The sequence below is a fragment of the Silurus meridionalis genome, chromosome 22 (genome assembly GCF_014805685.1).
Source record: "Silurus meridionalis isolate SWU-2019-XX chromosome 22, ASM1480568v1, whole genome shotgun sequence".
NCBI lineage: Eukaryota > Metazoa > Chordata > Actinopteri > Siluriformes > Siluridae > Silurus > Silurus meridionalis.
Genome location: NC_060905.1, coordinates 18,022,521 through 18,094,609, shown reverse-complemented (window position 1 = coordinate 18,094,609; position 72,089 = coordinate 18,022,521). Strand labels below are relative to the sequence as shown.

The 72,089-nt window shown below is 38.4% G+C and overlaps 1 protein-coding gene and 1 long non-coding RNA gene across 2 annotated transcripts; one reads left to right on the top strand and one right to left on the bottom strand.

Annotated features, from left to right (window-relative positions):
• Positions 1–25,202: 25,202 nt before the first annotated feature.
• cndp2 (carnosine dipeptidase 2) lies at positions 25,203–39,814 on the bottom strand. The gene is given in 13 exon segments (XM_046835327.1): positions 25,203–25,648; positions 25,792–25,939; positions 27,492–27,633; positions 30,781–30,849; positions 30,851–30,946; positions 33,280–33,440; positions 33,633–33,717; positions 33,825–34,025; positions 36,115–36,203; positions 37,964–38,126; positions 38,244–38,387; positions 38,495–38,598; positions 39,788–39,814. Coding segments are annotated over 12 exon segments (1,425 nt in total). The 5' UTR covers positions 38,555–38,598; positions 39,788–39,814; the 3' UTR covers positions 25,203–25,581.
• On the top strand, positions 38,928–52,744 carry LOC124376311. Its single transcript, XR_006923821.1, has 3 exons — positions 38,928–39,707; positions 52,317–52,431; positions 52,577–52,744. It is a non-coding gene; the product is annotated as an uncharacterized LOC124376311 (long non-coding RNA).
• Positions 52,745–72,089: the final 19,345 nt, after the last annotated feature.

Genomic DNA, 72,089 nt, shown 5'->3' with positions numbered 1-72,089 from the left:
TTGTCCTTAAGGCTCAATAATGTACCGTAAATCATTTCAAAAGGTGCCCTATATCTTTGTGTCCAGGTATAACACTATTCCCGTGTGGGCAACAAGGAAAAGTTCAGTTTGATACCTTTATATCTGAGAGTGTAGCTCTAAAGCTGAAGAAGATCCCCTATTTACAGAGCGTACGCTGTAGATCAGCGTATGCATTAACCTTCCTCTTCTTCACAGTGCCGCGGAGAAGCGTGGAAGTGCAGAAGGCGCGTACGTGTGAAATTGCGGTCCACAGACGTGGTGTCTACCTGACCCAGTGGGTGTTACAGAGAAGAAGAGGACATCAATAAGCTGCTATTAGAGAGAGCAATCACACAGGATCGCGATCTTCTCCAGACTCCTCAGCCTTTGTGCGTGCATGTGTGCATTTTCCTCGTTTCAATTATCTATGAAAGAGAAAAACTCTAGGAATTCGAAAAGAAAGCTGATCTGTATTCCTATCTCTCGGTATTTTCACGGCGCACAAAGCCGAGTGACACTTTCTTTGTTGCTGCCACTTTTAACAGGAAAGATTTCCAGCTGTGAGGATTCGTACCTGGAACACTTCAGCTGCTTTTCACTCTTGAACATGACCTAGCACAGTCAGTAGGGAACGAAATCGCACGTTTTCTGGTGTTTAGATTTTTTTCCGTGAGCCATTTGATAAAAAAAACTCATCATATGAAATATTTTCTTCGAAAATCCTATGTTCTTTCACAATGTACCGCAATATTACGATCCTCCCTTTTCCAATATGAAAACGAGTGCAAGAAAACTTTCCGTGTCCCATATTACCGAAACTCACCTCACATGTATAAAACCCAGACATTATTGATTGCCATTAAGACAGAATGTAGACCTCAGCAGACACTGTGCGCTGGGAGCCCACGCCTGCGATTCATCTCTGCACGACGCTCAATGAGAACATCCCGATGTGGTCAGAGTGCTGAATGGAAATCACCCAGGCGCGCTTTGTTATTTTTTTTTCAGCGTTTATTTGCTCAGGAGCCAGCGGGACCCTAGTGCGTGGCAGCAGGTGTGCTCCTAATTGTGGCCTTTTGTGATTAGTTAACTGCAGAGGCTAAAATAGTGAGAAGAATTAATAAACACTTTACTTGCACGCCCCACTCACGAGCTCAAGACGACTCAAAACTGCACACCTTACACAGGAGAGACCGAGATCTCCGTCCGACAGGAGCTCGTTTACACGTTCGTTTACTTGTGAAATAACCTACAATTGGGAATCTATCACGAGCTCAGTCAGAACCACAGGAGGAATTTCCATATACTTCCTGGATTAACAGTTATAATGCCTTATGGAGCACACACAGCAGCTTATAATATGGACTTAACTAATGTATAAATACACTACACAGCATTATACAGCATTAGTGTAAGACTTCATCGTCTTATATTGCATTTTTAACATGGATTAGTCTTTGAAGCTTAGATAGAAGTGTCACTTTTCTTCATAGAGTAATTCAAATGCTTTACTATATATATATATATATGCATGCTTTATATGTTTTATTATTTTATATGTGATTATTGGCATATTTAACATACATGATTATAATATAATAACTTATAAGCTGTATATGTGAGTTGTGGGTAGAGAAATATGCTTTGAACATATAAAAAAAATGTATAAAAGTATATAATAAGTTATAACCAATTCCTTAGAATTGTATAGGTAATAAATGATTCATAATTACATAATTAGTACTCTATTTTTAATAAGTGGTAATAAAAATGTGTTGCTACTGTAATTAGCATGTAATAATAATGTGAAAAGATAGAATATATATTATTCTTATAATACGCATTATAAATGTTTTATATGTGTACAACTTTAAAGGATTAAAAAATGCATATCCAGTGTTAAATCTGAAGTAATTTAGATTGTAAAATGATCCTTTTTGTATTTCAGTGGTGTAATGTTGATATTTAGCGCATCATGACGAAATTAAATATATTGCGTATGGAGAATCGGGGTCACATGGGACACATTTCTTGGTTTTGAAATATTATTTCTATATGACCTGAGTGGAAATCTCATTAAGGAGCAAAATTATGTGTATCAGCTATATTAGTTTTAGCACAACAGCATGCACATGCACTAAACTCACCGTGTGTGCATATAAATATATAACGTAGAAAAGCGTAATAACATTCACTTTTATTAGTAGAGCACTTTTCCTACACCCAAGGACACTTGGAGAAAGAAAACAGCGTGACATCAGCGAGCACAACTCCAATCCAAAGCAAGTGAAGTGATCATTAGAGCATAAACCCCCTTCCCAGATTAATCTTATTGCTAAATGAGGATGTATCTCCATCTCTGGCTAAGCAGGATTTTCTTGCAAGCTTTATATAGCCCTTCATCTACCTTCCCTTTGCTCTCTCTCCAACTCTCTCGTACTGCCATAAACACGCGTTCCTTTTTCACCTCGCTTAATCCCCATTTCCTGTCCATTTTTCAGTTTCTCTACCTCTCTCTTCCATTTGCCATTTTTTCTTCTAGTTTATCCGCTTCTCTCTTTCATTCTCTTCCCTCTCTTTCTATCTTTCCATCTTTCTCACACTCTCTCTTCCCTCAGCAGCTTGAATTGAATGCACAAATTACATCCCTCCACCTTTCACTCCCACTAAATCTTTCCTTTTTTTCCACTTTGCTGAGCCTGAATATTTTATTCCTCCCATCAAATATGCATCCCATTAATTAAGTTAAATTACTCTTGACTGCCAAATATCCTCTGCCGATGACTGTCAACACAAAATGCATGGCTTTGAACTTCTAATGACATGGCCTCACTCGCAGCTGAGTTACAGCCTTCAGAAAAGCGTCCATGGGCAAACGATCAGCCCCCTTACTCTCTGCCAAGCTGCAAATTAAGTGCCGGTTTCTTTTTCCTCTGGCTTTTTTAACAAGCTCACAATGGATGACATGCAATGCTCTTGACAAGCAAGAACTTCCATTTTAATTATATACCTTTTCCTCATCTTTTAATTGCTGTTGTTAATCAGTCATTAACTTCTGCCGCCCCCCTCCCGCAGCACGGATCCTAAATCAACCCGCAGCACATCTCAGCTCCATAAATTCCATCGCTCCAGTGCTCGTGTGCGCTCTAACGTGTAATTTCATTTATTTTTAAAACTGTCATTTTTCCAAACAGAGGTATTTGTTATTTGTTCTAAGGGGGGGTTGACAGTAAGGGGATTTTAATCATAACTTGCATTAAATTATCCGTCTCCGGATCTGTCAGGGGGATAAATTCAAGACGACACTAAGACGCTGCTATTGAGTAATTGTGTTCTGCGCAACACTAATATTACCGCTGACTGATTCCAAACAATGGTGATTGAGCTATAGGGCTATTTGCTTTTCACCCTCCCTGGATAATTCCAACCTGTCCTAGAAGCCAAAGGATCTCCATACAAGTACAGATACAGCACTGACAATGGGCCTATTTGTCTCTCCTCCTCCCGAAAGGAAACAGATGTTCTGGAGAAGCTGACTAGGAGCAACATGAGCCAAAGCACTGCTTTGAACAAGCCCAGGGCTTAGTGGGAGGGCTGCACTGATATGATATGACAGACAGGGATGGGGCTTGTTGACAAGAAAAAGAAAAGGTCTCAGCCCGCACTGTCTTCATGATGGTTCTTTTTACAGCCTCGGAATAACCTAATACTCCACGAGAAGCACCACGAGAAGAATGAGTCCAAACAGAAATCTTCAGTTTCACCCACATTATTGGGTTAAATCAGGATAAATATAGAGCTGCGGCCACAAATATTTATAAAGCTTTTTGTTTTCTAAACAACAGCAATGGAGCATCACCAGTTGGGCTGTGGTGACATTTGTTTCCGACTGATATTATAAATATGTAAATCTATATATAAAGTAGCTCAATACATTACAAGCAAAGTTTTATTTTTTTTATATATATATATATATATATATTCACAGCACCGAGCTTTTTTATTTCTTTTACTGCACTTTACCTTAAAATACAGTACAATCATTCATTAATTCTTTTTGCATTCATGCAATTAAACGTGATTTGGACCACTTTTAACAATGGACGCTTTTCCAAAGCAGTACAAGAATAGATTTTAAATATAAATTTTAGCGTCATAATTAAGACCCTATAAATCTATCCTGATTTAACAAAAAAGAGGCCATACATTTAAGCAATTTGGTAGACGACCTTATCCAGAGTGAGTTACACTTACATCATTCATACAACTAAGCAGCTATGAGGTTAATGCCCTTGTTTAGGGGCCCAGGTGTTGCAGTTTGGTTTGGCTGGGATTTGAACTCATGACCTTCAGATCCAAAGTCCAATGCCGTAACCACTAAGTCAACACCACCCCATGGGGCAAGGAAAGATTCCATAAAAAGGACTCAAAAGGAACTCATCCTGAATACCATTTTCATTCATTACAGTTTCATCATTGGAACTGCTCACTGATGAACAATGTCATTGTAGCTAAGCACTGACAGACTAAGTCATTGTAGAATATGTTAATATGTCAGTAATATTTGAGAGGTAGTAGCTTAGTGGTTAAGTCAAGGGGTATCCAATCTTTTCCATAAAAGGCTGGTGTGGAGGCAGGTTTTCATTCCAACCAAGCAAGGGCAACACCAAATTCTACCTGTTTGAATCGAATGAATTGCTATCAGGTGTGGCCCTTGCTTGTTTAAAATGAAAACCTGAACCCACACCGGCCCTTTGTGGAAAAGAATGAACACCCCTGGGTTAAGGTATTGGATTCTGGATTGGAAGGTCACAAGCTCAAATCCAAGCACCACCAAGCTGCCACTGCTGGGCCTTTGAGCAAGGCCCTTAACCCTAAGTATGTAAGTCACTCTGATCAACTCATATTTGAAGCATCCTTCACCAAGAGTCATTTGTACAAATTTAGCCATTCGTTTCAGCACCCAAATTCCCTGAAGATCCCCGGAAGAAGAAATGTGCTGTACCTGGTTCTTGATGAGCTGCGATGTTGACTAATATGGTTGATTTTAAATATAAAAATGCACCAAAAGTCTTTGTGTTATTTAATAATCATTAGGTTCGTCTCTGAGCTTCAGTAGCAACGACTTGAAGTCTTCCTACTCTCTCTTTTTTTTTCCAATGCGGATCCGGAAATATAAATCACATAGACACCAAAACGCTTATAAAAGATATTTTATTAAAAAAGTTTATTGACAGAGAGAATGCATATATACTATAGACCTCCATGATGACTTTGAGACCATTGAGTTACATGATGAACAAAAACATTGGTGAAGACCATTCTGTTCCTGTACTGTTCTTGATAATCTTCATAAAGATACAATGATTGCAGCATGACAACATCCAATGAAAGATAATAAGAAGAAGTCAGACAAACTAGGTAAATTTCTTCTTGTAGAATATCTAAATAACTGATAAAGAATATTTAAACTAGTTCCTGTCTTTTTTCTCTCCAAGGTTCTGCATGATTCATCCCAAATCACTACCTCAGGATGGAGTTCTCTTCAAATAAAAACAACTTTGTGCAGCTCAGGGTGGTTCCACATCAACAGCCTAAAGATCTAAGCAACTCAAGAACTCAGAGGATGGATTTGGACTGTAATTAATATCAGCCATTTACTACAGTGGTTCAGGACCACACATTTGAATAAACAACTCTGCATTTAAGTGTTTATCACTGAACACCTCGACAACGATGAACTGTAATGAATAGATTTTCGGGTGATGGATGACGATTTGTTCCTCTTGAGTCTGGTTCTTCTCAAAGTTTCTCTTCATGGTGTCTCAGGGAGTCACTTTGCCACAATCACCACTGGCTCACTCATTAGGGATAAACTTATAGACACTAAACTTACACATTCTTTATATAACTTTATCTTATATACATATATTCATTATCCTTATCTAATACACAATGTACATTGTCAAAAGCACTCTACAAATAAAACTAAATTTAACTAATTCTATGCTTAATAAAAATATTTTAAACCCTTTTACTTACCAACAACCCTGTTAGTACAGTAAAGGAAAGGATTCTTTAATGTATATTACGTTTTTTTTTTTTTTATATATATATATAAATCCATTATTGAAAATAATAAGTTTGCAGTACTGCAGGTGTTTTTCATAGTTCCTTCAGTATTAATTAATTAATCATCACGCAGTTGGTGATAAATTATTTTGACATCAAGCAAAAGGGTTGGATAAACTTCATGAAGCACAGTGAAATCACAGTGAAATCACAGTGAAATCACATGACCCACGATTCCTAGTGAATGTACACATTACCTCATTCACTACCTGTTGCAGAATTCCTTCAAAACAACCTCTGCTCAGATTGTAACCTTCTCTGTAACTGTGCTCAGTTCCCACGCGTTACTATACGGAAGTGAAGCGCTTGTACAGTTTTTTTTAGGCAGCTTATAGCACAGTTATTTTTTTTTAACACACTTCAAACATGTAATTATAATCAGCCAGTTTGCTGACTTGCTGTGACAACAGTACTTTACTCATGCTGATATGAAAGCACTGTGTTGCCTAAATACATACACCCGATGCCATTGTGAATTGTGCATTGTGTGTGTGTGTGTGTGTGTGTGTGTGTGTGTGTGTGTGTGTGTGTGTGTGTGTGTGTGTGTGTGCATTGTGTTATGATGCACAACATGGATCGTTCATATCATAATTAGCACTGTTGAAGATCCCAAAAACTACTCTGTCAACTTAGAGCCATAGATATAGAATAGAATAGAATAGACTAGACTAGAATAGAATAGAATAGAATAGAATAGAATAGACTAGAATAGAATAGAATAGAATAGAATTTGAGGCACTAAGATGACAGTAATTAAGAATACTAAACTGTTAGACAAGCAGAGATTTTAACAGCCAGACACACAACACAAACAGACTGTCGAACAGTCAGACAGACAGACAGACAGACAGACAGACAGACAGACAGACAGACAGAGACATGGTGATATGTTGGTTTTCAGCAAAGAAAATTCATTCTGCATATTTTGAAGGAGTATCCAGTATCAGTGGAAATACTTAGCTTCTATGACAAAAGCAATACATCTATCTATCTATCTATCTATCTATCTATCTATCTATCTATCTATCTATCTATCTATCTATCTATCTATCTATCTATCTATCTATCTATCTATCTATCTATCTATCTATCTACGGAAAATGCAATTCTGCGATAAACCGGGAGTGTAAGATTTGAACCGCGGTAAAGGGGGGGATTATGGATATTATTATATATTATAATAATAATAATTACATTGATCCCATAGTTACAGGTTACAGTTGCTCACAGTACAATTAAAGTAAAGATTAAAGTAATAATAAATATAATATTTGAAAATATTAATAGAATATATTTAAACAATAAATAAATATCTATATAAGAAAATATAAAAAATGTAAATAAGAAGTACACATTAAGTTATATATTCATTTAAACTAAATGTGTAGCAGCTTTTAACCAGATGGCAGAAAAATTTGACTCCAATGATAGTGTTACACGTTATAGATAGATAGATGGTGCGTGCACTTATAATATAATCAATATACCCTAAAATTCATGCATTAGGCCTAATGAAAGGTTTATCCTGCAGCAAATTTTGCATTAGTAATGGTATTCAACACTTCTGCTCTCTGAGTGTACAGGCAATTGTGCATGACATAATACAGAACCAGTGTTCAGTTCCACATTACTATGCTAAGTACACCTGCTAGCTTTCTCCTCCACTCCAGTCTTCTATAAATAACCCGAAAAATCGACTTTGCCAAGCTTTAAGTGTGTAAATCAAGGACTCGATATGAAAAAAAGAACGCTACTGTAATTTGTGTGAGATTTCAGCAGCACTATTTTAACAGATAAATGTGGCGGAAATGCAAGCGAGCGTGAGTAGTGTTGCAAAACAGGAGTGTGTTGTCTAGACAAAATATAACCTCGTCCATTTTGTTAAATGAATTATGCAAAGCGGGATCCCGGCTCCTCGTTGGTTAAAAGTAAATATTTAATATTCATCCTTGCACTCTGAAATTATAGAACACTTGTCTGTGAAAATTGCCCATTTTGGCCAATTTGGTTGGTGCCCCTGAAGACTCTGATTTGGATGTATTGAGCTTTTAAGTCCACGGCGCTTTGTAAGACTCTACTTGTTGTACCAGAACCGCAAATAAATGGCTTTCACAATTAGAGGTTTAAATAATGTAGTGGCTCATGCTCGGTCTTATGCGGGATTCGAAAGAGCTTTCTAATGCACATAATGATTAAGTGTAATTCAAATACCAACTGTGTTGTTCGAAATCTGACAGGCAATAATTTGCTCTATTATATTGTGCCATTTAATTGCCCACTACCGACATCCTTTGACATGTCATGAGGCAATGATTTACAATTACTCGAGCAGTGAAGCTCGGCAAATGACAATATAATCATCTACATATCCCCTCTCATCTGCGGCAGCTAGTAAGGCAAGTAAAAATAGTTAGCGCCGTAGTTTTAACGAGATTCTATTTGAGGATTATAAAACATTACAGCAGAGGATGATGTTTAACAATGAAGTCGAGTTAAGAAGGCTGGTGCCGGATGAGGAGGAAGTCACGATGATTTTTGACTCGTTGTCAGGAAGAAAAAGCCTCACACACACTCACACAAACACACACACTCATTTTGAAGTATTACTGATGTCAGACTTTAATCTTAATAGGAAAAATGCAAAGTGAATAATCGGAAAATGGCCTTGAGTCATGCATCCTTGGACATTAAAAGCCTGCACATTTTTTTCCCCCAACTTGATCTAACTTTATCGTATCGGAGTGAACCGAGCACAATAGGCGGAAAAAAAAAGACCAAGCAGATCCCATGCAGTATTTATTGTCTGCATGCAAAAGTCAGAAAAATTACCGATAAAAAAGAAAGCCATCAACTACATCCAGCAGAGGCGACGGAAAGGGAGGAGGAGGGGAAGAAAAAAAAAAGAACCTACTGAATAAAGTTAAAGTATCCTGGCCTAATTTGAGCCGGGAAAGCTAGAAAACAAGTTTGTTCCATATTAAACCAATGTTTCACGCCGTTTAAGGAGCTCATGCATAATTTAGCGGGTACAAAAATGAGCACAACGTGGTGGTGGGGGGGTGGGTGGTTGGGGTGGTTGGTGGGGGTCCTTAGAGGGAAGTCGAGGCTGCTGAGTGCACTGCCTGCTTTAAAATGATGGAGGAGAAGAGGGGATTCTCATTAAGTGGCTTCACTCCACCCCGAGCGGCAGACACCAGAGAGAAAGCGCCCACAAAATCACCGCCTCATGTTTCCCCATTAAATATGAAGGATTGCGCAATATGTGCGGAGAGGCAGTTTGCCGGGGTCAGCCGTCGCACTGTTTCTGCTGTATCTGCAGGTCATGTTATGATGACCGACTTTACCCGTGTTCAATCAAGGGCCCTCTGTTTTAGGAGACAGAGAGCGGTGGGGGAAATTATAACAACACAAGGCAGGAAGACTTTTAATGAGAAAAAATTAGGTTTCGGGAGGCGGCGTGGTGCTCAAAAGGAAACCGAGTGGCTTTGGTTGCATGGTGGGTGAAGTTGTCAAAAATGGCAGCAAAGCAGAATCTTGACAGCTAATTCACCTCTTGACAATTGGACTGGACTCACAAATCCAGAAGCTCCAGTCTATCAACAGTTTGAATAAAACACCACTGGTGTTATATGACAAAAATCAATCATGTTATGTACATCAATGAGTCATCGAGTGAGCTAGTTTCCCAATAAGGTCCCATTTTATTCCTCATATTACTCTACTTTCTTATTTTTCATGAATTTATTTAATTAAATTCGATTCGTTTTTATTTGTAGAGCGCTTTTAACATCGTCTTAAAGCAGCTTTAGGGAGATAATCAGGTTATAAAGTTGTACAAGAGTGTATAAGTTTAGTGCTTATAAGTTTCTTCCTAATGAGTGAGCCAGTGGCAACTGTGGCAAGGAAAAACTCCCTTAGACAGGATGAGGAAGAAACCTTGAGAGGAACCAGACCCAAAAACAAAACCTCTAATGTCTATTCATTATAGTTCCAACATTGTTGAGGAGCTTAAATACAGAACTTTCCATGTAAACTGTGTGGTCAAAGTTATTGAGTCGCTCAGAACTTCATGGATGTTCATGTGGAGCCATCCCCCAGCTGCATAGGGTGGTCTACAATTGAAGATAACTACGTCCAAAAGGTAGAGCGTCAGGGACAACACAGGATTAATAACCGCATGGTGCTTTTTTGTCAGTTTATTGTTACATTTAATCTTGTACAATGATAATTCTTGTATAGAGTTTGTCATAGCAGCTGTCTTTCCTTCTTTCGTTTTTACGTTAATGAAACAAAACATGCATATGACCGACACTGAAGACTCCTTTCAAAATCATAGACAATGAATTTCTCTTTGTCGAGAACTTCACAATATCAGGGTTAACACACTTTCCTGTGGAGTCCCTGTGTCCTGATAATTAGCGTTTATTCTATTAAAAGATACACTATATGGACAAATGTTTATGTACACATGACAATAAGTTCTGTTTGAACATCCCATCCCATATTGAGTCCCCATTTCCTTTTGTAATAGCCTCCACTGTTCTGGGAAGATACTCCACTAGATTTTGTGGAGATTTGTGTGAGACTCATTCAGCCACAAAGATGTTAGTAAAGAGAGGTACTGATGCAGATGAGGTGAAGAGGTTCTTGAGTGTAAAAAGAACATCAGTGTCAAAGTCATCCAAATAGGTTTATTAGGGCTGGAGCTCTATAGCAGGAGATCTTCCACTCCAACACATGTAAAGCGCCTTCATAAAGCTGCCCTTGTGTCATACTGGAACAGTTTCAGATCAAAAAAGGTAAATTTCATGCTTCCGCATCCAGAGACCTCTTAAACAATTGTCGGCTTCCATATTTGTTCTTTAGCATATAGCTGGAAGAGTCTATATTAAAGTCTAGATTAATATACACAATGCAGCCAGATCTACTTTCCAAGCAAACAAATAATACCAAATGATCTATCAGAATCAAGAATTCAACCTCATGTGGTGCTAAAAAGCTCACAACAAGCAACAAGACACTAATGCTCAGATCTATAAACCCTCAATATGGCTTTCCTTTTGATCTCGCTTGTCTCCAAATTCACTGCCTTCTGTCTGACCCCGGTAAAAATGCTGACCTTCACCCCAAGTCCTCCATTATGTGAAGGTCTTCTGGGTGTAGGCTTTTAAACAGCAGGAGATAACCTGGTCATTAAGGCGAAGTAGATGGGTGTCGGTGTCCATGCAGCGTTCGCTGTCTACGAGCGACAGAGGAAAAATATGGTCAGTCTAACCGCCTCCTGAATGCCATTTACATTTAATAATCAATTGTCACAGAGGACTTGCATGAGCTTCTGCAGACAAAGTTTTGCTACAAATACTTGTCAATTTTGAGCCAGATCTCTTCGAAATGTGCAACGTTTTGCTTTTTGTGAAGGTTAAACATTAATGGTTAACATTAGGTTAAATTAATGTCGCCTGAATTTAAATCCTGTTTTTTTTTCACTGAGAAACTCATCCTACAGCATGAACACACCAGTAAAGCACACAAATACTGAAAAATGATGCATCTCACACTTTAATTCAGTCATCGACTAATTGTAAGTGGACATCACAGACAGTTGCTCTCTTTCTCTCTATCTCTTGTTCTCTCTCTTTCTCTCTTTCCTTCCCCAGACAGCAAAAGTAGTGCGGCTCTAAAAGGTCAAAATGGCCGACATTAATCAGATCGCCAGATCCACGGCCCTCCCCTCCATCATTAGTGCACTAATCATGGAGGGTTTGGTCGTGAAGAGGTTTATTCCTAATTATTGTCATTAATAAATCAGACGAGTCAGGCCTGTCGGGATGAAAGAGAGGGCGTCCGGGCCTGCCATCCATCAGAGTGCCTGAAAGCGGCGACTTCAGCCATTAGCAGGCCTCAGAGACACACCCAGGCGAGGCCTTGACAGCTCACACACACACACACACACACACACACACACACACACACACACTAACTTTACCAACAAGCAAAAGAGCTCAGAGAGAGAAGGGAAAGAATGAAAAACAGAGGAAAGTGAAGCCGAAGGGTTGATTGAAGCCAGAGAACCCAGATAGTTTGTGTCTCTGGAAAATCCATAAAAGCTCTTTGTAGAACCTTAAAACAGAGACTTTTACTTTTAGCTTTAATCAGAATCATTAGAACCATTACAAAAGCAAGAGCCATAAAGGAATGATGTCTAGAAGGATTAGTAAAAAGGGTAAAGGGGCATTTTACTTGTCACATGTATATTACAGGACAGTAAACCTAACCCTATCCCTAACCCTATAATACAGTGCCCCATGAAGAACAGTGTGGTTAAGGACCTTGCTCAAGGGCCCAATAATGGCAGCTTGGCAATACCAGGGCTTGAACCCCCAACCTTGACCACTGAGCTACCACAGATTAAGTTAATAGAATTTTAAGTTAATGACTCTGCATACTTTCACTGCACCACTCTGCTCAAAGGCCACCCCAGACGGACTCAAACGAACAATCCCTGCCAATGTCTCCTGGAAGTCTTCTTTTTGAAGCGTGTCAAACACCTTCTGCAATTCACACTAGATCTCCTCAATGGTGTCAAAACAGTGACCACTGAGGTGGATCTTCATCTTCGGGAAGAGGGCAAAGTCCACAGGAGCCAATCTGGCAAGTAGGGAGGGGGCAGAAGTGAGATAATTTCTTTATTATTAAGATTTGTAAACATCAACAGTTTACATTTTAAAACAAATTAAAATAAAAAATATATAAAGTAATATTGCAATACCCTTTATTAAATGATTTAAATTAAATAATCGATTAAATTGGCACAAGTTAAATTCATAAAATTAAATTAAATAAATTGAAAAATGTAATAAAATAGTTTATATTTGTTAGAGCCCATTTGAGTAACACAGGTGTGTATGTGTGTGTGTGTGTGTGTGTTTGTGTGTGTGTGTGTGTGTGTGTGTGTGTGTGTGTTTTATATTTAATATTTCATTTTATAAAGATAAAATTTACTTAACTGTGCGGAATTTTCAGGATTTTCTCAATTTAATAGAAATTCTTGAAGCTGAATATAAAACGCTAAAGAATCCATAGCGATAGCATTAGCTTCTAGCCACTTTTGGTTAGCGGCTAAAGCTAGCACTATGGATTCCTTAGCGTTTTCATGCATGCACAAAACAAATCTTATTTCCGGTACAGAGTGAGTATCCACAGTGACACTCCTGGCATTGTTGTGTATGTTTTTAAGTTATAAATAATGATAATAGTTATCAATACAAATAATCTATCTGAGAAGTTATATTAGTGCAGTGTGTGTGTAAGGCACAATATGTGTAGAGAATATGGTATATAATGATGTTCAATATGGGATATGTACAACTGTACAAAATGTATACACAGTGTATATACGGATGATTGAAGTGTAGTTTGGAGCAGACATAGATATGCTGATAGAGCAGCCACAATTTGTGAGGCTTGTCTTCAGTAACAGTCTTTTTCTTTGAAGAAATATAACAGGGAACATACAGTAGAATATGAGATTTCCCCCAATGGAAAAGACTGTAACAACTGTCCTCTTTGAAAACTCAGAGTGTTTAATCTGTTTAAAAGAACCAAAAACCTTTGACTATTCAAGACACTCCTTAAAAGTGTGTTAATAAGGCCATCACAAGTCCACGAGAAACGCTTCAGTGCCCCTTACACCTATTCCACCTCTGAGTCTCTGGAGCTGCACTGGACACAAGAACACCGTTCATCCAATAGACATTCGGCACTTAGTTTGTTAAACTAAAAATCTCCCTCAGGTGCTCAATTAGGTTGAGATCTGGTGTTTCTGAAGGGCCTAGCAAAAGATTTTTATCTACAGACGTTCAGATCTGTTCAGAGTCGTCCTAGAAGAGTGTATTCAAGGAATATATGTGTACTGTACATGAGCGAATGTAAGTGCGTGTGGTTCATTCGCTGTCAAAAGGAAACGCATCAAATCCTAATGTACTAATGAGTGCTGAGATGTGGAGTTCGTTCATTTAAAAAGCCAAACACACTTACACACACACACACACACACACATACACACACCCGCACACACACACACACACACACACACACACACACACACATACCCAAAGCTCAGTCAGCATTCCAAATCTGAAGCCAGCGTGCATCTGTGCATGTGTTTCTCTTGCCACAGGGAGTGAGAGATGGAGAGAGATGTGACATCTCGCTGCTATCACATCTCATCAAATTAAGGGAGTCCATTCCACTTAAATGAGTTCTGTGAATCTGAAATTGACCATTAATGTAGTGTCATGTTAAATTAATACTGTCATCCAAATTGCTGGGATGAATCGTTCGCATTCGGAACGAGCGCGAGAATGACTTATTCATTCCCTACTCTCTCCTCTGATGTCATCCCCATTAAACATAACCGAGTGAGCTGTCTTCCTTCTAATTGTATTAGAGCATTAAAAAAGAACTCCACTCCAAAAGAAAAAAAATCGCTAGTTTGCTGATCTGTCCAGCAAGTCCTGAACGCTACCGATATCAGCAGATGTGATTGTACGAGAAGTGGATAGAGATCGGTAAAGTATCCAGATGTTTACTAGAGATCAGGATGTCATATGGTTATATGGGTGGTGGTATTAGATTTTAGATCAGAAGGTCACGAGTTCAAATCCCAGCACCACCCACCTTCAGAAAAATGCTATTACAAAAATGTGACAGATAGATAGATAGATAGATAGATAGATAGATAGATAGATAGATAGATAGATAGATAGATAGATAGATAGATAGATAGATAGATAGATAGATAGATAGATTGTCATTGCATAGTACAGATACATGACAACGGAATGCAGTTTAGCATCTACCAGAAGTGCAGCTAGTAGCAATTATGCAAATTGACAAATGCGATTAAATCTGCAGATATATGTACAGCTTATAATATGTAAGTGGATAAATGTACAGCATATGTATAAAAGCTATGAGGTGGTATCAAAAAGTTTCGAGACTATCTCTGTTTACAGAAAAGTACTTTATTTAATCTTCGTTTACACACAATCATCTTTAAAATGGTTTACTAGAAAGCAGGACACTGTCAGGTTAAATGGGTGGTGGTAACGTAGTGATTAAGGTAGTGAATTTTAGATTAGAAGGTTACTAGTTCAAATCCCAGCACCAGCAAGCTGCCACTGGTGGGCCCTTGAGCATGGCCCGTAACCCTCAACTGCTCACAAAGAGACTGGACTCATATACATACACACTCCAATGAACCATTGTGGCAAGGAAAGACATTGAAGCATGTGAATATGTCGCTAAGGGAGAAGGGACTTTTGTGTTTCTGTGTCAGTGTGTACAGCAGTCAAAGACCTTGGTGTGATTATTGACCAGAGTCTTTTCTTTGAGGCTAACGTGACTAATATCACCAGGATCGCATTCTTTCACCATAAAAATATTGCTAAAATTAGAAATATGATGTCGTTGCAAAATGCAGAAAAACTAGTTCCTGCTTTTGTTACTTCTAAATTAGACTACTGTAACGCTTTACTGTCTGGGTGTTGGAGTAAGTGCATTAATAAGCTTCAGTTAGTTCAGAATGCCTCACTAGATCTAAAAACAAATTACTACATCACCCCTGTTTTAATCAGTCTAGACTGCTCCCAATTCAATCTTGCATAGATTGTAAAATACTACTACTGACGTATAAAGCACTTAACGGTCTCGCACCGCAGTCTCTGAGTAAACTCCTGTACCAGTATGGTCCTCCACACCTACTTAGATCAAGAGGTTCAGGCTATTTGTTGGTACCTTAAATAATGAAGACTACAGCAGGGGGCAGATCTTTCTCTTTAAAAGCCCCACAGTTAAGGAACAGCCTTCCAACCAGTGTTCGTCTCAGTGTTCAAGTCGAGGCTGAAAACATATTTATTTAGTCAAGTCTATTATCAGTAGATTTTTCTTAGTTAAAGGAGCAGATCTGGAGGAACATGGATATTGAGTGTTTGGTGAACTGGGATATTTTTATGCTGTCGTCCCCTCACATTCACACGTTCACTCAGGTTTGTTGACAGTGGTGTGGTGGGTCGTCTCTTATCCCAGAGATCCCTCATGCCTGTGTTACCTTCTGATTCTTCCTTTTAGTTATGCTGCCATAGCGAGTCTTGCCGGAGTCCAAACTGCACAGTGACATTAACTTCATACAACAATAAGGACACATAATAATCCATATCCTTCTCCTCCTGTCACCCCTCTCTCTCTCTCTCTCTCTCTCTCTCTCTCTCTTTCTCTCTCAGTCGAGTTAAACATTCTCCTGAGGTACCAGTGACCACTGTTCCTGCCCCTCTTCGCTCTTCGTATCTTCCCACTTCTTCCAGGTCTGCCTCTGGATAGTGTTCTCTTTGACTCTTTGTAGCTGGGGACGGTTTCTCATCAACACCTTGGGTGGTTCCATAATATTACGGAGTAAGAACAGAAGGTTTGAGGATGGATTTGGACTGTAGTTAATGTCAACAGTCTGCTACACTGACTCAGGACTACAGTTTGCTTCTGATCGTTAACTTTAATTAAATTAACATCGTTAATTTATAATCAATGGACATTCGGTGCAACCCAGATGATGATAATGATGGTTTCCCTCTTAAATCTGGTTCCTCTCAAGGTTTCTCCTTATGCCATCTCGGGGAGTTTTTCCCTCACCACAGTCGCCACCAGCTCACTCATCAGGGACAAACTTACACTTATAAAGAACATCTTATTAATTTTTTGCACCACATCATCTGTGTAAAGCTGTTTTCAATTGTTAACAGCGCAATACAAATAAAAATTAATTGAATTAAAATGAAGTACTTAACATCAGCAACACGGACTCAAAGTCATTTAAGAAGACAACTGATAGCACCTGCATTTATAGCAACTAGTATCTAACTAATAAATCATTTTAATAATTAATATAACAATATATACTCTGTTACACAGTCATTAATGCAATTAAATGCAAAATCATTATCCGACTAAACAGCTACTCCAATTTGAGTACAGTATTCGGCAATCAAACATTTATTTATCAATCATTGAACGCCCATTCGAAATTTGATTGTTTCTTACCTTCACCGCCTTCTTCTATATGAATCAATTTTCTGTTCTCATCTTAACAAGTCTGGGCAAAATACTGAGTAGGCACCAATCAGAGGCTGCTTTTTTTATGATGGCATCATGTAGAGCTTCTTTTCAAGTATTTTACAGTATTTTAAAACTACAAAATAACAAAACACTAAAGGATTTTAATACAGAGTACAACAAAAAATTCATTAGCTCTGTAAAATACAATTAACACGATATTATTTTATATTTGAAATACATGTATCATAAATACTGCCCAACCCTGAGAATATCAATCAGACTGGAGGGATACAATCACTATCTCATTTACTCACTCACGCATTTGCTCACTCACTCACACACTCACTAACACACTTACTTACATAATCACTCACTCAATCACGCACTTACTCACTTTCTCATTCAATCACTCATTTACTCACTCAATCACTCTCTCAATCAATCACACTGACTAACACACTTACTTACTCAATCACTCACTCATTCACTCACTCACTCACTCACTCAATCACTCACTTACTTAATCACGCACTCACTCAATCACTTACTCATTTACTCACTGACTTAATCACTTACTCAATCACTCATTCAATCACTCACTTACTCAATCACTCACGCAATCACTCATTCAATCACTCACTTATTCACTCACTCACTCACTCACTCACTCACTCACTCGCTCGCTCGCTCACTCACTCACTCACTCACTCACTCACTCACCGAATCACTCACCCACTCACTCACTCACTCCCTCACTCTCCCACTCACCACTCACTCAATCACTCAATCACTCACTCACTCACCACCACTCACTCACTCGCCGCTCACTCACCACTCACTCACTCACCAATCACTCACCCACTCACTCACTCACCACTCACTCACCTCCCACTCACTCACCACTCACCCACTCACTCACCACTCACTCACTCCCACTCACTCACCACCACTCACTCACTCACCACCACTCACTCACCCACTCACCACTCACTCGCCGCCGCTCACTCACCACTCACCACTCACTCATTTACTCACTCGAATCACTCACCCACTCACTCACTCACTCACTCTCCCACTCAATCACTCACTCACTCACTCACTCACTCACTCACTCTCCCACTCACTCACTCACTCACTCACTCTCCCACTCACTCACTCACTCACCACCACTCACTCACTCGCCGCCGCCACTCACTCACCACTCACTCATTTACTCACTCGAATCACTCACCCACTCACTCACTCACTCACTCTCCCACTCAATCACTCACTCACTCACCACCACTCACTCACCACTCACCACTCACTCACTCAATCACTCACTCACTCACTCGCTCAATCACTCACTCACTCACTCAATCACTCACTCACTCACTAATCACATGTCCATGATTTAGTATTTTACCATCATTTCTTTGGAATTTTTAAAACATTTGATATCCCTGTGTAATTGTGTGTATAGTTTGGTATCATCTTGTGGTAATTGATGTTGTATTATGTAGGATCTCGGTCCTGGAGGAACGTTGCTTAGTTTCCTGTGTACTGCACCAACTGTATATGTTTTAAATACCACTAAAAGCCACTTGACTTGATGTATATGACATGAACAGGAGTCATGCATTTTAAGCATCTATAATTCAAGTGAATACACAATATGGACAAATGTTTGCAGACACCTGACCATTTTTAATATCTCGTTCAATATTTAGTACTCATTTGCTGTTATAATAAGCTCCACTCTTCTACATTAGATTATGGAGTGTGTGTGTGGAGACTTATTCAGCTACAAGGGTGTTGGTAAAGTCAGGTGCTGATGTAGGCAATGTGAAGAGACCTGGGGTGCAGTCAATGTGAAAAATTCATCCCAAAGATGTTTAATAGGGTCAGAGGTCTACGGCAGGTGATCTTAAACTCATGCTGGAACAGGTTTGGGTCTCCTTGATTTGAAGATTTGAATAAGAGATTTCAATAAAACCGTAATGGCGTCGTCAGAGAGCAGGGGTTTCATTTGCAAGGTTTTTTTTGTCTTTTTTAAAAGAAAACAAAGAAAACCTCTCTGAAACACTTTATCTTTGATTAATCTGCGAGTTTATGCCACTATTCAAACACATCTGGACGAAAGCCAGTCCCAGGCAAATCCACAGGGACAAATGCTTTCCTGTAGGTGAAACTTTGAGAGATTCATCAGGTGTTTTATTTCTTCATCTGTTGCTTTTTTCACACTTTACTGAGAAACACCACATACTAAAACATATTATTTACACCGTAAAATCTGCTATGATTTTGAGCCACATTTTACAAAGTTTTAGCCTTAAAAATGATTTCACGGCATAGTGTTTGTTATAGGAAGCGGTGAAATGCTAAAATCCTTTGTGTAAGCAAGTTAGGGTCTTATTATAAAAATATCTTGTTTACCTGTAATATTTTGGGCTTGTCGAGTGTGTGTGTGCGTGTGTGTGTGTGTGTGTGTGTGTGTGTGTGTGTGTGTGAGACATGCCATGACAGTGAAGTAAGGATTCAATACAGTGCTCCTGGTGTTCATTGCATGCAGAACATGAAACACAGAAACTGACAAGAACAAGGTCACATCTCTTCAACCTCTGTTTCAAGCAAGAAAAAAAAACACCCCCACACAAAGAAAGAAAGGAAAAAAAGGAGTGAAAGGGCAGAAATATAAGGTAATGTGTATTGGGGCCATTTATGATTATAATTAAGATTATTAGATTTATTTCTATTTTATATTCAATCATATAATAATTAGTATTATAATAATAATAATCTAAACGTATTTACAAAAAAAATCTTTTTTTTCACTTTGTGTGTGTGTGTGTGTGTGTGTGTGTGTGTGTGTGTGTGTGTGTGTGTTAATAATATGATATGAACAAAAGGTTCTTAATATTTTTTGGCTCTCTTCATATCAGTCACTGGAAGAGAAGCTGTGAATGCAATGGAAAAGTATTTGTCTCCATCTAGTGTTTAAAATCAAAATTAGCCCCAAAAGTTCACAATGAACTTGTATTGTAATCAAGTATTTGGACACCTGCAATTCCCAGCCATACGTGGTTCTTCCTCAAACTCTCAAACAAATGTATAAGACGTCTTTGGATGCTGTCCTCTTCACCCAAACCTGTTCCAGCATGACAATGTCCCTCTGCACAAAGCCAGCTCCGTGAAGATCTGCACTACATGGGTTGGAGTGGATGTTCTCCTTCTATAGAGCTCTAAACCTTTTAAAAATGATGAATATGAACACTGACTGCACCCAAACCTTCTCACCTCACCCACATCAGTACCTGACTTTACTTACACCCTTATGGCTGAATGAATCTCCACAAGATCTCCACAAAATTTTGAGGAACATCTTCCCAGGAGGTCAGGTGTCCACAAACCTTCATCCACTTTGTGTACATTTATTACATCTAATAAACATTTACATTTAAACGAGCCAGGGAAAACATCTTCCTTTCTTTCTTTCTTTCTTTCTTTCTTTCTTTCTTTCTTTCTTTCTTTCTTTCTTTCTTTCTTTCTACCATTTCTTATTCCTTTTTCTTTTTCATGTTCTTACTCCCCTTTTCTTTCTTTCTTTCTTTCTTTCTTTCTTTCTTTCTTTCTTTCTTTCTTTCTTTCTTTCTTTCTAACTTCTCTTATTCCTATGACCTTCCTTCTATCCTTTTTCTTTCTGCATTTTCTTACTCCCCTTTTCTTTCTTTCTTTCTTTCTTTCTTTCTTTCTTTCTTTCTTTCTTTCTTTCTTTCTTTCTCTCTTTCTTTCTTTCTTTCTTTCTTTCTTTCTTTCTTTCTTTCTTTTTTCTACCTTTACTTAATTCTGTTTCATCCCTTCTTTCTTTAATTTCTTCCTTCTTTTCTTCTTTCTTTCTTTCTTTCTTTCTTTCTTTCTTTCTTTCTTTCTTTCTTTCTTTCTTTCTTTTTCTACATTCCTACTTTCCTTCTTTCTTTCTTTATGCTTCCTTGTGAAACATCTACCCATTAGAGTGTTGTTATAAAGTATGTGGAATGGGATGGACAAACTTTCTGTCCATATATTAAATATTACATGTAATATAATAAATATTATGTTACTTATTAAATATTATGTTATATATTAAATATGTTATATATTAAATACTATATGAATGGTGAAACTCAAAAAGTAGGTAAAAAAAAAAAAAAAGACCATGTGTGCATTCATGTGCATCTGTGCTCTGGGTTTAGTCTGAAAAACAAATGAAACCCAGCAAAGGGTGAGTTTTTTTCTCTCTTTCAGCGGTCGAATCAAATCTGGATTTAAGCTCGGAGCAACACGCAGCCTGTATTCAGTCCCTTCACCGCCACAGGCCACAATGTGCCCTCATCGTGCTAAATTTATGAAGAGAAAGGAGGAGAAAAAACCCTTTACTGTTCTAGAGGGACATAACAAATCTGAAGGGTCGAGACAGACTGTCTGCTCTCGTTTACACGCCGGCCGTCACTGAAAGATAGCACCACCAGACAAGTTTGTCCGTTTAGATCCGTCCAGCTCGCCGGATCACGCTCATGCTTGTCCCTAGGCTATGAGAAAGGGATTGTGGGATAGATGTGACCTTCTGCATGGAGAGGACAGAGCCACCGGTGAGCTGTCAGTCCACCTGTTTTCACCGAGCAGCTCACCAGCACACACTGACTGCCCAAGACAGGAACATCATCAGCTTCTTTTTTTTTTTTCAGCATGCAATCATTTCAAAATTTGTGTCCTTTCGGACTTTTTATGAAATTATTGCTATTTTTAAAGGTTCACTTTTTCACATAAAGTAGATTTACATTATATGGACAAAAGTATTGGGACACCTCACTTTTTCCATTACAACAAAATTGGAGGCATCATTGCATCAAATTGTCCCTTCACTTCAACTAGGAGACCAAATCTGTTCCAGCATGACAATGTGCACCAAACAAGCTCCATGAAGATCTGCTTTACATGAGTTGGAGCGGAAGATCGGCTATAGAGCTCCAGCCCTATGTGAGCGCTGACTGCACCCCAGGCCTCCTAACATCAGTACACCAAGTACCTGACTTTATTAACACCCCAATGGCTGAATTATTCTCTACAAATTATCCCAAAATCCATTGGAACATCTTCCCAGAAGAGTGGAGGCTATTAGAACAGCAAAATGTTATGTTAATGTTAACAAATGTTTTTATATACAAAACTTAAGATTAGGTGTCCACAATCTTTGGTGCATATAGTGTATTTATCTTCAGAATGCTAATTTTTCCATGTGAATATTTCTTATATATATATATATATATATAAAATAGATTATAATGTGTATTTTTGTGGGTTATTTTAGCCTGCCTTTTTCTTTTAAATGAAAAGTACATTTTTAGATATTTGTATTTTTTTTGTGTAACACTTTTAGCCATGTACGTCATGGGTCCTTAAACTATGTCTAAAACCAACCTGTCTCCACATTTGCAATGGCCCTCTAAACAATGTCAAAGAAATAGTTTACAATTTTTACTTAAAATATGTTTTACTCATACCATATTTGTAAATTATCAGCAAAATCCATACCGATAGTTTTTCCGGTGTGCTGTCATTACGAGAGCGGCCTCTGGAGGCGAATTACTGATTCCATGTGCTGTGTGTTATGATTGCATGCAGCACGGAGAGCGCTATATGCAACACAGCCCACTTTATATCTATTATATACTATACCATTTAAGTAGTCAGTCTGTGTGTGATGTCATGAGGAATTGCACATCATGATGACTTGAGCCTAAAGCTAATCTTTGGTTATTACTGGCATTTCATGCTGCACTGAACTGTATTGTTTTAGGTCTGAGCAGTTAAATCCCAGGTCATGGGTCTCAGAGTGGAATGGAATTTTTTTTATCTAAATTTCATATATGAGCAGTGAGGAATTTATTTTCACAAGAAATGTAGGAAACTGCTTTAAACTTACCAAAGCTCACTGTAAATCTAGTTAAAATTAATGGATGGCTGAGGACCACAATTACCATGATTTTGAACTCAAGTCTCAATGAGGGAACAGTTGATCATCTCAACAATGATTGAAATATAATGAATAGACATTCAGTGACACACAGATGAGGATGGGTTCTCTTTTAAGTTTTGTTGCTTTCCAGGTTTTCTTCATCATACCAGCTCAGAGTTTTCCTCACCACCATCATCACCGGCTCGCTCATTATGGATAAACAGGTACAGTGAAAGATGCACTATACTGCATTTATCACGTTTTGTACAGCAAATTCTTTATTTGCATATCCCAGGAATGTTAGGAAGCTTACAGTGGCCCTGAAGCACAGAGGGTTAAAGGGCCTTGTTCAAGTGACCAAGGAGTAGCAGCTTGGCAATAATGGCATTTCAACCCCCAAACCTTCCGATCAGTAACCCAGAGCTTTAACCACTGTTCTACCTCATTTATAAATCTAAAATTTATATTTATTACATTATATTTATTTATCCATTTCTGTAAAGTCACTTTAAATATATGAATAATGTTAAAATTTGCTGTGCAAGTAGAATAAAATGTTATTACAGTGTTTATGACTTAATCTAAAAAACATTTTTATATATTTTAGAACAAATTAGTAACACTTAATTAGCTTAATCATATATATATATATATATACTCACCATCTGAGTCTGCACAAAAGATGCAATTTCTTCAGTTTGTCTGATAGTTTTCTTCTGAATAGATGCACCAAAAGACTTTCGTTATTGCTAAATCCTAACCTAAAGTAGGATTTATCCAAATCCTCTACATCAATTTTATGTAAAACAGCAAAACATTTCTCACACATATTACCAATTTTTCTCTCCTATATCTATTCTTATATTTATTTTCTATGAGGTATCAAAATGCTGTTCTACGTTTTCAATAATCAGGAAAAAAAATCCTGAAAGCAAAAAAAGTATCTTTACCACTGGAGACTCCTTCCATAAATGTCAGACATCTACTTACAGAAAGCTGCACTATAATCAACAATTGGATTTTGTTTTTTACTAAATAAGAAATCTTTTCATTTGTGTATTTGATTCATATGTATGTGTTTGGAGATCACGATAATAAAAATACAACAGTAGGACTCAAGGCTATTTAAAGTGAAAGTAAGAGCATTTCCACCTGCACAATGCACAGAGAATTCAAGGAATCAGGACTAAATAGCTGGGTAGCTTTAAAAAAAAGCCACTGAACAGTGAGGCTTATTGGAAAGCAGGCTCTAATTTAATAGGGAGCATAAAGAATGGACTCTGGAGCAATGGAAAAAGGCCATGTGGTCAAATGAGTCCAGATTTACCCAGTTCCAGAGTGATTTACACACCAGGGTAAGATGGGAGGCAGATGAAGTGATGCACCAATCACAGCTAGTACCTACCATAAAAGTCTGTGGAGGCAGTGTTATGATCTGGGGTTGCTTCAGTTGTTCAGGGAGCATGAGACATTATTTTCACACAGAGTTTGGTCACCATTGAGTCCAAACCTTAATCCTATTGATCTTTGGGATTTATGCGGCGATCTAACATCATTATTACAAATTCTTGGTGAGACATGATTGCGACTCTGAATGTGCAACACTTTCTTGGCTCGGATGTGCATATCCCCAAATATCCCCTGTAATGTGTTTACATTTTTAAACAAGATTCACTTCCCCCAAATTAAAATCTGCAGGTAGAACAGAGAAGTAAAAGGTTTAAGGGAACTTCAGGATTATTGAAACTAAAACTGAAACCTTTACATTGAGAAGCAGTCAGAACATCCAGAAATTAAACATAGACTCTACATTTGTAATGCAGACTGATGAAGGACTGGCTTTAATTGTCCATGTAGTTTTCTATAACAGTCGACAGTCCATCAAGTGAAGAAAAATGCTTCATACCATTCATACTTCCAGTTATTGATCGAAGACAATGCGTAAAAGGCTGTTCATGTTCTGAAACGACAATTTTTCACCACCAGGTTTAAGCCTCCAGAGCAGCTACATGTTTATTTCATGATTTGTTTATACAGGGTTGGATTAAAACACAAGAACCAGCTTTTACTTGTTACACATAAAGTTCTCATGTATCTTGTCAGTCGTTTGCTTCAGTTTGATCCGTCATTAGGTCACATGACAACCTAAACCACCGAGTCTAATATTTAGACTAATGCTTGTGTTTATCACTGAAAATAATACCTGATTTAAATATCACAGTTTTTTTTTTATATATACTTCATTGTTATTGACAGGCATTCTGGTGTTAAATATTCCATCTAATTACAAAACCTCCTAATTTAAGAAGGATGATTTTTATTCCCTTTTTAAGCCGTCTTGGTTACACTGATCCACAGCAATCCTGTTAACTGAGCTGCGACACTTCATGGAAGTAAGCGCCCAACATTTTAGTACCCTGGATGTAGTTGGACCTGTAAAAAAAATAAAATAAATAATAATAGAATAAAAAATATTTTCCAAATTATAATTTGTGTGTGTATATATATATATAAATTTTTTTTTTTTTAATATACATCTCTGGTTGAGAACGGATTGAAAGGCGAGACACAAATACCTGTTGAGTTTCTCATTTTGAGAGTGAGCTCCGTCGTCTGATGAGCCGACAGGAAGCAGCATGACGTTGCGTCCGGTAGCCTCTTGGAAAGTCAGAGTGACGGGGATACTTCCTCCCTCGCGGGTCAGATCTGGCTCAACACCAAACACTACGGGAAAAAACAAAAAAAACTGAGGCGATCGGTAAACACCTCCCAAAACACTGATTGACAAAAGTATTGGGACAACTGTCTAATCCAGCTGTATGTTGTTCTTCCACAAACTGTTACCACAAACATGGAGGCACACAATTCCTTTAGTAGCCTTAAATTGTCCCTTTGCTTGAACTTCAAGACCCAAACCTGTTTAAACATGACAATGCCCCTGTGTGGAGTAGAAGATCTCCTGCTATACAACTCAGAGCTCTGACTGCAACCCAGGCCTCCTCACTTCACCTACATCAGTACATTACTTTACTCTTGTAGCTAAATAGCACAAATCTCCATGAAATCTAAAGGAACAAAATCCCAGAAGAGTCAAGGTTATTATAAGAGCAAATGGAGACCGAATGTAGAATTGGAATGCTAGAAAAACATATACCAATCTTATGAGCATAAAACTAAAACCTTAAATGAACCTGACTGTCTGAAGTCTGAATGCTGAAAGTTCAGGTGCTTTTAAATCGATATTTGCCGTCAGTTTTTAATAAGCGTTTTAAAAGAAAACCTTTAAATTAAGGGTTAGGATGATACGATTCAGCGTTTCACATTGTTTATTCGGCATAAAAGTTGCCGTTGTTTTAAAAAAAGTGTGCATCGGCTAAAAGTTGCCGTTTAAAAGATGTATCGTTTTTAACTAATTTGTATCGGTACAACAATTTATTAAGACATAATTATTAGAAGATGCTCTATACTTTTATTATTTAGAGGTGACTGATAATTTGTGACCGATATTTGTTATGATGTATCACAACACTACACACAATATAGATTAACATGGCAGAGGTAGAGCTGCATCTTCCTGAAAACAAAACATGAAAAGAAGTCTGGTTTTACTTCAATTTTACTTATTTTTTTGCACTTCAAAAGGCCTGTTTGTGAAAGGACCATGTATTACTAATAAGCTGCATCATGTGGGATTGAATATATGTAATTGGGGTGAATTGTATCGCTATCGATAGTCTCATAAATCGTTGTCTATGCACTGAGATGCGCATCGCATCAGCCTCAGTTATGGAGATGCAAATCCCCAGTTTAAAAAGAAATAACAAAAAACAGCACACACATTCTCATCGGTCTGGTTGTTGTTAGTTTCCACGTCATGCATTAAAATCACCATGGATTAGCTTTGCATATCCCATGTTTTTCTGTGCTCTCTGATACACAAAACACAAAATCCCTAACAACTAAATAATCTCTAAAAATGTCTAATGCTTGAGCTTTCTGTTTCTTAATCAGACTGTCACAATTTGGCATCCTTGACGTCTTATGAGCTATATTCTGTCCATAGTATTTTCCTCTTCTTTTCTTTTACTGCCTATAAACCTAGCTTGATTATTAGACATAATGAAGCATTGCTTTTCTTTCACCCCCCCCACCCACAGAGACAGATTTCTTCAAAATATTACTACTTATATCTTTATATATGCTTATATATTCTGTACATCCGAGTAAAAAATACAAAACATCATTGATGCCAGACTGTCCCTGTATATTTCCTTACCAGTCTTCATGGCTTTTCTACCAGCCATGTAGTGAGGATGGTTAAAATCAGACACCCAGGCCTTGGCGCCGTGGCCCATGGTCACCTTCATTTTGTTGGGGCTCTCCAGCTCGGCAAACTTCTTATTGAGGTAGGAGACGACCTAAGAATCAAGCAAAACACGTCCTTTTATGAGGTTCTCACAAGAATGATTAATGTCTGCTAAATGCTGCAAATGTAAATGTAGAAGAAAACCAGAAGTGTTTATTTTTTTTTCTTTAGTTTGGAAGTTTGCGTTAGATAACCAATTTGAGCCAACTGATAATAAAATAATCAAGGACTCTGTTACAGTAATTAAAAGAAAATATAGTCAGTGTGCATTTCACACCCCGGCCTTCAGTGGTGTCCTGCCTGAATCAATGCATCTTTTAATACCATCCTTATAACGCAATTGCTATAGAAACCATCAAAATTATAGAGAAATGCAGTTTAACAGAGCGCTGCATCACAGACAGGCAAGAAATCCAATAAACACAATTCAGCATGTCTCCTTTTACTGTAGCCACAGCTGCACCACCTGCATACATCATCTCTAGCAGAAGCATCGATATTAACCTCATAAAATGACTCCAGGTTTTACCTGCAGTTCTGTGCATTTTTTCTGTGCTTTACGGTTTTCCTGGAAATAAACACAAATTTTGTGTTTTGTGCAAATTCTAAAGGTAATAAAACACAAACGTATAAATGGTTCATGAAAAAGCTTAACAACTGTTTTGAACTGTTTGTGCCGACCTTCCCTTACGATGTCCAGCTTTTCTGGAAGAAATGTCCGTCTTAGAAATGTCCTTGTAGTTGTATCTGCGATCTACATAAAATTCAAATGAATATATTTGTGCTTGTGCAGTTTGCTACAGATGCGATTTGCGAGCTCTGACCGTCCAATCAAAGGATGTAAAAATGCTGACGTGTTTAGAAGCCTTTGAGGGAGGGGGGCCTTGTAGTGGGCAATCACAGTCTGATTGGTTAAAACAACAGCGTCAGGCAACATTGAGTTTATATTAAAAAGTCTGCAGTGCTTACAGTGGTGGTCTTATGACATTACATGATGTGTGGGGTGAAATCTGATTGGATAAAAAGTCAAACCTTGACATACAGACACTATGAAATGAATAGAATAGACTATTGGTAATAAATGAATACATATTCAGGAACCCATTAAAATATAAGTGATTCTGATCCTGAGTTTAAGCCAGCAGAGAAGGCCTTGCTGGCCCTGATGGACAACCACTGCTTGAAGAAGTAGTAGCAGTAGTAGTATTTGTAGTGGTGGATCACTGGCCAGAACCTCTTATTATATGTTTGTGAGTTCTAATCCCAACATCACCAAGGCATCACCCTTAAATGCTCAGTGCTGCATAAGAGTGTCTGACAAAAGGCCATTATTTTTATATTGACATAATGTAATAACATAACCTAATGTATTGTAGCTCTAATATTTACAATATTTACATTATAAGTATTGTTGCACTAAATCCTCCGATGTGTCTCTATTGGACCGCAAAGCACCTCGAGACATTTGGGCACAGGAAAACTACCATCGATGATGTGGTCCAACACAAAGTGCTTTTACAACCCTACATCATGTTGATTTACAAGAACAGAATGTGCCTTTCACTTGCCAATAATAACAACCTTCCTATTTATTCATGAAGGACACATTGTAGCTTTTATCAACTTGAAGTTCCACATAATGTAGAAAGTTTACATCAACTCGGTTCCAGTCACGCGCTCACATTCATCGAGATCATCTTGTTGAAAACACACAATTATGCGAGTCATACAATAAGAGAATGAGAAATTCCTGTTTCTCTAGCTGTCAAACTGAGTTCATAAACCATCAATAGAGCATCCCACAGTATCTCCGTTTCTTTAAAAAAAAAAAAAAAGTTTTACAGCGTATCCAAGATTCACCTTACCTTTATCTCCGATTTCAATTGAGCTGATCGTATTTATCATTCATGCATGTTTGCTTGTTTTTTTTTTTTTTTTTTACATAATTTAGCCAAAATCAGTACTTATTTTTCCAGCCATATGTGGTTCTTCACTAAACTGAAGGGACAATTTTATAAAACATCTCCGGATGTGGAAGCATAAAGTGTTCCCTTTGCTTGAACTACGGGACCCAAACCTGTTCCACCTTTTCAGAATTAGGCAATTTATTTTTTTCTTATGTGGTGGTAACGTGCTTCCATAGGAATCGAGAGAAACAAGAGAAAGTTTCCAAAGTTTGAGATCATTCAAACCAAATCGAAGAAAACACTGTACAGTGCGTTTCCTTTTTTCTCTTGTATATATAGTATAAAGAAATAGTACTTCTTATCCGATTACTCGATTAATTGATGGAATAATCAGAGAATCCTTGATTACTAGAATAAACAAAAGCTACAGCCCTACATGACAATACCCCTGTGAAGAGATACTTTAAATGGAAGATCTATTTATAAACACCTTTAAGATGCAGCTGACTGCACCCCAGGCCTCCTCACCTCACATACATCAGTACTTAACTTTACTAACACCCTTGTATCTGAAAGAGGACAAAATTCCAGAATCTGGAGGAACATCTTCCCAGAAGAGTGGGAGTTATAACAATAACAGCAAATGTATAATGAAATGTTCTCTATGTTCTCTATGTGTAATCTATGTTCATTTGCTATTTGCACTACTGGTTAAATGCATTTCATTACTTGAAGAAAGTTGAACCTTGCACCTTTAATACAGTTGAACCTAGCCTAACCCCAACTGAATATCAGCATCTAGTTAAAGAGGTTAGAGGTCAACAGAGTCATCAGTTTTGCTGATTATTCGGCACAGATGGTTGATTGCTGGCTATAAGGAAAAAACTATACAGATATTTTTTCCGGGTTAATGGAGTGGCTGAAGACTAGAGCAGCATAGTGTTTTTATTTGGAGTGTTACTTTTTTCCAGTTTCAATGCACGTCTTATTTCTCTCAATATTTATAAATGATTTCATTTAGCACATATTCATGATTCAGTATTGTTTTGTGTAATAAAGTTCAGCACTATTTTACATGGACTATTCTGCGTTTTTATCCAGTATCTATTAAAAAAATTATTGTATGATCAGTCGGTTGTCAGCAAGTACGAGCCATGCTATCGCTATCAATAAAATCCACTATTGGTCCACCTAAACTCAATACTGTTCAAATTTGTCCATGCGATCTTTAATACTATCAAAAATGCAATCCGCTTATAGCTGTAAAAATGAGCAATGAAAAGCCTTCACACCTGCTCCTCCACCACTTTGGGGTCCATGTCAGGCACCAAGCGAATGGAGAACTTGCCGATGACTTTGCGGCGGGATGACCGTCTTGGCTCCGCCGGCAGAAAAAGCACCCTCGATGCCATGCAGTGAAAGAGAAGGGTACCTCCAGCGGTGCATCAGCACTTGCTCCTACGTGAGAAAGAGAAAACAATAATACAGAGCTGAAATAAAATAAACAAATGACCAGGATTTTGCAAAACACAAAAGTGATTACACACAATCGAACTATAATGACCAAGTATAGAAAACACTGCACTGTGACAGAAACTGGCACAATAGTTCAGTGACTGTCCAGTTATTTATCAAAAAAATGCAAATGTATTAGATGTATAGAAAATAAAGGTACTGTAGAAGAAAGATTCCAGTATTGATATGAGGTAAGAAATCATAACTACAGGAATGTACATATAAACTTCAGATACCATTAATAAGAAAATGTATGTTATGCTTTGTAGAATTTATCAAGATATACATTTTAAATGCATTTTTTCATTAGCAGTGCCATGTTAACACAAACTACCTACAGAATGTCTTTGTTACCAACAATCTGCTCACAAAATGAAATGTTTTTCGATTAAAAATAAAACTTTGGCAAGAAGGGATTGTGTATAGAATGCAGCTGGTGCAATACCTTGTCTACTTATCTCAGAATGCCAACAATTAATTAAATACAACAATAAAGTATTGGAATAGGAATGGTTTAAAAGTTGGAAGCCAAAATATCAGACCTAAGCTGCAGTCACACTACAATTTTTCGCTCAGCAAGGTGCCATTCTCATTTCTCGTGGTGTAGCTCGTAACCTCATGACAGGCCTAGCTACCTGGTGACAATCCAGATCCAAGACCAGGGAGCAGACAAAAAGGCTAAACTTTTTGTTCTATTGACTCCCATTCGATGCATGCAAATAGTGGAGACCAGGAAAGCAAGCCCGGTCTAAAGAAGTGTTGCATTTCACTGCGTTCCAAAGTTCAAGTTGGGTGAAGTCTGACCTGCGACTTCATATCACGTGTAGCTGATTGGAGATTGAGGCGTCACAGTGTGACCTTTTCAGAAAATACAAGATGAAGGAAGCAGTGATCGTAGCTGTGGTGCTACTGCCAGTTTTATACAACCCATCTTAATACATAAATAAATAAATAAATATTAAATTAACCTTTTAATCAGCGCCACGCCAGCGCAACCGATATCCCACTGTTCTCTTGTTCTCTGTTAATGTTTAGCAATAGATTAAATAAAAAGGGACAAGAGTAACCATGACTAACTATACATCATTCTAAACGTCTAAGCAGGACATGGGCAAACTACGGCCCGCGGGTCACACATGGCCTGTTGGTCTTATTAATCCGGCCCGCCGAACGTAACCAAATTATATTAAAATAGGTTCAGGTAAACCTTTTTCAATTTACCTTTCCCCTGTAATGCCCACCTTTCCCCAAAAGATACAGTTCAGCTACATTGACCTTGTTCGCGTGTATTACTCTCTTCTTCTCTTATGAGCCCTTCTGCAAAAATGAGCTTATCAAAGAAAAGAAAAGTGGATAGTGAGCGCCGAGTGTTTAATACAGAGTGGACAACAAAATATTTTTCACTGAAGCCAAGAAACTGTTGTGGTTTTCAAATAGTTCAATATCAGCCGTCACTTTGCTGTGAAGCATGCCAACTACGCTAGCAAGCAGTCAATGCAGGAACGGGCGGCCACGGCTCAGAGGTTGGCAGCCAATTTACAGACTCAGCAACATTTTTTTCCACCGGTAAACAGTGAATCAAAAGTCAAGTACCAAGGCAAGTTTTTAGCTGGCATTCAAATTAGCAAAAGCTAGCAAGCCTTTCTCCGAAGGTGAGTTTTTAAAAGAATGCATGGTCGAGACGGCAGGTGTCTTGTGTCCGGAGAGCCAAGGCTCTTTATTGATGCACTGGCAAAAAAAGATCAACAAGTTGTTGATCTTTTGGCACTTGATAAAACAATGTGAGTTTTTCTGCTGTGTTTATTCAACTGAAATTTTGTAAATTAATTATTAATTTAATGAATGTATTTGGAAAACAGTTTGTACAATGATCCTTCCATATTTATGCTTTGCATAAATATGGAATATATATATATATATATATATATATATATATATATATATATATATATATATATATATATATATATATATAAATAAAAGCTGCCTGGTTTGCAGTGTAACTGCATACACAAACAGACTGCATGTTTTAACAATGTCAGATCGAGTTGCCTCTCATATTCGCAGGAATTCTCCTAAGAAATTTGTTGAACATCTAGCGTGACTGAAACCTCAGTATCACTTTATCAATATGTGGAACCAAAAACAATAGGGAGGGGAATAGGGAGGAAATCATACTTTTTCAAAATACCATACCAATCTCATTTGCGTTAGGTGTCCCTACAAATGCATAGCTTTTTCACAAAAAACAGTAAAACAGAAACTCAGAAGTGTACCTTAGTGCTGTGCAGAAGACGCTGGGCTCCCACGTCTTTGGTGTACTCTTCCAGGTCGAACTCGATCTTCTCATAAAGCTTTCTCTCCTCATTAGTGAGCTCGGCAACACCATCATACATCCCCGGCACAAGGATCTTTCCCTTCTTATCCACCAATGAGCCTAAATCCCAAATCATAGACACAGAAAAAGGTTTATTACATATGAAATATTCAACCCTCGTTGGGGTTAACGTTCTAACCTAACTTCATGTAAAAAAATAGGAAAGGAATTCTTCCTGTTCTTTCCTGTTAGGAAAGGAATTCTTCCCCTCAAGTGCAACCGTTCTGGTGGATCACTGCTGCTCTAACTCACCCATGAGAGTAATCAGGTCAGTCATGGCTTCATGAACAGAGCCACCGAACACTCCAGAATGCAGATCCTTATCGCAGCATTCGACCTGTTCAAGACAAATCTCTGAAGTCACTTGCATATGAGTAAAAACCAGACAAAATAAAAATTCATTCCCTTGTACTAAATCATTTCTAAAAAGGATCTGTTCCTTACCTCTAAAAAGAAGTAGCAGATTCCTCTCAAGCCGTATGTAATGCAGGGTTTGGTCTTCCCCAGCCAGTAGTTGTCCGAGATGCAAACGTAGTCCACGTCTTTAAAGAACGAGTCTTTGCGTGAGAACACCAAATCATCCAAACCCTCAGAGCCGGACTCCTCCATCCCCTCAAAACAGAACTTGATGTTGATGGGCAGCTCCTGCAGCAAAACAACAGCAACTGCATAAATCACATTTCTCTTCTTTTTATTAGTACATTACTCTGATAATTTGGTGCATAATATTACTATTCATTATTCACGTTTAATTAATGTTGATCCATTTGTTTTTGTCACTCATTTTACATTTATTTATTTAAACAACTATTAGTGTATGCTGTTAGTTTATATAATGTTACTTATCAGTGTCATCAAATTGTGGAACAATTTCAGAATAATGTTCCCCCCAAAGTTTTATTACACATACAGTGAGGAAAATATGTATTTAAACACCCTGCTATTTTGCAAGTTCTCCCACTTAGAAATCATGGAGGGGTCTGAAATTGTCATCGTAGGTGCATGTCCACTGTGAGAGACATAATAAAAAAATAAATAAATCCAGAAATCACAATGTATGATTTTTTTAACTATTCATTTGTATGATACAGCTGCAAATAAGTATTTGAACACCTGAGAAAGTCAATGTTAATATTTGGTACAGTAGCCTTTGTTTGCAATTACAGAGGTCAAACATTTCCTGTAGTTTTTCACCAGGTTTGCACATACTGCAGGAGGGATTTTGGCCCACTCCTCCACACAGATCTTTTCTAGATCAGTCAGGTTTCTGGCCTGTCGCTGAGAAACACGGAGTTTGAGCTCCCTCCAAAGATTCTCTATTGGGTTTAGGTCTGGAGACTGGCTAGGCCACGCCAGAACCTCGATATGCTTCTTACAGAGCCACTCCTTGGTTATCCTGGCTGTGTGCTTCAAGTCATTGTCATGTTGGAAGACCCAGCCTCGACCCATCTTCAATGCTCTTACTGAGGGAAGGAGGTTGTTCCCCAAAATCTCGCAATACATGGCCCCGGTCATCCTCTCCTTAATACAGTGCAGTTGCCCTGTCCCATGTGCAGAAAAACACCCCCAAAGCATGATGCTACCACCCCCATGCTTCACAGTAGGAATGGAGTTCTTGGGATGGTACTCATCATTCTTCTTCCTCCAAACACGTTTAGTGGAATTATGACCCAAAAGTTCTATTTTGGTCTCATCTGACCACATGACTTTCTCCCATGACTCCTCTGGTTCATCCAAATGGTCATTCGCAAACTTAAGACGTGCCTGGACATGCTGGTTTAAGCAGGGGAACCTTCCGTGCCATGCATGATTTCAAACCATGTTTTTATCTTTAACATCAGAATGAAAAACCAAGTGATACAGTAAAGCTTAGTCATGAGTTACAGGTCTATTGTTCTACTGGTCTAATCATTAATCAAATGATTAATCAGATGATTATGAAATACTGGTTTTATTGTCTGTAGTGTGGAGCAAAGTGCTAAAGGCTTACCAAGACACAATAAAAAAAATTCAGGAACATATAAAGTACACACACATATGTATGTATATACACTATATTGGAAAAAGTATTGGGTCACCTGGTCATAAGTGTTACGGTATGTGCTTTTTGAGCATCACATTCCACATTTAGTCCCAATTTGCTCTTATAATTCCCTCTACTCTTCTGGGAAGATGTTCCACTAGATTTTGGAGTATGCTTATGGATATTTGTGTTCATCAGCCACAAGGGTGTTATGAAAGGCAGGTACTGATGTAGGTGAGAAGTCCTGGAGTGCAATCAGCATTCCAATTCATCCTAAAGGTGTTCAGCAGGGATAAGATCAGAGCTCTATAGCAGGCCACTCAAGATCTTCCTCTCCAAAGCATGTAAAGCATGTAACCAGATCTTCAAGGAGCTCACTTTGTGAACAAGGGCATTGCCATGCTGGAACAGGTTTTGGGTTTCCTTGCATGTAAACCAGATCTTCAAGGAGCTCACTTTGTGAACAAGGGCATTGCCATGCTGGAACAGGTTTTGGGTTTCCTTGGAAACCCAAAACCTGTTCCAGCATGGCAATGCCCTTGTTCACAAAGTGAGCTCCTTGAAGATCTGGTTTACATGCTTTGTGGTAACAGTTTGGAAAAAACCACATATAGCAGGAAAGGTGTCCCAATACTTTTGCCAATATAATGTGTAATTATATATATGTTATTTTTATTGTCCCAGAATATTGAAAAATGTTTACGTCTTTACCTGTCCTATCTTCTGAAATGCCTCAATGACATTAAACCAGGCGAGCACAGGGCCTTTGTCATCAGTAGATCCACGCCCATAAAGTTTTCCTGCAAGAGAGAAAAATATAATGGAAAAAAAAATTATAATAATTAAATATGTGCATGGAGGTTTTATTTCATGCCTTTTAACAATAATAAAATAAGGCCCATGTACATTATATTTATTAATTTCTTTTATTTGTTTAACAAATGCTAAAATAACGATGTTGAATGTATTTGCATTTTGCACAATTTGTACAACATTTCAAATTTGCCTCATTTATTCGTTTCTTGACATATTATTATTAGTTGGCTTTGAGTTATTTGGATTTCGTGGGACTTTTGAACAATTTGGATGCAAGATAACTGATCAACCATCAGCAGCTTCATTCAACATTCTGGCTTTGTGCCGAGAAGTTCATATGGATTCATTATGCGCTTTTTCAAAGCAACAGAATCGTGACAGGAAATGAGAGTCCCACATTTATCCTCTCTACAGTGTTATGCCATGCACACGTTCTTCACACACTCACTACAGTCTACATAAACACATACATAAACACAGCTTTATGTCTTGTCGCACCTCCCTGTTGTTGAATTGTTTCAGTTGTTCTTAACAGCGGACACAGTCGTTTTCTGTTCTATGTGTTCATGTAAATAAATTGAATCTAAAAACTGGAAAAACCTCACCTACAGTTCATACACCTATTGTGCAACTGTACTGTCTCATTCTGTCATGAGACCAGAATCACAAGAGGAAAAGAGAAACCACTGCGGTGGGGTTTTTTGTCAAGTCAGCAGAAGACAGTCCTGTCACGAGACTGCTGACCTTTATTACGAGGAAAAGTAAAATGACTAGTCAGGGTCAATTGTTGGGGTTTCGATCATCAGCTTGACACTAGATCATCAGCAGAAAATTTCAATTCCACTACCATGCTTACTGTTATTAAAAAAAAGACAGAATGAATGGGTGACCTTTAAATGGCTTAAAGAAAATCTTCAGTTTTGCTTCTATTGCAATTTAGACAATAGACATAATCACAAATGAGCTCTATAAGATTACAAACAGATCTATAATCCCTACAAGCTACTTTCACTATTAAACATAGTTTAAAGTTCTACTGTTGTATTTTTTTATTTTACAATTTCACCCATTGATTTTGCCAAACAAAACTTTTTCTTACTGGAAGATGATGGTTCACCACTATCATTTATGGTTTTAAAAATGTGCTGGACACTTCTCTCATTGCAAAGACTCTCTGAGAATTTAAGAATTAGAATTGTTGATCTCCACAAAGATGACCTAGGCGATAAGAAAATCGCATATGCCCTGGTACGCCCTGGTGAGGAGTAACAAGAAAACTGTTTTGGCTACAGTGAAACATGGTGGTGGTAACATCATGGTCTGAGGCTGCATGAGTACTGCTGGTACTGGAGAGCTACAGTTCATTGAGGAATACATGGGTTCCAACATGTACTGGGACACTCTAAAGCAGAACATGATGCCCTCCCTTCAGAAACTGTGCCAAACAGCAGTTTTCTAACATAAAAACGACCCCAAACACAACGACAAGATGACAACAGCCAAGTGTGTCTCCAGACTTGAACCCTATTGAGCACCTAAGGGTAATCATGAAGCCTTAGTTACACCCCTCTTCTCTTTTTTTTCTTACTGTGTTAGTTGTGAGTCCTGGGAACAAGTAACACCTATAGTGAGGTGTTTAACTAGTACTTACAGAAACTTATTTGAAAAGCTCACACCTCTTACTAAATGTAAATGCTTTTTTAAACGCATGTCTAGTTTTGACTAAAAAGTCAATTCTGCGTACCGTCTCTCTCCACCAAAGTGAAGGGCTCAGAGTCCCAACCATCCTCAATATGCGCAGGTTGGACATCTAGGTGCCCATAGATGCACACAGTCTTCTTGCCCGGGTCAGAACCAAGCCTACCCAGGATTATAGGAGGGAGAGGAATCTCTTCACCGCCTGGCATCTAAGGCGAATACAAACAAAAGAGTACAAGCTCATGGTTGAGGGTTTTTGTATCCAAAGCATACCATTGCGGTTGAATATACAAAATAATTTCACCAGGTAGAAACAAAAAACCTACCTTTTGTTTCCCGATGTCCACCAGCTCGGTCGTCCCGCCCAGCCTCTCTATGTCTTTGGCTGCCATCTCCATCATTTTCTTGATCTCGCCACGTTTCTCGGGCCAGGCCGAGACGCTCTGTACGGCCACCCACTCACCCAGGCGCTGTATTCCACATAACAGGATGTAGTTATTAAATTCATTTCAAATAAACACAAAACAAAGAATATTTGTCTGAAAATGCTCTGAGCATCCAAAAAGGTATTTTGTACCTGGACATATTCATCCTGGTGTTCATCCACGTACTTGAACAGGGCTGGAAGGTAAGACATGGTGCTAATGCCTGGGGCTGGAGTGTCAAGTCTTTCTCCTGGAACTACAAAAACAGACTTTAGATTGCACAGATGGACTTTATAACTGCTATATAATATATAATCTCCACTTCACTATCACATCTGCTGGGTTAATCGATAACCGAGCACAAAATCCAAGATCAGACCAAATTATCATGAAAAGCAAATTTACAGCACAGCATTGATAAAGAGTATCCCTGCATTGTACTGTTACAAAGAAATCATTTAACATATCACACACTCACACACACCATGTGCATGAAAAAAAACTCATCCCAGCTGTCTACAAAGTCGCAAACAAAAAATAATTTAATGATACTTAATATGTGTATAAACGTTTCATTACCTGGATCAGACTAATAACACCCTTTCACGGCAGCCAAATGAGTTTGCGGGATTTCCCTTCGCATTTCCGCGTTATTTCATGCTCCCCAAACCAGCCAATCAAATCACCCCGTTGGTGCTTAGGATTGAATTGACACTTCTGTGGACCAATCAGATTTCGCCTGTACACCGGCAGCGGATACATCACGTGGCGGTGAGCAGCATCACAAAAGAGCTTAAATCAGCAACAGTTGCTGCTGACCAAGTCACATGGCAGGGTTTTTATTTTATCATTTATGAACTAAAAACCTAATTTATTTCAGCTATCAATTATACTTATAATTAATACAGGACGCTACACAAAGAACAGGGTGTATAATTATACAATACTGATAATTATCAGTAATATTAATAATTATCACACAGATAATATGTGATGGAAGAAGGGGAGGGCATTTGAAAGCCTTAAGCAAAGTTTCCTTCCCTCCACCTTTTAGAAAAAAATTAAAATCACTTTATAACCTTTTTATTTAAACAAGCCTGATTGCAGTACTTTTATAAGTATTTAAATATGCATATTAAATCAACTTTAACTGAGGTGAACACTAAAGAAACAAACAAAAAATCCAAAGTCATCAGGATCAGCTCATCTTATTGTTATTCCTTGGCCATGGCCACCCAGCTGCCTGCGATTGCTGTTTTTATTTACGTTTAGTTTAGTTAAAGTTTATTCTGTTTTGAATAAACCAGTAGCAAAAAAGAACGTGGACGCACATTTAAACAGTGATATTACCTGGTTTCACTTCAGGTAAGTGACAGTTTTTTATATTTAATGGAATGTTAGGAAGTTTTCCTATCTAGCTCGAAAGACCATATAAGGATTCTCACTATCTGGTATGCGCTGATCAGGGGATTGTACTCGCCCCAGCCTGTCAGTAAAAACACGATACAGGATTCAGAACACTGTACTTTACTGGGTATAGAATTTGAGGTGATTCTTGCTGTCTTTTGCTAGCTGCTGTTCAGTTGGTTGCGTGATGCAGAATGCATGCCATGGCTCCGTGTTCTGGCCTTTTATACTCTTGATGGAGGACGGTGCACTGTGATGTCATTGCTTGGTAAACTGTATGTCTGCCTCTAGTGGTAAAGCGTGGAAATACAACTGAATAGGAATCCTTTCTTACACTGCTGCCCCCAAATATGCATAGCATATTTGCTTCTAAATCTTAGCTAAAAGTCTATCGGTTTTATCTTGGTGTCGTCTTCAACTGCTATCTCTGGTAGATTAATGAGTCGGGTAACTGGCCGTGTATAATCGACCTTTAACGTTGACCTCTGCAGACCTAACTTGTCCATCTGATCCAGGGAATGTCTTTGACACTCTCCCGATCAACCAAAGGGCTCATGGTAACTGGGGATCAACAATCATGACGACCGGCCCAACTGCAAGGGTTTTAGTCTCTGCATGCCATTTGTGGCGTAGTTGGAGATTGGGTAAGTAGTGTCTCACGAAGCTGATGATCAGTGAGAACTTGACTTTGTCTCCATCTACGTCGTCCTATGTATTCATGGGCAGGGTATATCACTTGAGGTAAAGAGCTGTCTAGCCGCCCTATGAGCAGAAGATTTGGGGTGATTGGGTCTAAATCTGCTACATTGGAGGAGACATAACCTAAAGGTTTGCTATTAAGGATTCCCTCTGTTTCGATAAGTACTGTTTGAAGAACTTCTTCAATTACTGTTTGTGCACCTACTACTGTACGGAGGGCATTTTTAAGAGATCGGATCTCCCTTTCCCAGCTGCCACCAAAGTGAGGGGCATTAGGTAGGTTGAACCGAAATTTGATCTTCTGTTTGGCAAGATGCCGTTGAAGTTCTTGGCTGCAATTCTTTAAGGCATTTCTTAACTCTTTCTCTCCACCCTGGAAGTTAGTGCCTTGATCAGATATCAGTTCTGAGGGGTGCCTCTACTTGTTATAAATCTCCTCAGAGCCATGAGGAAGGAATCAGTGTCTATAGCTGTGAGAAGCTCAATGTGTACACATCGAGTTGTAATTGGTCCTTCAAACCAGATAAGTGTGCTTACTACAGAAGTAGGATGTCAGAACAACCCTCCAGCGAATTTTTTCGTGCTCACGACGCAGAACTGAACCCCCATCCCACCTTACAGACTATGAGGTGCAATACTCTACACAGCGTTCATGTGAACAAAAGAGGAAATGCAGCAAAACAAAGCGAGAGATGAATCGTCTTTTAACCCTAGATGATAGTGATTCTCCTACCTCTAGTTTACGTTGTTTTCTGCTGCATGTCTTGATTGTTGAACTAGTGTATAGGTTTGTTATGGTTATGGAGGCCCTGCCATCCAAATCCTAGTCCCTAGCCAATTACCTGCTCTGCCTATAGCTAGCACCAGCCCTGGATAGAAATATCAGATTATAAGAAGAAGTGCAATATATATTCTAATTGTAATCATCATTAGACCTATTATAATGCGTCTAAATATGTAATAAATGCAATTGCAATTAGAATATATATTGCCATCTCTTCCTATATTTTGTAGTATTCTAATTTTCCATCAGTGTGTGAGAGAGTGAGAGAAAGAGAGAGAGAGTATGTGAGTGAGTGTGTGTGTGAGAAAGAGAGAGAGAGAGAGATGATGAACTGTTTAATCCGCTGTGGTTAATGTACAAGTTTCACCTCCCGATGTTAAAAAAATCTATGTACTTGAGTTAAAGTAGAGATCCACTCGGTAAAATATGACTCCAATAAAAGTAAAAGTGTCCCTTTAAACTGTCACTTGAGTTAAAGTACAAAAGTATTTGCCTTTAAAGTATCCAAAGTACTATGATTTATTATGGCTATAATGTTCCTATTATCATTTTAATTACAAGACTCTTTGCTAAATCAACTCAGTTTATGTGAAAAGACTGTAATTTTACTCAGCACAATGATTTATTTCAATATAATGATATTAATGAGTCAAACACTGATTGATACCTAATAAAATTTCATGAGCCCTCAAAACCTTTTCAACTGCATTAAAATATGGTCACGGGTGTTGTGGCAAGTTAGAGTCAGGAGTTTCTTCCATTTTTATTCCTCTCTAAAGTTTTTGTTAAACTGACACTGAACTGTATGTTCATACTAAGCACAAACCACCAACTGGCACTTATATTGACCAGTTACATTTTTATCCACTCATGAATAAAAAGGATTGACTGATTACGTTACGTTAAAGTAAAAATTCCCTAAATGGAAATACTTTAGTAAAGTACAGATACATGAAAAAGTTGCTTAAGTACAGTAATAAATTACATTTACTTCATTACTGTACACTGCTTGTGTTAGATTAAAGTAGATTGCTAGTTGCTAGTCAGTATCCAGCCCTCTCCTCACTGTAACATGTGGGTATATCACTTGAGGTAAAGAGCTGTCTAGCCGCCCTATGAGCAGAAGATTTGGGGTGATTGGGTCTAAATCTGCTACATTGGAGGAGACATAACCTAAAGGTTTGCTATTAAGGATTCCCTCTGTTTCGATAAGTACTGTTTGAAGAACTTCTTCAATTACTGTTTGTGCACCTACTACTGTACGGAGGGCATTTTTAAGAGATCGGATCTCCCTTTCCCAGCTGCCACCAAAGTGAGGGGCATTAGGTAGGTTGAACCGAAATTTGATCTTCTGTTTGGCAAGATGCCGTTGAAGTTCTTGGCTGCAATTCTTTAAGGCATTTCTTAACTCTTTCTCTCCACCCTGGAAGTTAGTGCCTCGATCAGATATCAGTTCTGAGGGGGTGCCTCTACTTGTTATAAATCTCCTCAGAGCCATGAGGAAGGAATCAGTGTCTATAGCTGTGAGAAGCTCATTGTGTACACATCGAGTTGTAATTGGTCCTTCAAACCAGATAAGTGTGCTTACTACAGAAGAAGGATGTCAGAACAACCCTCCAGCGAATTTTTTCGCGCTCACGACGCAGAACTGAACCCCCATCCCACCTTACAGACTATGAGGTGCAATACTCTACACAGCGTTCATGTGAACAAAAAGAGGAAATGCAGCAAAACAAAACGAGAGATGAATCTCGTCTTTTAACCCTAGATGATAGTGATTCTCCTACCTCTAGTTTACGTTGTTTTCTGCTGCATGTCTTGATTGTTGAACTAGTGTATAGGTTTGTTATGGTTATGGAGGCCCTGCCATCCAAATCCTAGTCCCTAGCCAATTACCTGCTCTGCCTATAGCTAGCACCAGCCCTGGATAGAAATATCAGATTATAAGAAGAGAAGTGCAATATATATTCTAATTGTAATCATCATTAGACCTATTATAATGCGTCTAAATATGTAATAAATGCAATTGCAATTAGAATATATATTGCCATCTCTTCCTATATTTTGTAGTATTCTAATTTTCCATCAGTGTGTGAGAGAGTGAGAGAAAGAGAGAGAGAGTATGTGAGTGAGTGTGTGTGTGAGAAAGAGAGAGAGAGAGAGATGATGAACTGTTTAATCCGCTGTGGTTAATGTACAAGTTTCACCTCCCAATGTTAAAAAAATCCATGTACTTGAGTTAAAGTAGAGATCCACTCGGTAAAATATGACTCCAATAAAAGTAAAAGTGTCCCTTTAAACTGTCACTTGAGTTAAAGTACAAAAGTATTTGCCTTTAAAGTATTCAAAGTACTATGATTTATTATGGCTATAATGTTCCTATTATCATTTTAATTACAAGACTCTTTGCTAAATCAACTCAGTTTATGTGAAAAGACTGTAATTTTACTCAGCACAATGATTTATTTCAATATAATGATATTAATGAGTCAAACACTGATTGATACCTAATAAAATTTCATGAGCCCCCAAAACCTTTTCAACTGCATAAAAATATGGTCACGGGTGTTGTGGCAAGTTAGAGTCAGGAGTTTCTTCCATTTTTTATTCCTCTCTAAAGTTTTTGTTAAACTGACACTAAACTGTATGTTCATACTAAGCACATACCACCAACTGGCACTTATATTGACCAGTTACATTTTTATCCACTCATGAATAAAAAGGATTGACTGATTACGTTACGTTAAAGTAAAAATTCCCTAAATGGAAATACTTTAGTAAAGTACAGATACATGAAAAAGTTGCTTAAGTACAGTAATAAATTACATTTACTTCACTACTGTACACTGCTTGTGTTAGATTAAAGTAGATTGCTAGTTGCTAGTCAGTATCCAGCCCTCTCCTCACTGTAACATGTGGGACACTGTAAAACAATCCCTTTTTTTATTAATAATAATAAAGCATACTACAGTACAAACAAGAAGATAAGTCCAGAATACGAACGTAATGTGTTTATTTATGATCCTCGTAGTTTGGGAAGTCAAGTTAGGAAGCGATACAGCAGCAACGTTATGTGGATAGCAAGAAGAACTGGATAAAGAAATGGGTATTTTGAATGGCGAATTTAGCTTTAAAACCCTGCCAGATAGTTTTCTTAACAAGACTTGACTGTATTGCACGCCCCACTTATTTCCACAGTTTATTTAGCTTGATAAATGGATTTTTTTGTTTTGATCTTATTTAGCAGAAGGTAATGTGAGAAGGTTTTGTGAGCCTTGATTTTCTACCTTGTACAGTTAGACACAATTTCATAGTGTGAGGTTATTTGCTTTAAGTGTGAAAAATCCAGGGAATAATTCACTTCTACAATGTGCCTCTTGTTGTGATACTTCATTTGTTTGTTGAGCTGCTTTATAATACAAGGGATTTTTAGTTAATCCTTACAAGTTTAAAGCTAGACACTACATTGTTTTGGTAATACTAAGTGATGTTACATTCAAGTGAACATGCCTATTTGTTTTTGCTTGAGTTTGCAATCTTATGCTTTTAGCATATTTTTTGAGCCTGCTGTAAATGCTGTATTGTTGTAATAAACATATTATATTTGTTCTCAAAAAGAGTACTAAAAACTTGAAAAATATCCAAAACAGAAGAAAAAAAAATGCTAATCATTTGCGATTAATTGCGAGTTAAATAACTATGGACAATAATGTTAATCGCAACTAAATATTTTAATCGACTGACAGCCCCAATATATATATATATATATATATATATATATATATATAATGATGGGTCCATGGTGGGCTCTAAGTGGGGCCTGTATAGGTGTTCTTTATATGGGCCCATTTGGGTCCCAAATAGGTGTTAAAAATGGGGCCAAAATGGGCTACAAAAAGGACCCTTATGGGGCCCACATGACTTAATCATGGGTCAACCCACAAATGGCCCCTTTATGGGGTTGTTATGGGACCACATTGGGTAAGAATTGGGTCCCATTTATTAATTTCATAATTGATTTCTCTGGGTGAACTTAATGTGTACTTAATCTTACTATGTAAAATCCACTGTCAAACCATTTCAAACCTCATTTACAATGTAAAACTGTGCCTGACCAAACAAAGAACTAATATTAGTTGATTTTATGTGCTGCTCTATGTATAAAATTACATGGCTGGGTATTTGAACTGTGAAAAATAAATGACTTCAACTCAGAATGTGTAAATCACATTTAATTTAAATTAATTCAAGTAAAAAAACAGGAAACAGGAATAACAGAATTACTGAGTAAAATAGTTCACTGGTGGGTCTTATGCAGGTTCCTCGGCTGCACACCTACAAAACATTAAAGAAAGAGAAGACAGAAAAGGCAATTTAGTACATTTTAAAATACTACCATTCACAGCAGCATCTAAAAAAACATGCATCAATATAATTCAGACAGATCCCAGAATCTCATCAGTGAATTGTTCCCACCTCTGCCCCACACAGTAATAACTTGTGCCGGGGGACCAGTCATGAAATCCAAAACTTATGAATGTAACAATTAAAATATCAACCTTGCGTCTGAACTTGACTCTTAAACGAATATTTGGCCATTGACAAAAGCCAGTGATTGAACAATGATTCTGATCAGCTGAAAGATGTAAGTTACACCTCGGATCACGGTGGCCCAGAAAGTTCAACGCACTGCAACTGAAGAAAACATAGCAGATAGAAAAAACACCAGCAAATCAAGAAAACATCTTCATCAGTTAAACAACATGAGCTGCAAATCCTCACAACACAACTAAATACAGAAACGTCCTGCAAATCCTCACAACACAACTAAATACAGAAATGTCTTGCAAATCCTCACAACACAACACAATTAATTTGCACTGCAAATAGCACAGACTACAAAATAAATGTTTCATGGGGACCCCAACAAGTGACGACTCCGGGACTGCTTGTTCAGTGTCTATTCATCAGTGGTGTTGATGATCTGAAAGGTGAGATTTTTGTTTATTTTAACATCATGATCATGATTCCTTGGCTTTGCCAGTTAACATAACGTTTTACAGTTAATTGTGTATTTCATCAGCTTATTAAGGATAATAATATCCAAAAGGCCAAGGAATCATACAAACAATGATAAAATAAACAAACAACTCACCTTTCAGGTCACACACATCAACACCAGTGGCGAATAGACATTGAACAATGAGCAGTCCCAGACGGGTTTGTCACTTGTTGTGGTCCCCTGGAAACATTTATTTTGTGATCTGTGCTATTTGGTTGTGTTGTGAGGATTTGCAGCGTGTTTCTGTGTTTGGTTGCATTGTGAGGGTTTGCAGCACATGTGTAGTCAAACTGATAACGTTTTTTTTATTTTTTATTATTTGCTGGTGTTTTTTTTCTATTTGCATGTGTTTTCTTAAGTTGCAGCACGTTGAGCTCTCTCAGCCACCGTATAGAATGCCTTGAGGATAAGTATTTATAGTATTTATATAATATAAGATATTTTTTTATTTCAGGGTGGAGTATTCCTTTAATTAAAACAGAGGCAAAAACAGTGATTGGGATAAAATATTATTAATTGTGCAGCCCTAGCTATAGGTTATATGACTTACACTTCCGGCTGTACTGCCCTCCAATTATGGTCCGCTGAGCTCTCAAAGCATGGTTGCCTTCTCTGTCTCTTGCATTTGTGAACCATTTACCAAGTGCTTTCTCCAGCTCTTTCTTACTGACCGTTTTCAGCAAAGGGTCTGCTTCAGGCTGCCTGTAAAGCAAAACAATTTATATAAAGTAAAGCATGCTACTGCATCAACCAGGGCACAATCCATTATTTGTATACATGCAAGTTACATGAGCATAAGACTATCAGTCAAAAAAAATAAAAAAAAGACAAAAAATTACAATCATAAGCACCGTCTAATCCACCATTTGCCCAAACTGTGGTACATTGCAAAAAAATGTACCATATTTTTAGCAATGTTTAGAAATGATATAAATATGAACTTTTTTTTCAATCACCTCTACCTATTCCACCTAAATCACATTAAAATAATGTTAAGTATTGTCACCGTTTCCTCAGAGCTTTTCTCTGTGTATTGTATATACACATGTTATAAAGGTGGTGAAAGAGAAAGAGACTCCACAGTGCTTTTACTGTTTCACCCTCCTGTTATCATGAGGAGACTATATGGAGAAAACACGGGTGAAAATGGTTTGAGAAGTCATATATATTTCCAGATTTTAGTAGACAACGTCCTAGTTATCTGCTAATCGTTAAGAATGTTCAGTTTTCCACAGGTGTTTATCTCTGAGGTAAACCAGTTCACTCTCCACACTGACCTTCTTTATATCGTGCCTGTAACTTTAATTACCACAAATCTTTCAGCAGTATACATTAAATGAAAGCAAACAGTAAAATGTGATTAATTTAAAACAAAAGATAATTTCTTATCTTGACAGAGAGGTCAGGTTCTCCAGGTCAGGTCAGGTCAGGTTATCCAGGTCAGGTCAGGTTATCCAGGTCAGGTTATCCAGGTCAGGTCAGGTCAGGTTATCCAGGTCAGGTCAGGTTATCCAGGTCAGGTTATCCAGGTCAGGTCAGGTTATCCAGGTCAGGTTATCCAGGTCAGGTCAGGTTATCCAGGTCAGGTCAGGTTATCCAGGTCAGGTCAGGTCAGGTCAGGTTATCCAGGTCAGGTCAGGTCAGGTTATCCAGGTCAGGTCAGGTTATCCAGGTCAGGTCAGGTCAGGTCAGGTTATCCAGGTCAGGTCAGGTTATCCAGGTCAGGTCAGGTCAGGTTATCCAGGTCAGGTCAGGTTATCCAGGTCAGGTCAGGTCAGGTTCTCCAGGTCAGGTCAGGTGCTACTGTTTAGTGAGTGATGACCGTTTCTTCAGAATCAGAAGGCGGGAATACAGGAGCCAATGGGAGACTCTGTGAGCTGCACAACCGATTTTATTTTATTTATTTATTTATTTTTATGTTTTTTTTTTTGTTTTTTTTACTAAAGTAATATGTTATTGGTAATATATAAAATTTTTGTATCGATCATATAAAACACACAAAAAAACATAAATTGAATTTATTATCAATTGAATAATATAGCTAAATATTGCCCAAATGTGGCCCATACAGGGCCCTTGAATAAACAAAATGGGCAACCTAACTGGGACCCACAACCCTGACTAAGCTGGGGCCCACATTCAGCCCATCAAAGTGCCTACTCATGCCCATGTGATGCCCATATAACCTAGATAAATCCCATGTGGGGCCCACACGGAAATGTTGGCTGGGTACTTCAATTTGAAGTAACTGCTATAGGATTTCACGCTTCTTTTCAAATGTTTTATGCGAAACATTCTAAAACGCTTAATATGAGAAAGCTTAACGTGGCCTAATGCATAAGACAACAGGCCAAACTCCTTACATCAATAATAAAGCACAGACAAGCACATGAGTCTAGAATACGAGTTAAATGCATTTAATCTCATAGTAAACTGCTAAGGAAAAAGCTTAATGTGGCTTAATGCAATAAGAGAGCGGATTTAAAAGATCAAACTGCTTGTCTGTACACAGTATGCTTTATTATTAGTGTTTACTGAGTTTGGTCTTTTAAAAACGCTGTCTAAAGCGCTTTTCAAGTTAAGCGTTTTAGAATGTCCCCTAAACACTTACATTTTTCGACAGCAAGTTACTTTCTGGTCCGAGAGAGCATGAACAACAAGGTCCTAGTTTTGATTTAGACATATTTAATCGCAATAATAAATAAACTGCTGCAAAAACGCTGTGTATACCGCTGTGGCCTGGGTTCGATCCCCGGTCAGGGACCGACCCCAGCCACTTTCAGTGCTGGTCCCAAGCCCGGATAAATGGGGAGGGTCACGTTAGGAAGGGCATCCAGCTTAAAAACATGTGCCAAATCAAACATGCGGAGGATCCGCTGTGGCGACCCCTAACGGGAAAAGCCGAAAGAAAGCCGAAAGAAAGTTTAATAACGCTGTGTATAAGCCGTCTCCTGACAATGTTTTGAATGTGCACGTTAGAACAAAGCGTCCAAGGAACAAAGACGTCAATTCCTTACATGAACAAATGGCTGTTGAAATTAGTAATGGGAAGTTCGGATAAATTTACTGACTTGGTTCTTTGAAATTCATTCTTTAAAATAAAGAATTTTTTTTTTAATCTTTTAGTTCATTTCGTTCCTTTAAACAGAAATAATATAAAATGTTAGATTTTTAATAAGAAGATCTTCAAACACGTCTACATACAAATCTTTGACTATAGTCCCATTAATGAAAATATGACAATTCAGCTAAGGACAAATTATGATAGACAAAAAAAGCTTCCCCTCTCATATTCTTTATGTGTTGTTAGTTCTTTTTTCACAGTAATCCCATAATTATTGTAACAATAAAGTCAATGGATAAAGAAACCGGACCAAAAAAGCCCTGATCTATTGCATTGTGTAGCGTATTTGGGAGTTGGGAAAAAGGATGGAACAACTTGGACCAGTGGACTTGAGATTAACTACTCAATTCCAACTTCCGGTGTAATGCACTGCATAGCGTATATGGGAGTCACTAATGTACATAACCTATGAAGATTTTGCATTGGTTTGCTCATAAAATAGAAAGTGAAGGGATCACTTTTTGAGATGACTTGTTCTTCTGAGTCACATTAAAGACTAGTTCAAAATGAAGAAAACATTCATGAAAGACCATCACTAGTTGAATCGGTCAATACCGATGCGAATCTGTGAATCTTATTATCCCTTTCACGCGCACATACATACACCATCAGCTGATCTCCAAAGATATTTTTCAAACGATATTGGCCCGTTTTGTATACAAACAGTTGGAGACCCCTCCCTTGCCCAAGATAACTGTCGAATTCCAAAATAAGTGCTTCCTGAGCCTACAGCTAATAATTATAAAGTAGGTTCCACCCTTGCATTATAAGCTTTATATTTACTTTGCTTTTAAACATGCCATCACATCACAGAACAATAGACTTCAAATAGGAACATATTCAAAAACCATCAGAAAAACTTTGGCCGAAAGCCGACAACACGTTCAGGATTTTCTGCAGAATCAGAGGGGATTTTACAGGAAGGTCAGGCTACCAAACCTGTTCTTTTGAATTGGGTCTGAATCACGTACATAGCATTAATATCAGAACTTTAAAATAATATTATTGCACATCAGTCTTATCTGCAAAGTTCTCGTGTATGTGCCGGTTTTCATTCCAGGAAAAAGCCACAACCCTGTTTACATTCCAACCTGTTTCCCTCTTTGTCATGTTCATAGAAGAGCTCAATATGAAACAAAAGTTATGTTTGTTTACTAGCGTATTTTACATTGAAAAATCTCATATACAAAGTACATAATCGTCACATGTACGTTACAGCACAGTCAAATTCTTTCTTTACACGTCCCAGCGATGTTAGGAAGATGGGTCAGAGCTCAGGGTCAGCCATGATACAGCACAGACGGTCAAAGGCCTTGCACAAGGGCCAAAGAGTGGGAGCTTAGCAATACCAGGCATTAAACTGCCCTTCTGATCAGCATTTGGCAGATGCCCTTATCCAGAGCGACTTATATTTAAATAATTTATACAACTGAGCAGCTATGGTGTTAAGGGCCTTGCTAAAGGGCTCAGAAGTGGGAGCTTAGAGTGGCTGGAATTTGAACTCCAGCAACTTCAACCATATACAGTTGGTACATGATACAGTGAAACAAAACCATGTAGTCTGAGAAGTTGTTATACAGTCTGGTCACAAGCATCTAATAGCATCAGAACCAGAAACCATCAACGTACAACCCCCGATTCCAAAAACGTTGCAAAATGTAAATAAAATAACAGAATGCAATGATTTGTTAATCTCATAAACCCATATTCTATTCACAATAAAACAAAAATAAAAACATATCAAACGGTTAAAATGAGCATATATACCATTTAAAGGGGAAAAAAGATCAATAATGTCTGCAACAAATTACAAAAAAGTTGGCCATGTTTACTGCTGTGTAGCATCACATCATCACGAACTGAGGTGACCAGGTGAGGAATGTTGTCCCATACAGTATGTTGTTGATACAGGATTCTGGCTGCTCGACAGTTCTGGGTGTCCTTTTTTGTTGTGTTTTTCGTTTCATGATGCGTCAAATGTTTTTAAAATGTGAAAGGTCTAGACTGCAGCCAGGTCAGTTCAGCACCCAAACTCTTCTACTACAAAGCAATGCTACTATAACAGACTCAGTATGCAGTTAGCATTGTCTTGCTCAAATATTCCTTTCCTAAAAAAACAAAAACAAAACGGTTTCTGGGTGCAACATTTGTTACTATAAAACCTGTATATACAGTTCATCATTGATGGAGCCTTATCAAATGTGCAAACTGCCCATTCCACATATAGTAACCTACTCCCATACCATCAGACATTGGGCTTTTTTAACTGAGCGCTGATAACAAGCCAGATGGTCCCTCTCCCCTTTAGTCTGAAGGGCGTGATGTCCATGGTTTCAAAAAATATATTTAGATTCGTCTGACCACAGAACAATTTTCCACTTTGCCTCAGTACGTTTTGGCCCAGAGAGGATAGTGGCTTTCTCGATCATGTTCACACATGCCTACTTCTGTGCATGATGGGGATTTAACCTGCATTCATGAATGACATGGAACATTTCTGAAGGTTTTCATGAGGTTTTTCTTTGAAATGGTGGGGTTTATAAGATTAAAAAATCATTGCATTCGGTTTTTATTAACATTTTACACGGTGTCCCAGCTCTCTTTCAATTGAGTTGTACTTATAGACAGTGTGAAAACATCTACTGTAGATGAAGCTGAATGAATGAAGTCCCAGCCAGTGTGCAGTACAGTAAATCAACAACTGTGAATGGAAAATTCTTACGTGAAAAAAATGCTCTTTTTTTCTTGGGCCTATTTATTGTTAAATGTTTTATAAAGGAGTTCTAGACCCTCAGTGCTAACGTAAACCTGGCGAAAACCATAAAAGCAAACATGCTGTAACTATATTTTATAGGACCTGATTTTCTGTGATTTCCCACTATTGTTTGTTTCTCACAGACCAGCAGTTTGATGAAATGAGCTACTGCTTCCTGCTTCCTGTTTTTTAAATTACTTTTCAAATGGATGACGTTATTGAAATAAGAAGTAACCTGTTTGAAGTGCTTCCTGTTTAGTAAGTGAAACCGACTCATACTTTTGTTGTCTATACGTAAACCTGCTGATAACATGCTACAAAGTTTGTGAAAAAGATTTTGTGAAGAAATTTGTGAAGTCTACTGTACAATAAATTTGATTGTTTCTCATTGTTTACATTTGAGGAATTTGGCAGACACCCTTATCCAGAGCGAGAAGTGGCCACTTGGTGTGAACTCATGACCATTGGAGACCTTTGGAGCGGAAGTCGAATGCCTTAACTACTAAGCTACCACCATTGTTCTATAAGTTCCACTAGAACTTTGAAAATAAAACTGCATGAGTTAAGCTGATTACAGACAAGTTTTCTATTTATTTATTTACATTTTATAAAATCATAAATGAGAGAAACCATGCCAGCTTTAATTTTCATATCATGTTTGCTACAATCCAATATTCATTTTCAGGCCATGGCTCTAAGTCTTGCTTGATTTTCAGCCCTTCTATAGAAAATATTTGGGTTCCTCTGCAGTAGACTCTATGTCCGAACACTTCTTAAGTATTCCAGGAACATCCCAGCTTCTGTTTAATGTGTTTTTAGGTGTAGTGTGTAGACTCCTAGTGGTAAAACTCTTTCCATTGACAACATAATTGGTATTATTTATTTTTATTAACAATGAAAAAATTTAATTATTATATAATTGTAGTCCATTGATTTACAATCTTTTCCACAAAGGGCTGGTGTGGGTGCAGGTTTTTATTACAACCAAACATTGGACACACCTGATAGCTATTGAAAAAAAACAGCATTAGTTCTTCTAGGTACACTTGCTCACAATTTTTGAAGGACCTTGGCAGGTAGGTTGTTTCAAACACCTCGGAGAAAAACCCACAGACATTCTGTGAATGTTGCCTGCCTCAAATCCTTCTGTCTCTTCATGTCATCCCCAGACAGATTTAATGATGTTGAGATCAGGACTCTGTGGGAGCCAGTTATGACTTCCAGAACTCCTTGTTCTCCCCACGCTGAAGATAGTTCTTAATGACAGTAGCTGTATGTTTGTGGTCGTTGTCCTTCTGCAGAATAGATTTGGGGTCAATCAGACACCTTCCTGATGGCATTGTGCGCTCAGGAAGGTGTCTGATTGACCCCAAATCTATTCTGCAGAAACTGTGTTCAAGTGTATGTTTTGCCAGATGGTGGTGAATAATGTGTTTATAAAGCTTTTTTTATGCACAATGGGTTTGTTGTGTTGGAACAGGTCTGGGCTGGGCCCTTTCACTTCAATAAAGTAACAGCATCAAAAGACACGAAGAACGAAAATGCCTTTTGGGGTATTCAAAGACACTCATATCTAGGAACACCTATATAGTGATGATAATAGTAAGAATAACATATTTATAAAATGGCAGGGACTCATTCCTAAGGTAATATGCCACCGGTTAGTACATTTATTTTGAAACAGAAAAAGGAGATTGATTCAAATTTGCAATTGAATAGCTGATAAGGAAAAGAGCATTGCGCTTGTCATGATGAAAACTTGCTGTTACTTTTTGGTTTTATTTTTTATTTTACATTGTTTGAGCTGAGATAGTATACAGTATACTCTAAATCTGTTATCAATATCTCAAAGTAAAGATTATTATTTGTTTTATACTTTTATTTACATTAATGTTCTGTGTAATTGCAAATGTATAGCTTTCAGAACTACATAATATCAGGGAAAAATGTAAGGACTCTATATTTTGGTGGAATATGTAATAAATGTAGTTAACTAATATAACACAATTTTAATGATAGTTAAGTTGAACACATTAAATTAATTCATTAAATAAATAAAAGTAATAACTTGCATTTAAAAGCAAAAAGAAAATCAGAATAAAATAATCAGAAACAAATGCGTCATATTAACTTTTGTAAAGTGGGGGTGGGAAACTGCACACCTAGCTGTCAATCATCCCAGATTCACCTGTTGATTGGCTATGCTCTTCAAACCAATTAAACAACATACTTTGTAGAAGAATTGAGTGTTTAATACTCCAAATAGTGCACACTTTTTATATTTGAGACTTAGCTCATGGAAAGCTCCTCCTCCTGGACCATCAAAGGCGGTGCATCACAGAAATAATAGTACCTGGGGATAAATAGGATGCCTGCTGAAGCGACATCTGGGGAAAGTTTATTTCCAGATACTGTGCATTATTGCTTACTGCTGAAATGGAAGAAATACATGAAGATGTGTTGGTGGGAAGGACACAGCTGCTGCAGCTCATGCTCAAAGGAGACTGGACAGCACTGGAGAAAATCCTAAAGGGAATAGAGAAGGTCAAGGCTGAAGTGTCTTATGTGGATGAGGTGAGAGCTTTACAGGGTCGTTTCTGCACTTTGAACTGCAGTATATTTTAACTATTGTTTTTTATATTAACTTTATTTTGTGCTTGTGTGACTTTGTCCCTGCCCTGTACACTATGTAGCAAAAAGTTTGTGCATTAGATTGGAACAGCTCATTCCATATTTATTAGTCTCTTTTTCTTCTTATAATAACCTCCACTCTTCTGGGAAGATGTTCCACTATAATTTTGTGGAAATTTGTGCTCATCCATCCACAAGGGTGTTAGAAAGTCAGGTCCTGATGTAGGTGAGGTGAGGAGGCCTCGGGTGCAGTCAGCGTTCACATTCATCCCAAAGGCGTTCAATAGTGTGGGAGCTCTAAAGCAGGAGATCCTCCACTCCAGCCCATGTAAAGTATATCTTCATGGAGCTGGCTTTGTGCGCAGGGGCATTGTCATGCTGGAACAGGTTTGGGTCTCCTAGTTCAAGTGAAGTTTCATGGCACCACGTTCAGAGACGTCCTACATGATTTTGTGCCAAATTGTGGTAATAATTTTGGAAAGAATCACATATGCCTGGAAAAGTCAGGTGTTCCATCTTTTGTCCATTTGTTTATATAAGGTATGTTCCATCCTTTTTGTGGAATTCCCAAACATCCAATTTCGGAACACAGACTGATAAAGGACGAAGAATCACCAAGCATGTGTTAAATATATAAAACATATAATATATTTAATATAATAATATTATTATAGTAAATAGTAATATAATATGTAATAATATTAATAGTAATAATTATATATATACATTGTAACGCAAAATTCTGTCCTTATTGTAACTTTAAAACATACATTGTATTTAATTTCTTCAAAACTTGAATTATGAAAAGAAAGGAAAAAACATCTTATTTATTCCAAATTAAAGTGAATTGAAGTTATGAAGCATTATTAAATATAAAATTTTCTCTTTCTTTTTTTTTAAGGACTTTGGCCTAAGCCTTCTGATGGTTGCTGTGCAAAAAGACCGTCTATCTGTAGTAAAGAGATTGCTGGAGCTGGAAGTGAGTCCTGAAGAAAAGACTAAGGTAAGATCACTGAGGTGTTTCAGATGCTGAGGCAGACACATAAGGGACATGGTTACATCCTAGCACACATGTACAGTTATACAGTAAATGATGAACATTTGATGAAAAGGGACTCCTGTGAATAACGTGTAAAATATCTGTTTTTGATTGAAAATTGGCATCTAATTGTAGATTTGGAGACTTGCTAACCCCCGAAATTCTTCAAATCTATGATAATTGTAGCATTCATACTCATTCTAACCATCTTCCTTATAATGCATTGTTTACAGCTCATGGCAAATAGCAGTGTTTTAAACACTATTGGGTTTGAGAATTCAACAGCACTGCGCTATGTCTAGAGATTTTCTTATTTTCTATCGTCCAACATGTTAGATTAGCATCTCAGCTGCAGCCCATTGATTAGTCTGAAGCCACAGGAAGTAGCAAGTTGTGTGTGAATGCAGAAGAAGACATAGCAGGAACTGTGTGCATTGTAAAGAGTAGAACTGTGTCTCCTTTTCTTTTTTTTTTAAAAAGACAATGAGTTTTTCTGCTAGTTCAGATCATTATTAACATGTGACATAAATCAGGTTGGGTTTGTCTCGTAGCTGCTGAGTGTTTTTACTAAAGCCTCAGTCTAGTAAACTACTGGATCCTGTCTCAAACTCTGCCAGCAGATTTTAAAGATTCCTTGATGACTAAAATAACCATGTGGGAACTTGGATGTAATTTACACCCTTTTTCTGGTGTTGTGATGAAATTTAGTAGTGCCCATGCCCTGTCTGGGACGCTCTGAAGCAGACAGTCATGTCATTTTAGGGACTAAGAAAGATTTGAATTTCAAACTAATAGGAATCAGGATGCCATGTGTGGTCATGCCAGCAAGCTCTTTGTCTTTTCTGGCATGCCAAAGCCCACAAGATGAGAAAATCAGAGTGGGATTTTTTTTACTGTTAAAGCATAGACAGATTACTTTTTCATTTAAAAAATGCAGCGAGACAATATCGACTGAAGTTCTGAAATTGGTCATGCTGGAGGAGAACAGAGCGCAAATTACTGATTACTGATTTATTACTGTAAAGCTGCTTTAACTCAATGTGCATTGTTAAAAGTGCTATACAAAAAGTAACTGAAACAAATTGAATATAGAGGTTGACAACGCTGACTTTACAGCATTCATGAAAGAGGCAGATGGTAATGAGTGAGTTGTGGGTCTTAATTGCAGTCCTTGTATATGGAGGGTCTTAAGAATAATTTTCTGAATGGATCAGTGTCAGTGTGCAGGAGTGGTGGGTTTAGAGTTCCTGGCAGTAGAGCTTGTGAGTCAACCATTGGCTGGGAATTGCAGCAGATCAGGGTCCTCCTCTGCCAATGATAGAATTTCATTTTCCTTTTGCACCAAATTTTTCACATATAGCAATAGAAACATTTATTCCCAAATGTAATTAAATGAAAATTAAATACAGAAATACTTTGCCATTTTACATATTGCATTTAAATAGAATTTTGGTATTTTACCTATATGCTTCCATAAGTTAATTCTGGCTTATAATACATGTACTGTATTGTTGGATAAAACATCATGGCTTTTATATGGGATGGAGAATTCAGTTGGCTTGAATTGCATCCTATAAAACTATTTGGTTTAAATCTAGCTAATGTTTTAAAATGTTGTAAAGTTTTAAATGCATGCATACAGTAGGGCATATCCTACACCAATCATAGGCCTAGCACATTCTACACCTTTAACACACAAAATGGCTAGGGCTATTATTTCTTATTTATTTCTGTAATGCTAAAGTTACTGGAACTTGTTTTGGGTTTGTAAGAAAGGTTCATAGTCTCTGTCAGCTCTCATAAGAACAACCTGTCTGTTTATTATATGATGAAAACCCTTGCTCAAGTTTATTGTAGGTATAAATGTGCTTACATAATCGCTTTTATTTTATAATAACATAGTTTTAATAGGATAAATCAAGTACAAGCGAGCTACAGAAAGGACTTAAATAAGGACATTATTTCTGTAAGATCTAATCAGAGACAACATCTCTAGGTTACGAACGTAACCCTAGTTCCCCGAAGGAACAAGACGCTGCGTCGAAACGCTATGGGAACGCCCCTGCGTGACCACGCTCTGAACCACGTGTGAAATCTAGCCAATAGGCAAGCCGTGACGTCATAGACAGGCGACGTCGCGCAAACCAGGAAGCTACAAGATGGCTGTGCGGTGGTAGCGACATTAGCTTCTGCAAAGAGAGAAGGTAAGCGCCGCAGGGACGCAGGGAGTGCGTCCTTCAGGAACTCGAGCTGCGTCGAAACGCTATGGGAACAAGTGTCCAATCACGCCACACTGACCAGACCCTGCCAAAAGAGTGAGGGCCTCGGCACCAGCACGCAGGACAGAGGAGCCCGGGGTGGCTCTGAGGCCAAGGCCATAAAACCTGACAAAGGTCAGCGGGGTGGACCAACCCGCTGCGTCACAGACATCCCGGAGTGACACTCCAGTGAACCCGGCCGCAGAGGCCGCCACACTCCGGCGGAGCGAGCCCTGACCGTGATCAGAGCGGGGACCAGGACTCGCAGCCGAACAACTGCACCCACCACCTCCAAGGACTCGTCCTGTGGAGATAAGCACCCAGTGCTCACACTGGACACAGCTGTGCCTCGTAACCCCTGGTCGGTGGCTATAAACAGAGGAGGGCAGAATGCCTGTAACACGACACATCGTGTGGGAGCACCCAACCTCGTGTAAAGAAACACTCTGGCCATGCCAGGGGGCAACACCAGGCGGGACGAGGCAACTGCCAAGTCCCAGACAGGCATTCTGAGTCACGTCCCGGGCCACAACCTCTGGGCGCCGCGGAGGAAACGTGTCACCAATGGGACCTACCCAGCGAACACGGAAACCCTCAGGGTCGAAGGGGTTAACCCTGCGGCAAACTGTACCTGCAAAAACACCAGAACTGAACCGACCGGGCAGTTAACTGGGTCCAAGAACAGCCGCCATCGACCTCCTCGTGGAGGGAGCTCTGGAGTGGAGAAGGGCCTCTACTACCTCGGTAGAGAGAACAGCCGCTATGAACCGTGCCCCCTTAGGGGCCACAGCCTCCACAACCACGGGCGAGGGTGAACCAGGGTTCCGCCCGCCACCAAAGTGCTACCAGGAGGAGACAGACTCCCTCCCGGTGAACTCATCCCAGAACTCTCGAGAGCAGCGCGATCGGGGGAAAGGCGTACAGGCGTAGCCTCGGCCAAGACCATGGCAGCCACTGTCTCGACAAGGCGTCCGCTCAGACATCCAACCATCCCGGGATGTAAACGGCTCTAAATGAGAGGAGTTCATCAGGGGACCACAAGAGGACCTCCCGTGCCAGTTGTTTGCAAGGGCGAGACCCGAGGCCCCCCTGGTTGATGTACGAGACCACCGCAGTATTGTCCGTGCGGACCAACACATAGCGATCTCTAAGGACTGGGAGAAGTGTTGTAACCCCAACAACACTGCCAGCAACTCCCGGCAACCTATGTGCCATGAGAGACGTGGGCCGCTCCACAGACCCTGGGCGGAGTGGCCACTCATGACTGCTCCCCACCCCGTGAGGGAAGCGTCCATTGTTAGCGTTACGCGACGACAAGGAGTCCCTAAAACGGGGCCTCGGGACAGAACGTAGGGTCCTACTATGCAACCAAGGCTCAAAGGGCACACTGCGAGACCCTGATGGTACGATACAGACTCCCTCAGGGGGAGAACCCTCCTGCCCCGGAGCCACCACCGGAGGGGCCACATGCAGAGAAGGCCGAGTGGAAATACACTGGATGCTGCTGACATGAGACCCAGCAGCCTCTGCCTCACAGTGACTGGCTGGCCTGCTTCTACCCTCCTGACTGCAGTGAGGATGACTACAAACCAGGCGGGAGACAACCGTGCCCGCAACCCGGCCGAGTCCCACACCATGCCGAGAAAGTGGTTCTTCATGCTGGGGAAAAGTACACTCTACCCGGCGTCTCAGTCTGAACCCCAGTACTTTCATGCAACATGCAAACTGCCTGGTGCTCTAACGAGCCAACATCAACCAATCGTCGATATAATACAAAATACATGGGAGCATGCAACCTCCAGATCTAGCGTATGACAATCAGTCCTCGGACTTGACCTGAGACACGACCTCTCTAAACGAGAAACCTGAACCCGAGCCTCAAAAGTGAGTGGTTCAAGGAGTGGAGATCCAGAATGGGATGCAACCCACTGTCCTTCATCGGAACAACGAAGCACGGGCTGTAGCAGCCTGACTCTCTGAACAAGGAGGAGGGAACCACCTCGATTGCCTGTTTCCTCAGGAGAGCACGCACCTCCTGTCCCAGGACCAGAGCCTGCACGGGTCCCACCAGGGTGGGACACACCCCGTTGAACCAGGGAGGAGAAGACGCGAACTTAATCGCGCAGCCCTTCTTCATAGTACGCAGGACCCCCGAGAGACTCCAGGCAGCCCTCCAGACTGACAGAAAGTCTCCACAGGGAGAACCAACCCCTCGGGGCTGGCCCCTGACCCACTCAGAGCGGCTGGAGCGGTGCTCTGCAGCCGAATACACCACCTGAGAGGCGGCGGATCCCCCCCCATCCGCAGCGATCATACGGGCGGAATACGGGGAGCAAACCGCTGGAGAAAACTGCGCCCTGAACACGACCCGTGGCAGGGCTAGCAGACAGTCCCCCTGAACCCAAACGGCAGGAGCAGCATACTTCGGCCGTTGAAGACCCCTGAGAGGCAGCGGATGACCCCCATCCACAACAAACTGTCGGGCGGAATAAGGGAGTTAACTGCTAGAGGGAGGCAGCGTCCTGAACACCCTGTGGCAGGGCCGACAGACCGGCCTCCCGGTGGTGCCGGGGAGGAACGAGCACCGTAGCATGAGGTGCGCACCGCCCTCCAAGATGCAAGCCATCAGGCCTACGCACCACAGCCCGTTCACTAGAGGCGAGGACGATCCTCAGGCCGTCCAGCCCCTCCTCGGGCGTAGAGTGTCGCCAGGGGCCCCTAGGACCACCCCGCGGGAATCGGGTGGCAACACACTCTCACCGGGCTATTTCACTGTGCCTGGACGTACCAGGGCGAGGCTCCTGCCGAGCAGCCCCATCGGAGCAGCGAGAAACTACCACTGAAACGCCACCGGGGTCTCCTGAACCCGCCAGCAATCGCCCTTACCTACAGCGTTACCAGGTCAGGCCAGGAGGGGACACCATGGCGCTCAGAAGGAAGCTCGCATCATCCACCATAGCAGGCCAGCCTGGTATGCCTGCAACACACTCGTCGTGTGGAAACAATCTGTAGCCTGACCTGCCGCACGGGCCTCCCAGAAATTCCGTGCATATATATGCACGGAATTTCTTGAAACTGTTCTGGAGTGTTGTGGCAGCCCAACACCCTACTAAACACTTTTCCTTTAGTTCGTCATCTGTCTGTAGTTTACACATATTTTAAGACTACATCTAGAGCAAGGTACAGTTATACACCACTTGTCCAGCACATCTCTGTAAATAAAGAGGAATAATGGGACTGAGATCTGGGGAGGTTTTGAGATTTTTTTAGGTATTTGGTACATTTTAATGTAGCATCCACATCTATCCAGGGATTAATATTTCCCAGCTGAACTTTGTCCAGAGTATCACAATGCCCCTTCCCAGTGCATCATAGTTTCATCTCATCCCCAGGTAAGCTGGACAAACTGTGTCCACAACACGTAAAAAAAAAAAAAAATTATTTAGCAGAACAGACCATCCCCTACCATTGCTCCATGGTCCAGTTAGGACCATTAAATGAGCTACTTTTGACTCAAGTTAAAGCCAAAAGTAGCTAATTGCAACATTGAAAGTTTTAGAAAATAATTTATTTAATTCTTTGTCCTTTAACAATAAAAGCTCAAAAAAGAAGCACTAGAATTGTTGAAATGCTGCTAAATGATTGATACCCATGTGTACTGCATGGTAGTATATACAGCAGAGGTGGCAAAAGTACACACATCCATTACTTAAGTAGAAGTACAGATACTCATGTTTTAAAATACTCGGGTAAAAGTTGAAATACTGATTATACCTTTTTACTTAAGTGAAAGTAAAGAAGTCTTGGCTCTGACTTAAGTAGTTATTACTTCAACCCGTTTTAGTTAACTGGACCTCACATCATATAGCATATTTACAGCATGTGATATATACAGTGAGGAAAATAAGTATTTGAACACTCTGCTATTTTGCAAGTTCTCCCACTTAGAAATCATAGAGGGGTCTGAAATTGTCATCGTAGGTGCATGTCCACTGTGAGAGACATAATCTAAAAAAAAAATCCAGAAATCACAATATATGATTTTTTTTACTATTTATTTGTATGATACAGCTGCAAATAAGTATTTGAACACCTGAGAAAGTCAATGTTAATATTTGGTACAGTAGCCTTTGTTTGCAATTACAGAGGTCAAACGTTTACTGTAGTTTTTCACCAGGTTTGCACACAATGCAGGAGGTATTTTGGCCCACTCCTCCACACAGATCTTCTCTAGATGTAGTATTTTGACATGTTTTTACACATATCAAATTAATTTGGGTAATGCATTTTTAATTTCATTTTGCAACTTATAATGCGTTAAAATTAGTATGTAATTTACATATTAAAACTACTGTTGGAAATATCAAATGCCAATGATAAAATTTAATTTTCCTTTTGCACCAAACTTTGCACATATAGCAATAGAAACATTTATTCCCAAATGTAATTAAATGAAAATTAAATACAGAAATACTTTGCCATTTCATATGTTGCATTTAAATTAAATTTTGCTATTTTACCTATATGCTTCCATAAGTTAATTCTGGCTTATAATACATGTAATGTATTGGCTTGAATTGCATCCTATAAAACTATTTGGTTTAAATCTAGCTAATGCATTTTAAATGCATGCATACAGTAGAGCATATCCTACACCAACCGTACGACTAGCACATTCTACACCTTTAGCACCAAAATGGCTAGGGCTATTATTTCTTATTTATTTCTATAATGCTAATGTTACTGAAAATTGTTTTGGGTTTGCAAGAAAGTTGCATACTCTCTACTGTCAGCTCTCATAAGAACAACCTGTCTGTTTATTATATGATGAAAACCCTTGCTCAAAAGGTTTATTTTAGGTATAAATGTGCTTACATAATTGCTTTTATTTTATGATAACAGTTTTAATAGGATAAATCAAGTACAAAGCAGCTACAGAAAGGACTTCTGTAAGATGTAATCAGAGACAACTGAAATTTGTAACTTTGTAACCAACCCTGTATGCGGTGTTTTGTTGTTTTTCATTTGATATGATGTACCACCACATCCCTGTAAATAAAGATGCTTAATTGGACTAAGATCTGGGGAGGTTTTGAGATTTTTTTAAGTAGGTGGTACATGTCAATGTAGCATCCACCTCTATCCAGGGTTCAATATTTCCCAGCAGAACTTCATCCAGAGTAACACACTTCATAGTGCTATCTCATACCTAGGTAAGCTGGACAAACTGTGTCCACAAGAAATAAAAGAAAAATTATTTCGCAGGACAGACCATCTTCTACCATTGCTCCATGGTCCAGTTAGGAAATTTCTATCAAAGCCAGTATTTTTGACATTGGCCAAAATGTAATTATAAATGAATTATATTGCAAATATTTTAATGTAAGTGAATTATATTTATTTTATTTATCCCCTGGGGTTGCTGTGGCAAAAAAAAGTCCCATACGGCATGAAGAATAAACCTTGAGAGGAACCTTGAGGAAGACTAAAAAGGGAATCTATACTCGGTATCTGGGTGACACCAAGAGTGTGATTATAAATCATTAAACATTACAAACACCAGAGAGTGAGAAAAATCATGAGCCCCAGAGTGTGAGATTATGAGTAATGTCCTTTCTACAGTGTTATAGAGTCAGATGGAGTTGTCATAAATCAGCTCAACATCACATATTATATATATATTTATACACCAACTCCTCAATGCCAGAGCCGTGAAGTGTTTGTGTGTGTGTGTGTGTGTGTGTGTGTGTGTGTGTGTGTGTGTAAGTGTGTATTAATTAGTCCAATGTTCAATGTACTACAATAGATGTTCTGTGAAGTTAGATATGACAGGCAAATCTTTACTCCCGACGAACATCAATAAACCTTGGGATCCCTGATCCTATCATCAGTACACTGATTGTTCTTCCATGGAATCACTTTTGGTCAGTATGGACTACTGCATATCAGCATAAAGCAACCCCCCACAAGACCTGCTGTTTGGAAGATGCTCTAGACAAGCCATCTACATTTACATTTACATTTACATTTACATTTGAGCCCCATAACATTAGACCAATGAAATTGCCGAACAGGTTCAGGTGAACTTATGAAACTCTTTATATTAAATCAGATGCGCTCCCACTGAATCGGGCTGCACCACATCATAAATATGGATGATGTTCCTCTGACGTTTGACCTGCCGCTCACTCGGACTGGCTACAGGAATGGCGAATCATTCGTCACGCTGAAAACAACCGGGCATGAAAAAACACACTTCACCTGTGTTCTGAGCTACATGGCATCGGGAGAAAAGATTCACCGATGGTGATTTTTAAACGCACAACGATGCCAAAAGATAGAGTATCGAGAGAAATAGTTGTGAAAGGAAGGAGGAAGACAGTGAACAATGACTTTCTTGGTAAGCTACTGTTTAGATACAAGCCGTGTAACAGACACTGTCTTTCATTAAAGCCTGTGTAAAGTTCATTAGTTTCAGTGTAGACACCTGCGGCTTATAGACAGGTGCGGCGTATTTATGTTCAAAATAAAAATCTTTGTCAAATTTAGTGGGTGCGGCTTATATTTGGGTGCATTTTATAGTCCGGAAATTACGGTATATTTAAGATTTATAATTTTAGATTTCTAGACTTATTTAAATGTAAGTCAATGTTAGGATAACTGCTTTTTATGAAAGGTCAGAGTTTTTCTCATGTATTACTGCTCAAATGGATACGATTTAAAAATTACACTGTTATTAAAGCTAAAAAGAAATACTTTAATTAATTAATAAATACAATTTGCACATTGACGGGTTTGTGTTTTACAGGATGGCCAGACTGCACTGCACATTGCTGCTGCCTATGCCAGCGATGACATTGTGAATCTCCTGTCCCAAAAGATTAATCCAACTAGTCCAGGGGGTGAGATTTACCCTTCCTTTTGCTCCTTCATCTGCTTGTTCTGTGTTTCCTCATCTTTGTTCATTTAATAGAATAGAATTAGCTCTTCCTTTGTGTACACTATCAGTTCCAAGTTAGAATGAATTTTTTTCTTAGTTGCTTTGGAGCATTTCTCAAATCATTTAGTACAAACAACACAACACAATGGATTTATTTCGAAACCTGTACTTTGTGTCAAAATCCTGTTTTAGAGTTGATGATTGGTTGATCTGATGCAGTACACTCTCCTTCATTAGTGACATTCAAGATTCATCTGCACAATTCATCAATTCAAGACATTTACAAAAAAAATGTTGAATAGAAATGAAAGCTTGACAGATGATAACTGGATTACCCATTTTGAATTTAATGAACTGATGCCAGGATGTTTTGAGGGTTAAGACGATTCAGGTGTATAATATATTGATCAACATGACAAACAATTGATAATGTAGAAAACAGCAGAAAACTGTACACAATCAATTACAGGCGAGTAAGCGGCATCTGAGCAACCGATGATTAACTGGTTCTCTAAAATAGGTCAAAGGTGAATCTCAAACCCTCAATTGGCGACAGTGCAAAACACAGAAATACAATTTCTGAAAATGGATGAACAACTAGGAAATAAACAAACACTAGTACAGTACAGTAAAAGTGTAAACACTGTCTGATTTCTTGCAATCATTTGTGCTGTTGAAGTTCATAAACGCCTTTCTATCATTGTAACCAAAACCGTAGTTTACATCATTAAACACTGAAATTGTGCGCCGTCATACTGACAACATGCCTGAACATTTTGAATAGTTTTCAATAGTAGGATGCTAAGTGGAACTTCATAGCTGATGGTCATGATGATGATGAGGATGATGATAACATGCTCTCCATAGGGAATCTGGTACAATACAGAGTCATTCATAAAAAAGCAGGCACTAAAAAGCTTCCCTATTTATTATAGTTGGGTATTTTGAGTAAAGTGGATAATGACTGAGAACTCTGGCCTTGATTGTAAGCAATTAAGTTGTTTAGCAGCTTAAGGGATATTTTGACTTTTTCCCCTACTGATGGCTTGATGAGATATCAAGTTGAATTCCTTAGTACTGCAGATATCTGATGGCGTGATGAGATATCAGATATCTGCAGTACTATGGAATCCGGATATCAGTAGGCATGGCCACCCGATACACGTAAGCAGATCTCGAGTTTAAACAATTCAATTTGTTTGCAAAATGTGAAATAGGATCGAAAACATCAAGTGTGCTGGACACCCATGCCAGATCCAATCAAAACTCATATCCTGGATTGAGTGTGTGGGAGTTTGTCCTGAAATACACCCTAGAGAGAATAACAGTCCATTGTAGTTATAGTGCATACAAACCTACTGGACTTCCTACAGTTCTTTATCTTTACGTATGTTATTCCAGCATTTCTACACCATATTCGCTTAAACTAAAAAAGAATAGGAAATGTGTGTCTTTATGAAAATGGAGAATGTAAAACATGTGAAGGTCAAAGAAAGTTATTAGTCTTGTTCATCTGTTTATTTTTAATGGCTTTAGCCCAAAGCTTGGCTGCCACTGCATTATGCTGCCTCTCGGTCCCGTGATTCTATCGATGTTGTGCGTACTCTGCTCAAACTCTCCAACAAAGAAACCCGTCTTATCCCGGACAAGGTAAATTCCTCATTATTACACAGTATCTATAGTGTCTCTACAGCTCTTTTCTCTTCAATGGATCTAAATAGAATAAAATTAAATTTCATTTTACTACTAATAATTATTTAACGTAAAGTACCTTACCTATCATTACCTTGCAGTACCCTACCTTTCATTACCTTACAGTATCTTACCTTTCATTACCTTGCAGTTCCCTACCTAGCCTTAACTTTTCTTACTTTACATTACCTTATCTTTCATTACCTTACTTTACCTTAAATCATCTTACCTAACCTTACCTCACTTTTTTTTACCTTCCCTTTTCTTACCTTACATTACCTAACCTTACATTACCTTACCTTGACTTACCTTACATTACCTTACCTTACATAATCTTACCTTACCTTTCATTACATTACCTTACCTCACTTTCCTTACCTAACCTTGTTTTAATTTACCTTTAATTACCTTACCTTACCTCACTTCCTTTATCTTACCTTGCATTATCTTACCTTTCATTCCCTTAACTTACCTTACTTTAACTTACCTTTAATTACCTTACCTTACCTTTCATTATGTTACCTTACAATATCTTGCCTTACCATTCATTACCTTACCTTACCTTACCTCACCTTATCTTACCTTACCTTACATTACCCTACCTTACCTTATCTTACCTTAACTTACCTTACCTTACCTTTCTCACCTTACACTACCTTACCTTGACTTACATTATCTTACCTTAACTTAACTTATCTTTCATTACCTTACTTTACCTTACATCATCCTACCTAACCTTACCTCACTGTCTTTCCTTCCTTCCCTTCCTTCCCTTCCTTCCTTTTTACCTAACATTACCTTACCTTACATTATCTTACCTTAACTTACCTTACATTACCTTACCTTACATTATCTTACCTTACCTTTCATTACATTACCTTACCTCACTTTCTTTATCTTTACGTATGTTATTCCAGCATTTCTACACCATATTCGCTTAAACTAAAAAAGAATAGGAAATGTGTGTCTTTATGAAAATGGAGAATGTAAAACATGTGAAGGTCAAAGAAAGTTATTAGTCTTGTTCATCTGTTTATTTTTAATGGCTTTAGCCCAAAGCTTGGCTGCCACTGCATTATGCTGCCTCTCGGTCCCGTGATTCTATCGATGTTGTGCGTACTCTGCTCAAACTCTCCAACAAAGAAACCCGTCTTATCCCGGACAAGGTAAATTCCTCATTATTACACAGTATCTATAGTGTCTCTACAGCTCTTTTCTCTTCAATGGATCTAAATAGAATAAAATTAAATTTCATTTTACTACTAATAATTATTTAACGTACCTTATTTTACCTTAAAGTACCTTACCTTTACTTACCTTACCTTACCTTACCTTTCATTACGTTACCTTATATTATCTTGCCTTACCGTTCATTACCTTACCTTACATCACCTTATCTTCCCTTACCTTATCTTACATTACCTTTCATTACCTAACATTACCTTTCCTTAACCTACTTTACCTTTCAGTACCTTACCTTAAATTACCTTTCCTTACCCTACTACTTTACCTTACCTAACCTTACCTTACCAGTTATATTTATTGCGTCAAAAATGTTTTATATCTAGAAACAAACTTTAATACTAATTCATGGCTGCAGTGGCTAACACATGCGTGGAGTGTGAAGATGGATAACCACTGCCAGACAATGATAGGCAATTGTACATGGACTTATTGTTAGTGGAAACAGATGACACAAGTTTTGTGTTTTATTTTTGGTTTAGATGCAATAAATGAATTGATCATATAAAACATACAAATTGTATTTGTCAACCATATCAATACATTTTGTTCAATTGCCTGTGATGGTAAGCCATTGTTAACTCTGTATGGAAAGCCATTAGTCACATTGGAGTGACATAAGCTCCACTCTTTGATTGTGAACTATCAATTTAGATCTAGGAGACCAATATGATAGCCAAGCACGTCAATGATTTACATAAAATTTACATAAAACTAATTTGGAAACACGGGATAAACTGTGACTAACTGTGACTAACTTTCACAATAGTTTTGTGCGTTCAGTGAGTTTTAAATTTTTTATTTTCAATTCAATACTTTTAGTGGAAAATGTCTTACAGTTTTATACATGTATTAGCAGTTATTAAATTTAAACACCTGTTATCTGTAGCCATTACATTATGAGGTGGTACCTTAGCAGTTAAGGCATTGGACTTTGGATCAGAAGGTTATGAGTTCAAATTCACAACAAAGCTGCCACTCCTGGGCCCCTAAACAAGGCCCTTAACCCCATAGCTGATCAGTTATATATAAGTTATGTTATATATAAGTTGCTATGAATAAGGGTGTCTGACAAATGTCATAAATGTATTTATGGTTAAGTGATTAATACAAAAGACAAAAATTTTCTTTTTTTTTTTGTTTTTGTTTTTAGCTTTGGAATAGCTTTGTGTTTTGTTTTATATCAAATGAAACATTGTACCATTTGTCTTTTCTTTTCTTTTTCTGCCTCCAGGAGGGCTGCATTCCACTTTTGCTGGCCATCAAAGCCAAGAATGTTGGAATTGTAAGGGAACTCCTGTCAGACCTTACGGAACCACAACTGCAAGCCAAAATAAAAGTAAGAGCATCTCTGTATCTTTTAAGAGAAGACTGCATACACCACCATGGAAATTTCAACACATAAAACAGATTCATTTATAATTTGATCTATTCGAGAACCCTATTGATACTGACCAGGATGTTAGCTTTCAATAATGACTACAAACAAATAACAACAGCAAAGAAAATTATAAATTAATATTTTATATAAATTATGAAAGTCAGTAGGAGTAAGACAGAGTACATGTGTGTGAATGAGAGGGAGGGCAGTGGAGTGGTGCGGTTGCAGGAGAAGAGGTGGAGAAGGTGGAGGAGTTCAGGTACCTGGGGTCAACAGTGCAAAGTAATGGAGAGTGTGTTAGAGAACTGAAGAAAAGAGTGCAGGTAGGGTGGAGTGGGTGGAGAAGAGTGATAGCAGGAGTGATTTGTAAAGTGACATCACGCTTGGCTTTGATTTTATAGCCTCATATTAACCGAGTGCTGAAGTTATTTTCCCTGTGTGGGAGTGTATCATGTAGAAAATCATCACATTTCTTTGGTTTTGGGATTTTTTTTTTTTTTACATATTGAATACAAAAATGATGAAATGCACTTCACTGTGATGAGGCAATGTTTTAGTGTCTCCATTTATGCTGTATCAGTGGTGCAATGAGTAGCTTTGCTGCTTCACAGTTCCAGGTTTAATCCTGAGCTGGTGCTAAAGAACGTACACAGAAACACCCCAGAGAGGCCTCATGATTGTACAGGATGAAATGTAGTCTCATAAGTCATGTACTGTGTAAATCATTGGTCAGTATGTACGTATGTTGCATAATGTAAAATAAAATTTCATGTAACTCTGAACTAAAAGAAGATGAAAGATGGATTGTGTTCTTTTCTCAGGAAAATGGAGATATGGCATTGCACATCTGTTGTAGAATGAAGGATGTTGAAATGGCCAAGGTGCTGGTGGAGTTCAATGCAAACCTTGATTCCCAAAATGTAAGGAAACTCTACTTATGTGCAAAGGAATCATTAGACCAATCTTATACATTGACATTTTTAAATAGTAAAAAATAATTAAAAAAAATAGAAAAATAATAATAATAAAAAAAGACTGGCTTTCCAGGCTTTCAAAATCTGTATTCTGATTGTATTTATTATTATATTATTTTATATATTATGTATTATTATGGTTTAGAACAGATCTAACATTCCACCGGTGGAGTGATGAATTCTTTATCTGTCCATATAAAGCTGTCTTTTGAACAGTCTATTAAAACATGCTATTATTGTTAAGGAACATTGTTGAGGAATATTGTTTTTTTTTTCCAAATAGTATTTTTTGCTTACATCTCTGTGTGAAATACTGCAAATTGTTAGACAATTACTATGTAGCCGAGTACAAAAAAATACTTCTCGAATTACAATGCTGACCCAACTCTCATAATGTGTGTCTTATTCATTTCTGAATATGGTCCAAACTATATAAATAAGTATGGTCTACTTTGTACCCGACATATTTTCAGACTGGAAACGCCAATGGAGAATCGAATTTAAATTGATTTCAGGAGAATGCATGACTTATACTGTAGTGAAACAATGCCAAATGGTTAAACGAGCAGCCCGGATTTGGTTTCTTCTTACAGGATGACGGGCAGACTCCTCTACACATCGCAACCTTGGAAGGTGATCAGGCAATGGTGAAGTATTTCTACTACAGGATAGCAAATCCCAACATTACAGACAAGGTGAAACCAAATGATATATATTTCTCAGATACTACAATATATTTAGGCTTATGCTTCTGCTTCCAGATAATATGGGGGCAAAGTGGATATAAACATTATCTGTCATTAACTTTAAAATGACTTTAGGCATCTATAGTAAATTATATCTTTTTAAGTTGTCTTTAACTATACCAGCTGGACAGAAATCCGCTACACATTGCTGCTGAACGAGGCCTTACCAAGTTGGTTGAAATTTACACAGAAAATTTTAAGTCCAACGTGTTGGAAAGAACTAAGGTAACTCTTACAAAGCGCCTTACACAATCACTAAATCATTTATTTAAAAAATACAAAAAAATCTGGATCTGTATTGCGAAACGTTTATGGCATTAAGTCAAAGGGTGACCTATGAGTTCCTGTTTGCATAGTATAAAAACCTCAGTGATCGTCTACTCTCTCGCAAAGGTACAGTGATACAGTGTTTAAACTGTTACCGGGCTCCCCCCTTTTGGAACTCACAGTTAAAAATTACCTACCTAAATGAATATGGTAACAGTTTCTGACAACAGTATGCAAACAAACAAAGGAATGATCATCCATATTACATTGTTTAAGTGGACTAAAGGTGCTTTACAGCATGTTGTCCAGTCGACCCTTACCTTCCGAAATAAACCGAAATTTGTAGCAGTGGACGCATCTGTGACTCGTTTTTTTACAATCAAACAGGTATGTAGTGCCTTTTTGTTGATGTGCACTGTCTACACAAATTCAGCAAATACATCCAAAATTAAAAAAAAAGCAAAAAAATATTTGTGATATGAAACAACTTTCCTATCATGTGTATTCCTATCATTTCCTAATATGTTTTAATTAGAAATTAATTAAAAGAAATGAATTGCTCCGTTTTGGCCTTCTATCCAAACTGAGACAGCATTGGCAGTCAATGAAATTGTAGCTTTTGTGGATACATTTAAAAACAGCGTTTGTGTGTCACAGTGTGGACTGTGAAAAGGAAGGCTTTCAAAAATAATGACATAATAATGATCATTCTTTTTCATTGCTGCAACATTTTTAAAAAACAGAAA